We start from the raw sequence: 66,505 nt of genomic DNA on the forward strand, positions 1-66,505 counted from the left end.
CCGATGAAATCTAATTAAGAATTATCTCAAAATTTTTTAAATATTTAATTAAAAAAGTTTAATTTTGAAATAATTTTTTAAACGAAATTTTTATTTTATATAAGTTTTGATTATATAAAAATATAAAACTATTTTAAAACAGATTTTTAAAGTTACTTCTGTGATTTCAGACTGTGAATTCATTTTATAGATGACTGTAAATATATTTTGTTCAAAGTTTACAGTAATAAATTTAATCTCTCTTTCTTATAAAACTAAATTCGAGAGAAGTCATTCTAATCACTTATCAATCTCGTTCGATTTGTGTTTATTGCAATGGATGACAAGAATACATCAATTTATAAGAGTCTTGGAATAACATTAACCATAAGACTAATAAATTGTGTCTTGTTTTAATGTTTGTTATACCTATATTTACTTGTTTACTCCAATGTATTATCTATTACAGCACATCTTGGCATTATAAATTGAAAAGTGAATTTCTTAAGATTAAATTACTTGCATAATCAGAACAAGTCGGATAATTATATATTTGAAATTTTTTATCGTGTAAATAAAAGAAGAAACTCTTTGTCATAACATGTTATAAATTATATTACAGTAAGAAATTTAAATACCTGAGTTTTTGCATTTCGATGGGTTTTCATATGAGCTTTTAGATTTGTGTTGCATTTAAATGCCTTCCTACAAATTTCACATTTAAAAGATCGTTTTGTTTTGTTTGATAACATATGTCTTTTTAATGTTGATGGAAATTGAAAGATTTTCTGGCATTTATGACATTTATGGCATTTTTCATGTCTTGATGATCGCTAATTATGGAATTATTTAAACATTTATTAAATATTCAATTAAAACTTTTAATTTTAAAATAATAACGTTTTAAACGAAATTTTCATTTTATATAAATTTTGATTATATTCTTTATTTGCAAAAATAGACTTTTAAAAGTCTTTGCGGCATATGCCACATTGATGATCATTGATTTTTTCAGTCAGGTCTTCCGATGAAATCTAATTAAGAATTATCTCAAAATTTTTTAAATATTTAATTAAAAAAGTTTAATTTTGAAATAATTTTTTAAACGAAATTTTTATTTTATATAAGTTTTGATTATATAAAAATATAAAACTATTTTAAAACAGATTTTTAAAGTTACTTCTGTGATTTCAGACTGTGAATTCATTTTATAGATGACTGTAAATATATTTTGTTCAAAGTTTACAGTAATAAATTTAATCTCTCTTTCTTATAAAACTAAATTCGAGAGAAGTCATTCTAATCACTTATCAATCTCGTTCGATTTGTGTTTATTGCAATGGATGACAAGAATACATCAATTTATAAGAGTCTTGGAATAACATTAACCATAAGACTAATAAATTGTGTCTTGTTTTAATGTTTGTTATACCTATATTTACTTGTTTACTCCAATGTATTATCTATTACAGCACATCTTGGCATTATAAATTGAAAAGTGAATTTCTTAAGATTAAATTACTTGCATAATCAGAACAAGTCGGATAATTATATATTTGAAATTTTTTATCGTGTAAATAAAAGAAGAAACTCTTTGTCATAACATGTTATAAATTATATTACAGTAAGAAATTTAAATACCTGAGTTTTTGCATTTCGATGGGTTTTCATATGAGCTTTTAGATTTGTGTTGCATTTAAATGCCTTCCTACAAATTTCACATTTAAAAGATCGTTTTGTTTTGTTTGATAACATATGTCTTTTTAATGTTGATGGAAATTGAAAGATTTTCTGGCATTTATGACATTTATGGCATTTTTCATGTCTTGATGATCGCTAATTATGGAATTATTTAAACATTTATTAAATATTCAATTAAAACTTTTAATTTTAAAATAATAACGTTTTAAACGAAATTTTCATTTTATATAAATTTTGATTATATTCTTTATTTGCAAAAATAGACTTTTAAAGTCTTTGCGGCATATGCCACATTGATGATCATTGATTTTTTCAGCTGAACGCCCACCCACGTGTTTGTTGTGCGTGGTGTCCCGTATGCCGGAAAGGGGGATCCTGGTAGTTGAGGGGCAACATAACGTCCCCAACACACTGCTTTGGCCCCTGCTTCGGATAAACGGGAGGCTCAAATCAGGCTCCGTTTGAGTCAATCGGCTGGTCGTTGAGTCATTGTTGACCTCGGCCTGGAGTCAACCGATCGATGCAGACCGGGCAGACGCGTCAGACAAGGTGTGCTCTACTTGACTGCATTGTGAGGGTATAGCTCCTGGGAAACCCTGGTGTGACGGTCTATGGGATCTTCTCATGTGACGGCATCCCCTTGTTGGGCCCCATGGTGGGTGGGGTCACTAGGAGCTGAATATATATTCTTAAATATGGATCATAAAACCACAAAACAAGTGACCAAAGACCAGACCTCCAGCCACACTGCTTACTTAATAGTGCATGCGACTGGAGAAAAACCTCTATCTAAAGCATCTCCATTCTTGATTCAAAAATTGTTTGAATCAACTATTGGACAATTGAAAAAAATACAAAAATTAAGATCGGGAGATTTACTGGTGGAAACAGCTTCCCCACAACAATCGGCAAAACTTCTGCAAACAAAGACTCTGGGAGAAATGGAAGTCACTGTCACACCACACGGAAGCCTAAACTCATCACGTGGTGTGATATCTGAAATTGATCTGATGTCTGAAGATGAATCAGACATTCAGATCGGTCTTTCAGATCAAGGTGTCGTTGCTGTTCGGCGCATTTCCATTCGTCGAGATGGCAAGTTGATACCAACCAAACACCTGATACTTACTTTCAACAAGCCAACATTGCCATCCTCAATTACAGCAGGATACCTACGTTGCTCAGTTCGTCCATATATCCCAAACCCGCTGCGTTGTTTCAAATGCCAGCGGTTTGGACACTCACAAACATCCTGTCGCGGGAAAAGCGTATGTGCACAGTGTGGGACTGAAGGTCACGAGAGTACCGAATGTAAAAGTACCCCATGCTGTGTGAACTGCAAAGATGCCCATCCTGCATACTCTCGGAAATGCCCTTCATGGCAGAGAGAAAAAGAAATACAGCGTGTAAAAACAGTAAACAACTTACCCTACCCAGAGGCACGTCGCATGGTCACTTCAAGTGCACCACTGAAGCAGAAGACCTATGCTGCTGTCTTGAAATCCACAAACACTTGTGCAGTTCAAACAGATATCTCTGTCTCTCCAAGTGAATCCTTTACTCGCCATGCGAAATGTTTAATACTGCCATCTACCCAAACACCAGAAAAGGAGAGCAAGAAGACCAAGACACCCCTACCTAAAACAGGGGTAATAACAAGAAATGTGGGTTCAAAAAAGGCTAATAAAAACCCACTTAACAAGCAAAAAGTAAAAGTTGCCCTCTCTAAATCAGCTAAAAAGTCGGAGACTCAGTCTATGAGTGAGTTCTCTGACTTTTCTGATGAAGAGACTAATTCGGAGGTTACAAAACCAAAGTCACCTCCAAAAGAGAGACCCCCTGTTAAATTAAAGAGGGATACCCTCGCAAAGAATGCTACCTCAAACACATAATGGATTATAAAATAATCCAATGGAACTGTCGTGGTTTCCGCAACAACTTCTCTGACGTTAAACACCTGACATACTCTACCTCATCTCTCTGCGTGGCACTCCAGGAAACACATCTAAAACCTGGAGAAAGAATCTCTTTAAAAGGATTCAATCTTTACCGTAAAGATGACGACAGCCACACTCGCGCCAGTGGAGGTGTGGCTGTACTGGTTTCAAACCGCATCCCGTCTTTTCCGGTACAAATAACAACAGAGCTGCAAGCTGTGGCAGTCAGAATATCTATGGGCGTCACTGTCACAGTTTGTTCCATATACTTGCCACCAGATGTCAGAGTCAATGACGATGAATTGGATGCATTGGTTGAACAGCTGCCAACTCCTTTCCTTTTACTTGGTGATTTCAATGGTCACAATCCAATGTGGGGCAGTCACGATATCAACCGTCGAGGCAGAGCCATTGAAAGATTCATAGGTAATCACCAACTATATTTATTTAATACTGGAGAAGTGACATACTTCCACGCCCCAACAAGAACATTCACTGCCATTGATCTATCATTAGCAACCCCAAATCTGTTTTCAGCGTTTATATGGGAGGTTGGATCTAATCCACTTTCCAGTGACCACTTCCCAATATTTCTAAAATACCAAGGCAGAGAAAGCTGTGAAACAGCCCGTCCACCACGCTGGAAACTTGAAACGGCAGATTGGCCTGCATTTTCCTCTTTGGCTAACATCACTGAGGAAATGGTCAATACTGCCGATATCAATGATGCAGTAGAAGTTGTCACTTCCAGTATTATTCAGGCAGCCGAAAAAACAATGGGGAAAACGTCAACCAGATATCCAAAACATCCGAAACCATGGTGGGATCAGAATTGCGAGGCAGCATTTAAAAAACAAAAGAAAGCATGGGGGATTTTCAGAAGATACCCCACTGCTGAGAATTTGATAGCTTTTAAAAAAGCAAAGGCAAATGCCAGAAAAATAAGGAGGCAAAGCCAAAGGGATTCCTGGAGGAAGTATGTTTCTAGCATAACATCTTCCACCAGCTCAAAAGCAGTCTGGGATAAAATCCATAAAATTAATGGGAAATATGCTTCTCACTCTCTGTCCATGCTGGAAAATAATGGCACAATAATCAGTGACATAAAAGGTATTGCTGATTTGTTGGGTGAAACATTTTCGTCTTCATCCAGCAATATTATGTATACAAAGGATTTTCAGGCTTATAAAGTCCAAACTGAAAAACAATATCTAAACTTTCACTCTCCATCTAATGAGGAATATAATGTGCCATTCAGCAGAATAGAACTATGTACAGCAATCTCTCGCTCGGGGAATACTGCTGTAGGGCCGGATAAAATCCATTACAGCATGATTAAAAATCTGTCAGACAATTCCCTTAGTAACCTTCTGAATCTGTTCAACAGAATATGGACAGAACATACTTTTCCTGACTCTTGGAGGCTATCTATCATAATTCCCATTCCCAAGCCAGGTAAAGACTGCAAGAATCCCTCTAATTATAGACCAATTTCTCTGACTAGTTGTCTCTGCAAACTTTTCGAGAGAATGGTAAACAGACGCCTGATGTTCCTCCTAGAGGAAAAGAACTACTTTTCACCACATCAGAGTGGATTTCGTAGGAACAGAAGTACCACAGACAATCTAGTAAACCTTGAAACATCTATACGCGAAGCGTTTGTAAGACGACAGCACTTAGTGTCTGTGTTTTTTGATATAGAGAAGGCCTATGATCGCTGCTGGCGATACGGGATACTCCGTGATCTGCACAAATTTGGATTGCGGGGTAATTTGCCAATTTTTATAAAAAACTTCTTACAGAATCGAAGATTCCAAGTCAGGATGGGCAACACTTTGTCTAGGCCTTTCACACAAGAAGAGGGTGTCCCTCAAGGTTCTATTTTGAGTGTAACTCTGTTCCTAATAAAAATTAACAGTATAACTAACTGTCTCCCTCCCAGTGTGAAACACTCTCTGTATGTGGATGACTTTCAGATTTCCTGTCAGTCTAGTAACATGGGTTTTATTGAGAGACAACTGCAAACCTCCTTAAATCGAATAGACAATTGGTCCAAGACCAATGGTTTCAGTTTTAACGTAGAGAAGACCTCGTGCATCCACTTTTGCCGAAGGCGTGGTTTGCACCTGGACCCTGAAATTCACCTAAATGGGGTTAAAATCCCAATGGTCAACGAAGCAAAATTTTTGGGTGTCGTGTTTGACCATAAATTGACGTTCTTACCACACTTGCGCAATTTGAAGAGTAGATGTTTAAAAGCTTTAAACCTGTTAAAGGTATTGTGCTGCTCATCCTGGGGAGCAGACAAATGTTCTATGCTCAGGATTTATAGGGCCCTTGTTCGCTCTAAGCTGGACTATGGATGCGTTGTGTATGGCTCTACACGAGAATCTACTCTTCGGATGCTGGATCCAATCCACCATCAAGCATTGCGTTTGTGCACTGGTGCATTTCGAACTTCTCCTGTACAAAGTTTGTATGTGGATGCTCATGAGCCTCCACTATCTCTTAGGAGAGAACAGTTGTCTCTTTTTTATTACATTAAACAGAGATCTCAAAATAAACTTTTAGCTGATTGTTCAGATAGTCAGCTGAGGAGATTATTTGCAGCTCGCCCAAGTAGTGTCCCTACATTTGACATAAGAATGGAGAATGTAAGCAGCACGATTGACCTGGACACAAGCAACATTTCGCAGGTCGAGGTCGATAATATATCACCTTGGTCAATTCCTGTGATAAACGTTGATTTAAGCTTAAAGCAGTTTCTAAAAGAAACCACCCCAGACTACGTTTATAGACAGCACTTCGCAGAAATTCAACATCGTGACAGGAATTTAATTCCTATATACACCGATGGATCTAAATCGGATGACTATGTTGGCTTAGCCTTTGTTTGCCAGGATGAAATCGTGGCAGAACAAATAGCACCGAATTCTTCCATTTTTACTGCGGAGTTGCAGGCTATTTATTTAGCCCTAAAGTATATAAATAGGAAAGGTCATCGTTGCTGCGTGATTTACACTGACTCAGTTAGTGCACTTCAGGCTTTGATCTCGTATGAACCTAGTTTTCACTCCATAGTGATTAAAATTCGTAAGCTGATTTGCCATCTTTTTGCGAGGAATTTCTCTATAAAATTTTGTTGGGTCCCAGGCCATGTAGGTATAAGAGGGAATGAAGAAGCTGACGCAGCTGCAAAGTCAGCAAGTCCTTCTCAGCATACAATGCATATTGAAGGAGGTGACTTGAAGCTAGTTGTTAAAAAACGACTAGAGGAGAGATGGCAAAATGTGTGGAACGCACAAGTCCACAATAAACTACACGAGATCAAACCTGTGATAGAAAATTGGACACAGAAGAAACCTTATGACAGGAGATCTGAGGTCATTCTTACTCGTTTGAGAATTGGACATACTTGACTGACTCATCAATACCTTTTGAAGGGTGATGACCAGCCTGTATGTCAGTATTGCAACTGTAATGTAAGTGTTAAGCACATACTGAGCAATTGCACTGCCTCTGAAAGGATTCGTAGGCAGCATTTTGGAAATGCAAGTTTTAAAGAGATTTTGGGCCAGAGGCCAAATGTTGATAAATTACTGAACTTTCTAAAAGTTACAAATATTTATAAACAGATTTAGTTGTTTGTTTATTTTATATTTACACCTTGTTACTATATACATTTTAATTGTTATTTATTTTTGTTATCGGTTCTATGTTTATTGTTTTTATCTGTTGTTTTATTTTGTTCTATTTTATTATATTTAATTTTGTTATTTATTTATGTATTTATTTACACCATGTGTTGTGGCGCAGCTTGGCCTGTGTTGCCTTTGTGCCAAAAAACTATTACCAACCAACCGTTTTGTTCATTTTTATTGTTATTTATGTACATATATATACCATAAGTTGTGGCGCAGCTTGGCTATGTGGCCCTTGTGCCAATAAACTTTAACCAACCAACCAACCAACCAACCCGATGAAATCTAATTAAGAATTATCTCAAAATTTTTTAAATATTTAATTAAAAAAGTTTAATTTTGAAATAATTTTTTAAACGAAATTTTTATTTTATATAAGTTTTGATTATATAAAAATATAAAACTATTTTAAAACAGATTTTTAAAGTTACTTCTGTGATTTCAGACTGTGAATTCATTTTATAGATGACTGTAAATATATTTTGTTCAAAGTTTACAGTAATAAATTTAATCTCTCTTTCTTATAAAACTAAATTCGAGAGAAGTCATTCTAATCACTTATCAATCTCGTTCGATTTGTGTTTATTGCAATGGATGACAAGAATACATCAATTTATAAGAGTCTTGGAATAACATTAACCATAAGACTAATAAATTGTGTCTTGTTTTAATGTTTGTTATACCTATATTTACTTGTTTACTCCAATGTATTATCTATTACAGCACATCTTGGCATTATAAATTGAAAAGTGAATTTCTTAAGATTAAATTACTTGCATAATCAGAACAAGTCGGATAATTATATATTTGAAATTTTTTATCGTGTAAATAAAAGAAGAAACTCTTTGTCATAACATGTTATAAATTATATTACAGTAAGAAATTTAAATACCTGAGTTTTTGCATTTCGATGGGTTTTCATATGAGCTTTTAGATTTGTGTTACGTTTAAATGCCTTCCTACAAATTTCACATTTAAAAGATCGTTTTGTTTTGTTTGATAACATATGTCTTTTTAATGTTGATGGAAATTGAAAGATTTTCTGGCATTTATGACATTTATGGCATTTTTCATGTCTTGATGATCGCTAATTATGGAATTATTTAAACATTTATTAAATATTCAATTAAAACTTTTAATTTTAAAATAATAACGTTTTAAACGAAATTTTCATTTTATATAAATTTTGATTATATTCTTTATTTGCAAAAATAGACTTTTAAAAGTCTTTGCGGCATATGCCACATTGATGATCATTGATTTTTTCAGTCAGGTCTTCCGATGAAATCTAATTAAGAATTATCTCAAAATTTTTTAAATATTTAATTAAAAAAGTTTAATTTTGAAATAATTTTTTAAACGAAATTTTTATTTTATATAAGTTTTGATTATATAAAAATATAAAACTATTTTAAAACAGATTTTTAAAGTTACTTCTGTGATTTCAGACTGTGAATTCATTTTATAGATGACTGTAAATATATTTTGTTCAAAGTTTACAGTAATAAATTTAATCTCTCTTTCTTATAAAACTAAATTCGAGAGAAGTCATTCTAATCACTTATCAATCTCGTTCGATTTGTGTTTATTGCAATGGATGACAAGAATACATCAATTTATAAGAGTCTTGGAATAACATTAACCATAAGACTAATAAATTGTGTCTTGTTTTAATGTTTGTTATACCTATATTTACTTGTTTACTCCAATGTATTATCTATTACAGCACATCTTGGCATTATAAATTGAAAAGTGAATTTCTTAAGATTAAATTACTTGCATAATCAGAACAAGTCGGATAATTATATATTTGAAATTTTTTATCGTGTAAATAAAAGAAGAAACTCTTTGTCATAACATGTTATAAATTATATTACAGTAAGAAATTTAAATACCTGAGTTTTTGCATTTCGATGGGTTTTCATATGAGCTTTTAGATTTGTGTTACGTTTAAATGCCTTCCTACAAATTTCACATTTAAAAGATCGTTTTGTTTTGTTTGATAACATATGTCTTTTTAATGTTGATGGAAATTGAAAGATTTTCTGGCATTTATGACATTTATGGCATTTTTCATGTCTTGATGATCGCTAATTATGGAATTATTTAAACATTTATTAAATATTCAATTAAAACTTTTAATTTTAAAATAATAACGTTTTAAACGAAATTTTCATTTTATATAAATTTTGATTATATTCTTTATTTGCAAAAATAGACTTTTAAAAGTCTTTGCAGCATATGCCACATTGATGATCATTGATTTTTTCAGTCAGGTCTCCCGATGAAATCTAATTAAGAATTATCTCAAAATTTTTTAAATATTTAATTAAAAAAGTTTAATTTCGAAATAATTTTTTAAACGAAATTTTTATTTTATATAAGTTTTGATTATATAAAAATATAAAACTATTTTAAAACAGATTTTTAAAGTTACTTCTGTGATTTCATTTTATAGATGACTGTAAATATATTTTGTTCAAAGTTTACAGTAATAAATTTAATCTCTCTTTCTTATAAAACTAAATTCGAGAGAAGTCATTCTAATCACTTATCAATCTCGTTCGATTTGTGTTTATTGCAATGGATGACAAGAATACACCAATTTATAAGAGTCTTGGAATAACATTTACCATAAGACTAATAAATTGTGTCTTGTTTTAATGTTTGTTATATATATATTTACTTGTTTACTCCAATGTATTATCTATTACAGCACATCTTGGCATTATAAATTGAAAAGTGAATTTCTTAAGATTAAATTACTTGCATAATCAGAACAAGTCGGATAATTATATATTTGAAATTTTGTATCGTGTAAATAAAAGAAGAAACTCTTTTGTTTTATGAGCATTTCTTCAGTTTTACTTTGATTTCGATTGGATTTCAATTTTTGTATAAATATTTTATATAATAACTTTATTTTGTAACTGATAATAAATCAGAGTTTATGTTTGAATTTTTTTAAAAAAATTACATTTAGTTAATTAATCATTAATTACTGCACTGATTAGCATCATATGTTCTATTGATTACATCAGATAATATTTTATAAAATTTTTAAAACGTAATACTTCAAAGAAAAAACATCTTTTAGTTAATATCGAAAACAACACGACTCATTTTCATAATTTCAAATTGTCATAACATACTGTAATATAATCTATAACAAGACATTTAAATACCTGATTTTTGTGGACTTTCATATGTCTGCGTAGCCCAGCTTTGCTTTTGATACGTTTTTTTGCACATATGACATTTTACACTTTTTTTCTTTTTTGAGTCAACATGTGTCTCCTCAATGTCGAAGCATATAAAAATTGTTTGTTGCATTTATTACATTTGTATATGATTTTTTTGTTGATGGCTGCTATTATGGAATTATTTAAACATTTATTAAATATTCAATTAAAACTTTTAATTTTAAAATAATAACATTTTAACAAAATAAAAGTTTTACTATCCTAAATACATTTATAATATATAATTTTTATACATAAAATTAAATGAAAATTTAGAATAGAACTTGTATATATGTAATGCATTTTGAAAAAACTGAATTATGATCATTTTTTTATACAAGTTATTAAATAAATAATTATACAGTATTTTAACAAACTAATTCTTTTGTAAAAATATGTAAATGTTAATACTTTAAAACCTAATTTTGAATGAACAGGATGGTTATAATTAAAGTTTCTCTATTTAGAGCTCTCTGTAGCTGTAACTAATAAGAAGAATGGCAGTAATATTTGTACAGGTACTATTCAAGGAATGGAAAGATTTTGCAAAAAAATTTTAGTCCTATAATTTTCCAACGGGACAAAATATGGCATTGCACAAGAAAAAACACATGAAGTAAGATAAAAAAAATAATAATAATAAATAACTGAGATAAGGTGAAAATGAAAAATTTTAATGTTTTTGTTTTTTGCAAAAATTGAAAAAAAAAAAAAAAAATTGGCTGTAGAGTCACCTCAAAACCAATGTCTATAATGAAAATGTCCATAACTTGACAGTTTTAAATGACATCATAATGTAACATATATAGAACCACATGCAGAACTGTGCAGAGTGCAACATATGCAGAAGCTGTTGCATTCTACAATTCAGTACATTGCATCAAATGCAATCTCTGGCCTAAAATAATGACAATCACATCAAAGCTCAACTTCAATGTCAGTAATATCATTAAACATTGTGAATAAATAATAAACAGAGTTCCTACTCAAATTTTTGTTTTAAATTCCTTGACTTTACCTAACCAACTTTTATTTGACTTTACCTAGCCAATAATACTAAAATTGCGATTATTACTGATTCACTCTCATCTCTCTCTGCGATTAGGAGAAAGTCTGATCATCCTTTAGTATTCAATATACAACAACTATTAGTGGATACAGATAACGAATATTACTTTCAATGGACTCATTCTCACTGTAACAACTGGGGCAATGATCGGGCAGATGAAGTTGCCAAGATGGCTGCTGAGGATCAGAATATAATTATCAGTTATAATAAGGTCTCCACAAAAGTGCTGAAAGCCGTCTTATGGAATCAAATGATCGAGGATTGGCAAACAGATTGGAATTTAAATACATCAATAACTAGACAATTCTTTCCTGACATCAAAAAATGTTTGCACAACACCTGGATCGCTGTTACTCACCACTCTGTACAATTTTATACCGGACATGGTCGTTTCAATTCTTATCTTACTCGTTTCACATCACACACTAATAGCCTCTGTCCCGTTTGTAACGTTATTGACGGTAGTTTACATTATATTTTTGAGTGTCCTATGACTGATTGTGAAAGACACTATTTACGTGCTCTTCTCATCTACAAAAACCGTTCTTGGCCCTGTGAAATACAAGACCTAACTATGGATAAGGACACTCATGATTTACTCTACCAACTATTTGAAAAATATTTTATAGTCACACCTATCTCCTGAGTCTTCCTAATTGTCTATTTCTTTGTTGTATTATTTAATTCATCATTCGTTGAATTGGCCACAGTCCCAACTATTCACAGGACTTGTGGTGTCGGACATGATTCTTTTGGTCAAACCGTGGACTTTGTGTTTGGCTGAAAATACTTGTCTGTTCTGGACACATGTACTTCTGAGAATATTAAACCTGAACCACTTTCATTGATTGTGATATCATATGTGTATAATATACTTAGAGTGGAATTTGTGCAATGTAATCGCCTCAACATGACGGTTGGACTTCGGTGTGGCTGCGATTCCTCGTGGCACTAGACGTGACTTCCTCAACTACACTTGACCTACCGTCATCATATGTGACATCTTCTGTGTGTATAGACTTCGTTACTTTACTTCGGAGGTATTTTGCGTGCAATGTTTTCGCCTTATTTCAACTGCTGGATTTTAGCAGCTTACGAAGAGATTCTCTTTTCTATCCTCAGAACTTTACTGTGGTTAGAGTGACATCACTACTGACACGGTTTGCTCATTCTGTAAACACTTCGTTTTCTTAATCATCTAATTTAGGTACCTCTTTGATTTATCGTCTTCGTGTTTGCAAGACTTCAGTGGTATAGAGAAAATGTCTTCTTTTCCTGGTAATATTGCCCCCTCGATGTGGGTTCCTGTCCGTGGTGAGGGGACCTCCCAGAGATGGTTTAGTATCTCTTCTTTACCATCCCTGGGATCTGAACGCCCACCCACGTGTTTGCCGTGCGTGGTGACCCGTATGCCGGAAAAGGGGATCCTGGTAGTTGAGGGGCAACATAACGTCCCCAACACACTGCTTTGGCCCCTGCTTCGGATAAACGGGAGGCTCAAATCAGGCTCCGTTTGAGTCAATCGGCTGGTCGTTGAGTCATTGTTGACCTCGGCTTGGAGTCAACCGATCGATGCAGACCGGGCGGACACGTCAGACAAGATTTGCTCTTCCTGACTGCATTGTGAGGGTATAGCTCCTGGGAAACCCTGGTGTGACGGTCTATGGGAGTCTCCCATGTGACGGCATCCCCTTGTTGGACCCCATGGTGGGTGGGGTCACTAGGAGCTGAATAGTTATTTTTCAAACATGGATTCATTAAAACCCAAAAGTACAAGTACAAGAACTACAAGCACTGACACATCAACACCAAAGGAGGTCAGTTCCTCCAACCAACCAATTTATCTCATAGTACATAGTACTACTGAAAAACCCATGTCTAAATGTTCCCCTTTTTTAATTCAAAAGTTGTTTCAATCAACTATTGGACATTTAAAGAAAATACAAAAATTGAGGTCAGGGGACCTACTGATAGAAGCAGCCTCCTCTCAACAGTCAGCAAAGCTGTTGAAAATGACATCTCTAGGAGACATAACAGTCACCATCACACCACACACAAGTTTGAACTCATCACGTGGTGTGATATCTGAGGTCGATCTGATGTCTGAAGATGAAGCAGACATCCAGATCGGTCTTGCAGATCAAGGTGTCACTGCCGTTCGACGCATCTCCATTCGTCGTGATGGCAAGCTGATACCGACTAAACATCTGATTCTCACTTTCGGAAAGCCAACATTGCCATCATTTGTTACTGCGGGATATCTTCGATGCCCAGTTCGACCATACGTTCCAAATCCGCTGCGTTGTTTCAAATGCCAGCGATTTGGACATTCCCAGACCTCCTGCCGAGGCAAAAGCTTATGTGCACAGTGTGGAACTGAAGGCCACAACAGTACTGAATGTAAAAGTACTCCACACTGTGTGAACTGCCAGGATGCCCATCCAGCCTATTCTCGGAAATGCCCTGCATGGCAAAGAGAAAAAGAAATTCAACGCCTAAAAACAGTTAACAACATACCTTACCCAGAGGCTCGGCGCATGGTCACTCAAAGTGCATCATTACAACAAAAGACATTTGCTTCTGTTTTGAAGTCCACAAAGACATGTGCGGTTCAGACAGAAATTTCCGTTTCACCAAATGAATCTTTCACTCGCCATGCTAGATGCTTGTTAACTCAATCTACAGATACAGAAGTAAAGGAGAATATAAAGAAAAAAACACCCCTACCTAAAGCAGGGATAGTAACCAGAAATGTGGGTTCTAAAAAAGCTAATAAGAACCCACTGAACAAACAAAAATTAAAATCAGCCCTCTCTAAATCTAAAAGATCAGAGACTCAGTCTATGAGTGAGTTCTCTGACTTCTCAGATGAGGAGACTAATAAGGTGGTTACACCACCAAACTCGCCTCCAAAAGGCAAATCGGCTGTAAAACTAAAGAGGGATACTTTTACAAAGAATGCTGCCTCAACCACATAATGGATTATAAAATAATCCAATGGAACTGTCGTGGTTTCCGCAACAACTTTTCTGACGTTAAACATTTGACATCATCTACCACATCTCTCTGCGTGGCACTCCAGGAAACACATTTAAAACCTGGAGAAAAAATTTCTTTAAAAGGATTTGATCTTTACCGTAAGGATGATGATAGCCACACTTGCGCCAGTGGAGGTGTGGCTGTACTGGTTTCAAACTGCATTCCTTCCTTACCGGTACAAATAAGAACAGAGCTGCAAGCTGTGGCAGTCAGAATTTCAATTGGAGTAACTGTCACAGTTTGTTCCATATACTTGCCACCAGATGTCAGAGTCAATGAGGATGAATTGGATGACTTGGTTGAACAACTGCCAACTCCGTTTATTCTACTTGGTGATTTCAATGGCCACAATCCAATGTGGGGCAGTCACGACATCAATTGTCGAGGCAGAGCCATTGAAAGATTCATAGGTAATCACCAACTGTATTTATTTAATACTGGAGAAGTGACATACTTCCACGCCCCAACAAGAACATTTACTGCCATTGATTTGACATTAGCTAGTCCAAATCTGTTTTCAGCGTTTACATGGGAGGTTGGATCTAATCCACTTTCCAGTGACCACTTTCCAATATTTTTAAAATATAGAGGCAGAGGAAGCTGTGAAACAGCCCGTCCACCACGCTGGAAATTTGAAACGGCAGATTGGCCTGCATTTTCCTCTTTGGCTAACATCACTGAGGAAATGGTCAATACTGCCGATATCAATGATGCAGTAGAAGTTGTCACTTTCAGTATTATTCAGGCAGCCGAAAAAACAATGGGGAAAACGTCAACCAGATATCCAAAACATCCGAAACCATGGTGGGATCAGAATTGTGAGGCAGCATTTAAAAAACAAAAGAAAGCATGGGGGATTTTCAGAAGATACCCCACTGCTGAGAATTTGATAGCTTTTAAAAAAGCAAAGGCAAATGCCAGAAAAATAAGGAGGCAAAGCCAAAGGGATTCCTGGAGGAAGTATGTTTCTAGCATAACATCTTCCACCAGCTCAAAAGCAGTCTGGGATAAAATCCATAAAATTAATGGGAAATATGCTTCTCACTCTCTGTCCATGCTGGAAAATAATGGCACAATAATCAGTGACATAAAAGGTATTGCTGATTTGTTGGGTGAAACATTTTCGTCTTCATCCAGCAATATTATGTATACAACAAATTTCCAGGCTTATAAAGTCCAAAGTGAAAAACAATATCTAAACTTCCACTCTCCATCTAATGAGGAATATAATGTGCCATTCAGCAGAATAGAACTATGTACAGCAATCTCTCGCTCGGGGAATACTGCTGTAGGTCCGGATAAAATCCATTACAGCATGATTAAAAATCTGTCAGACAATTCCCTTAGTAACCTTCTGAATCTGTTCAACAGAATATGGACAGAACATACTTTTCCAGACTCTTGGAGGCTATCTATCATAATTCCCATTCCGAAGCCAGGTAAAGACTGCAAGAATCCCTCTAATTATAGACCAATTTCTCTGACTAGTTGTCTCTGCAAACTTTTCGAGAGAATGGTAAACAGACGCCTGATGTTCTTCCTAGAGGAAAAGAACTACTTTTCACCACATCAGAGTGGATTTCGTAGGAACAGAAGTACCACAGACAATTTAGTAAACCTTGAAACATCTATACGCGAAGCGTTTATTAGACGACAGCACTTAGTGTCTGTGTTTTTCGATATAGAGAAGGCCTACGATCGCTGTTGGCGATACGGGATACTCCGTGATCTGCACAAATTCGGATTGCGGGGTAATTTGCCAATTTTTATAAAAAACTTCCTACAGAATCGAAGATTCCAAGTCAGGATGGGCAACACTTTGTCTAGGCCTTTCACACAAGAAGAGGGTGTCCCTCAAGGTTCTATTTTGAGTGTAACTCTGTTCCTAATAAAAATTAACAGTATAACTAACTGTCTTCCTCCCAGTGTGAAACACTCTCTGTATGTGGATGACTTTCAGATCTCCTGTCAGTCTACTAACATGAGTTTTATTGAAAGACAACTGCAAACCTCCCTAAATCGCATAGACAGTTGGTCCAAGATCAATGGTTTTACTTTTAATGCAGAGAAGACCTTGTGCATTTACTTTTGACGAAGGCGTGGTTTGCACCTGGACCCTGAAATTCACCTAAATGGGGTTAAAATCCCAATGGTCAACGAAGCAAAATTTTTGGGTGTCGTGTTTGACCATAAATTGACGTTCTTACCACACTTGCGCAATTTGAAGAGTAGATGTTTAAAAGCTTTAAACCTGTTAAAGGTATTGTGCTGCTCATCCTGGGGAGCAGACAAATGTTCTATGCTCAGGATTTATAGGGCCCTTGTTTGCTCCAAGCTGGACTATGGGTGCGTTGTGTATGGCTCTACACGTGAATCTACTCTTCGGATGCTGGATCCAATCCACCATCAAGCATTGCGTTTGTGCACTGGTGCATTTCGAACTTCTCCTGTACAAAGTTTGTATGTGGATGCTCATGAGCCTCCACTATCTCTTAGGAGAGAACAGTTGTCTCTTTTTTATTACATTAAACAGAGATCTCAAAATAAACTATTAGCTGATTGTTCAGATAGTCAGCTGAGGAGATTATTTGCAGCTCGCCCAAGTAGTGTCCCTACATTTGACATAAGAATGGAGAATGTAAGCAGCACGATTGACCTGGACACAAGCAACATTTCGCAGGTCGAGGTCGATAATATATCACCTTGGTCAATTCCTGTGATAAACGTTGATTTAAGCTTAAAGCAGTTTCTAAAAGAAACCACCCCAGACTACGTTTATAGACAGCACTTCGCAGAAATTCAACATCGTGACAGGAATTTAATTCCTATATACACAGATGGATCTAAATCGGATGACTATGTTGGCTTAGCCTTTGTTTGCCAGGATGAAATTGTGGCAGAGCAAATAGCACCGAAGTCTTCCATTTTTACTGCGGAGTTGCAGGCTATTCATTTAGCCCTAAAGTATATAAATAGGAAAGGTCATCGTTGCTGCGTGATTTACACTGACTCAGTTAGTGCACTTCAGGCTTTGATCTCGTATGAACCTAGTTTTCACTCCATAGTGATTAAAATTCGTAAGCTGATTTGCCATCTTTTTGCGAGGAATTTCTCTATAAAATTTTGTTGGGTCCCAGGCCATGTAGGTATTAGAGGGAATGAAGAAGCTGACGCAGCTGCAAAGTCAGCAAGTCCTTCTGAGCATACAATGCATATTGAAGGAGGCGACTTGAAGCTAGTTGTTAAAAAACGACTAGAGGAGAGATGGCAAAATGTGTGGAACGCACAAGTCCACAATAAACTACACGAGATCAAACCTGTGATAGAAAATTGGACACAGAAGAAACCTTATGACAGGAAATCTGAGGTCATTCTTACTCGTTTGAGAATTGGACATACTTGACTGACTCATCAATACCTTTTGAAGGGTAATGACCAGCCTGTATGTCAGTATTGCAACTGTAATGTAAGTGTTAAGCACATACTGAGCAATTGCATCGCCTCTGAACGGATTCGTAGGCAGCATTTTGGAAATGCAAGTTTTAAAGAGATTTTGGGCCAGAGGCCAAATGTTGATAAATTATTGAACTTTCTAAAAGTTACAAATATTTATAAAGAAATTTAATTGTTTATTTGTTTATGTCCATGTACATGTTGTTGTTGTACACAGTTTAACTGTTGTATATTTTTGTTATTGGTTTTTTGTTTTTTGTTTTGTTCATTTTTATTGTTATTTATGTACATATATATACCGTATGTTGTGGCGCAGCTTGGCCTGTGTGGCCCTTGTGCCAATGGGCTTTAACCAACCAACCGATCATAGGCACTGTACTTTTGCCGTGCTGGCGAGAACTTCCTACTAAAAAATGCTAACGGCTGCCAGTGGTTTGACACCTGTTGTTGTAGTGCAGCTTCCATTGCTGTGTCAGATGCGTCGCCGACAATTGCCAGTGGTGCTTTGAGCGACGGATGAGCCAGTGTGGCAGCTTCTGCTAAGTCAGCCTTGCACTTCTCAAACGCCTCTGTCTCTGCTTGTGACAGCTTAATGCTTCGTTTATCTTCCTTAGTCGTCCCTTTTAGGTAGGCGTGTAACCTTGCCTGTGTGTGAGCTGCATGGGGAATAAACCTTTTATAAAAGTTGACCATTGCTAAAAAACGACGGAGCTCTCTGATTGTAGGTTTAGGGTAGTCCTTTATTGCCGCTACTTTGCTTGGTAATGGTGTGATGCCTGCTGGGGATATTAAATGGCCCAAGAAAGGAATAGATGGTTTGCCTAAAATGCATTTTGAGGCATTTAGCTTCACACCGTATCGAGTGAAACGCTCGAATACCATACAGAGTTGTTGTAAGTGTTCTGCTACATCAGCTGAAGCTATGAGTACGTCATCAAAGTATGGGACGCAAAACTCTAATCCCTGCAGCACCTGATTCATGAAGCGCTGGAAAGTAGCAGCTGGGTTGGAGAGACCAAAAGGCATAAAAAGGTATTTAAACAATCCAAATGGTGTAGTAACTGCAGTCTTCGGAACGTCTTCTGCTTTTACAGGAATCTGGTGATACACCTTTGCTAGGTCTAAGGTGGAGTATATCTGCTTTTCTTTTAACATTTGTACACAGTCCTGAATATGCGGCACGGGATATTGGTCTGGAATGGTAGCTGCGTTTAGCCTACGAAAGTCACCACATGGGTGCCAGTTTCCATTGCTCTTCAGCACCATGTGCAATGGACTAGCCCAACTACTTTTTGAAGGGCGGCATATGCCTCGTGCGACTAGAAACTCGAACTCTTGCTTCGCTGCTTTCAACTTGTCAGGCGGTAAACGTCGAGGCCTGGAAAAAACTGGTGGTCCCTTGGTTTTGATATGGTGTTGGACAGGATGGGGTGTCATGGAAACTTTTGTCAGATTGGGAAACTCTGCCAAGATCTGATGAAATTGCGTATTTTCTCCGACTGATCTAATGGCGGTTGGGGGCCAATTGTAATCTCTTCTCTTGAATTCATCTATGTCAGTGGATCGACAAGGCAGCTGCGGCAGATGTCTACCAATAATCCAAAGTGGCGCAAAAAATCAGCTCCAATAATAGATTGAGAGACTGCTGCGAGGATGAAAGGCCAGTGAAAAACTCTCTGGAGACCTAGATCTAATTTAAACAGCTTTTGGCCATACGTATTTATTGTGGTCCCATTAGCTGCGAAAAGTTGCAGTTTCTCGGGTGATCGGTTTGCCTGGTTATGTGGCACAGGGACTACATTCATTCATTTATTCATTTTTATTAACATACGTAGTACATGTCCGGCCCCGCTTGGCGCATTACCGGAGAGTAACAAATTAATGGTATAATTATGATATTACCACCGAAATAATATATTACAATAAAAATATTTAGAGAGGTATATATGTAAGTAAGAAATAAATTGAACAAAAAACAATAAATAACAATAATAACATTATTAAATTAAGCAAATAAGGGGGATTATAATATAAGTGAAAACAAAAGAAATTAAAAGTAGAATAAATTGCATGCACTACATCCATAATATAGAAGTGCTCCACATATCAGTCATGGTGCTCTTGAGTGGTGATAAAGTTAGAGTGTACGTTGAGATGTGTAAACTGCAAAGTTGATCGTTGCACGTTAAAACTCGTTAGGCAATACGCAGTGGACCATACGCACTGGTCAGAACCCATTGTACTATGTGTCTTGAACGACATATATTAGCCTAAGAGATCACATCAGAACGTTGATGAACACTGATGCTCACCAATGACGACGATGCACATTGGGGCACCGATGCATACTGATGCACATTGAGGAAACACTACATTAGACGATGCACGTTGAGGCATTGATGCACAAAGGCATATCAATGCACATTGGTGAATAGCACCACTGAAGAAACACTGATGCACACTGATGATCACTAGAGAAAAACAGCACAACTGAAGAAACACAGCACAGGGTGATGCACAGTAGGATATAAATGCACAGATGGAGAACACTGATGCACACTGATAGAAATACAGCACGGGGCCTGCACGTTGGGATATGAATGCACACTGAGACATTTTGACACGCACTGATGCACAATGATGCAAATTGATGGATGGCACAACTGATAAGACACACTGAAGCACATTAATGCACATTGGTGAGCAGCACAATGAGACACACTGATGCGCGCTAAAGCACACTGATGCACATCAATGCACAGCACGTTGAAGCGCAGTGATGCACAAAACACTTTGAAGACACATACATTGATGCACAACACACTATAGAAATGCGGCACAGAGCAATGCACGGTAAAACACAGATGATACAGAAGAGCTGGATGATGCATGAACTAGACACTGTAGAGCAGGATGAGGCACAAGACGCAGCACTGGATGATACCCATTAGAACATTGATGCACAACACAGAGATACACATTGATGCATAGCACATTGATACAAATTTATGCCCAACACTCTAACGAGACGTATCGCAAGGTATCACTTCCACTTATAAGAGTCTCTGGGTAGCACGGTATAGAACAGATGTAGACCAGTGTTCACTAGTATATTAGATCACTGGAAATCATATGCGAGCATGCAATTAAGAGTACAGGCCCAGTGAAACAATGTGGTGCTGTAAGGCAGCTCACGAGGTCAACGTGAAGTTCAAACAGGTTTGCAATGTGAAAAGTTCATTGCCTTGAGGTTGACCACCATTTTAAGTAGTCTTGTTAGAAATGTTTTGGTGGACGCGGTAGAACGTAATTGGACGAGTCATAAATTACGTTAATGTGAGCAGTCTTGTAGATTATTTTGGTTAAACATGTTTATACTATTCAGTAAGAAGGTCCATTAAACAAAGATGCTTATACATTAGTATTAGTATTTCTTTGTCATTGGGTTGACTGCCAAATTAAGTAGTGTTAAACTACAAAATTAAGTGTCATACAAAATTAGGTAGTCTTGCAAAGATATTTTATAGACGCTATTGTATATACTAGTACAGTGGGATCATAGCAAGCCTGTTCAAGGCGAATACAAATAAGTTTTACTAATAAGTTTTAAAAGTAGATAAGTAGCTACAAAAGTTAAAGAGACATTGCAATAGTAATTTGTTTTCTGATATTAAAATAAGAAGAATGATGATTAATGTCAGTCATTGAAATACCTCACTGGGTAGTAGAGTACAGATTATGTGTATAGAACCTGCTCGAATAAAGAAGAATAAAACAATAAAGAAAAGAGAACTAGTTAAACATTGTTTTTTGCATAATGTGATTGATACGTTTGGCTAATTTCTGAAATGCGTCATATATCACCTTATTGGTCCAGATGTCAGAGAGCCGACATGGCCAGTTGAGTCCAGACTCTTCTGGTAATAGTTTTATTTCTAGTCTTTCTTGTTCGAAAATTATACAATCATAAAAGTAGTGTTTTGGACCATCCTCAACAACTACAGACACATCTGCTTCTGTGTCTACTAGAAAGCGTTTGCACGTTGACTGGTCGTAAAGATATAGGTGGTGAACTTCCAGAGTGCTGCCACCCGCACCGTTGAGTGACGGCCCTTCTAGTTTCCCTGTTGGAAACTGCAGGGTTTTACGCACTTTACCGCTTTCTCTTTGAATTGCTAGTGGTACCAGCATTGTCCTTCAATCTGCGCCCCATTTCGGCTCTTTGAACGTCTCCAGCAGTTCGTGAACCAATCTCTGGCTCGGGATCTATCCCAGGGCTTCTTAAACTTTTTTATATAGCGACCCCCTTCAAGCTTAGGAAATTTTAAACGACCCCCTCCTCCATATAATGAAATATATATTAACCGTAGATGTAGATGTAATATCGCACTATTTTACAATGTAAATAAAATAAGGATTAAAGAATACGTACCCATTCATTTCACATATATATAATTGGAAACGTTGACGGGATATCGGTCGTAATAAAACACAATAAATAGAATGACATAAAACTATATATATATTTATTCAATAGAAAAAATAAACTTTTGTAACAATTTTTTTAATAAAAACATATTATTAACATCAAACAATATTACTGTGACAGATGTGATTGTTTATTTTTACACAAATAATTAAATCTAGGCTCAATTTGAGTTAGTGCAGATCGTAATAAATTTTCAACGTTTATTAAAGTTGAACGGTATTTTGATTTTATGTAAGTTAATGTGGAAAAGGCTGATTCACATAAATATGTTGTACAAAATGGCAGTAATTTGTTCATTGCCATTTCTGATAGTAGGGGATATTCTGATTTGATTTCTATCCAAAATTCATGCACAGGCACTTGAGAAAATCTGAGTCGCAAGGTAGTATCACTTGTTAATTCGGCAAATTCTTCTTGTGCTTTTAAGTTTAAAAAATTAATTTCTTCCATTTCAATTGAAAATGGATTGCAAATCCATTGTTGTGTATCGATATCATTGGGAAAATACCTATGCATGTAAACTTCCATATCCTTCAAATGATTAACTATAATTTTTGTTATAGGAGTATCTTTTTTTGAAATATTGTTACTAATTATATACTCGTCAGTAAATGGAAACATTTCGAGCGATCCACTTTCCACTCTGTTCTTCCATATAAGAATTTTTTTAACAAAGGCCTCAAGTTTATTTTTTAACATAAACATATTAACGCAGACTCCCTGCATTGATAAATTCATATCATTGATTTTATCAAAAATATCTGCCAAATAGCATAGCTTGAGAAGCCATAAATTATCGTGAAAATAATCGGCCAAATTAGAATTTTGCTCTGTTAGAAATATAAGAACTTCATCTTTTAAAGTTAATAATCGTTTCAAACTTCGACCTCTTGATAGCCACCTAACTTCAGCATGTAGCAATAAACTTGTATAATCCGAATCCATATCAATGCACAAATTTTTAAACAATCGACTATTAAGTGCTCGACTTTTAATAAAGTTAATGATTTTGACTGCATCAAAAAACACAGTGTTTAATTCTGGTGCAATTTTTTTTAACAACAAGTGCCTCTCGGTGAATCATACAATGTGTAAATGTAATATGATCATTTCCAGCTTTAACAAATGCTGTAAAACCAAGATCTTGTCCGGTCATTGCTGCAGCACCGTCCGTGCACACACCAACACAATTTTTCCAATTTAATCCTTCTTTTTCAAAAAACTCATTTACTTTTTTATATATATCTTTTCCACGAGTATGACCTTCCAGAGGACGACAAAACAGTATATCTTCATGAATGCTTCCCTCATAAATATATCTTACAAAAAGTAACAACTGTGCCATATTTGAAATGTCTGTCGACTCGTCCAGTTGTATTGCAAACTTTGAGCTGTCTTTAAGCCTCATAAGAAGCTGTTGAAATTGATCATTGCTAATGTCTGAAATTCTTTTGGACACAGTGTCATTTGATAATGGAATTTTACTAATTTCAGCAGCATACTGTTTTCCATGAACAATTTCAGACATTCTTATAGCTGCAGGTAGTAAAAGTTGCTCTCCAATAGTAAAAGGCTTTTTCGTTTTTGCTATCAAATACGAAACTTCATACGATGCCAATAGATATTTATCATTCAAAGTAACATAATTCTCCAAAGTGTTCTTTTCTTTATTTGATGTTTGCAAAAGACGCTCAAAATATTCTATTGGCTTTTTTGATAACGTTGCATGTTTAGTATTCAAATGTCGTTGCAGTTTTGACGGTTTCATGCTTTCTGCAGCCAAAACTTCTTTGCAAATTAAGCACACTGGTTGTTCTTCATTGTTGTGAGAAGAGCATGTGAAGCCATACTGCAAATATGATTCGTCATATTTTCTTCTTTTTGTTTTGCTAGAAGTCGGATTTGAAGCACTGCAACTTGGTTGTGACGGCGTGGCAGACTTATTAGTTGGAATTTTAATTAGCCATTTATCCATGATGGTTAAATAATAATAAATAATTAAACAAAATGTAGTTGAACTTTAACGTAATAATTAAAAACACCAACTGAAAATTACACAGTAAATACACACATGTCACTACGAAGACAAAGCTGAGTCCAAACTGAAGTACAGGAGGGTCTAATGATGTGTTCACTTGTTTATAATCGATCAGCGCAAATCGCAACCGTCAATCTCGTAACGGTCAAATCGTAACGGTCAACTCTTTGATAACAGGTGCGTGTCTGGGAATTGTAACGGATAAGTTACGGCGGCGCTGATCGATTATAAACAAGTGAACACATCATTAGACCATCCTGTACAAACAGAAAAATAACTACACTCGAATCTTTACCAGTGCAATGACAACAAATTACGATCAGATCAACCCCGACGCATGGCGTGTTCAAAGTGTGCAGCGCACAAAGGCACCGTATCACAAAGACGCCGAAAAAGAAGCTTTCATTTAATTTTTTTTATTATTCTTTTATAAAAATAATATGCCGATTCGCCTAGCCTAGCTTGATTATGCTTCCGTATTGTATGTGTAAGCTGTAAGGCGACGCGGCGTCTGGGTACTTATAATCACTAAGTTATCTTGCAAACACTGACGCCGGCGGCCAGACATCAATGTCGAACGTTCAGTTGAAAATCGAGGAGCGCGTTGTATTTATTATTTTAAATGCTACTTCCATATTTTCTATTTATAGGCCCTACATAACAGTTTTGCATTGCCACTTTTTTCAAAAAATAGTTATAATAAAACTACAATAGTATTTTGTATGATTTTTATTTGTATTTATATTTGTACGTAGTGTGTATACTAATTTTAAAATTTTATTTATAATGATTGAAAAGTATCAGATCTTTGCGACCCCCTTTCAGGGGTCGCGACCCACAGTTTAAGAAGCCCTGATCTATCCCTACCTTCCAGGCGTTCAAGGCGGGAGGAGATGTCTAATAGCAGTGTTTGTATCCTCTGGTCTCCGTGGGTGACTGCTTGCACTGAAACGGCATTGTCGGCTGCAGCTACTATCCCGTCCGCCATCTCTGCCAGCTTGTCGAGGCAGTCATTTGAGATAGCTTAGATCTGTTGAACGTTGGACGGTAAACGTTGTAGAAACAGCGACTTTAGTAGGTCGTCGCCTATATGCGCTGCTGCCTTGCTGCGCATTTCTAATAGTAGCCTGGACGGCTTCTTGTCTCTTAACTGCATCCTTGATATTAGGTCCTTTAGTCTCTGCATCTCACTGTCGGCGTATTGCCGGCACAGACGGGCTTTAAGAGCCTCGTACGGCTTATCTACCGGGGGGTTTAGAATGATGTCTGCCACGACCGCTAGCTCTTCAGGTTGGAGTGCAGAAACCACGTAGTGGAACTTTGTTATTTCCACTGTGACTCCCGCTAACGGGAATTGTGACTCCATCTGCCTGAACCAAATTTCTGGCTTCGCTCTCCAAAAAGGGGGTGGCTTCACCGAAACCTTGGCAACTGTCTCCGTTTGCGATGACTGCATCTCTACTTTGGGGGACAGTTGAGAAAACAAAATGTTCTTACTTACTATTTAATATAATGTCCAATCGAGAATATGGCTGTCTCTTCTGAGAAATCGGCGTGAGATATTTGCCGATGCTGGTGGATTGAGGTTGCTTGGTCAATGCTCCTTGTCCTTGCACGTGTTTGAGTCTTTGTTCGGGTCACCAATGTTGGGTCGTTCCCAACAGCTTGGTATGACTAGTAATTGCCACGTCTGGATCACATAAAACCGTAGTCTTTATTCACCGGTAAAGTAACAGTTGATACATCCGACTACAATTACGAATACTGTATGACTTTCGTGCGGTAATACGAGAAAAACTTGGGAGTGTAGCTAACTACCTGTGGACGCGAGGATGGCTAGCTCAGGAGTGCCGTTTCCTTTGTCTTACTGTTTTCCTACACTCCTTTCGGCCTTTTTACCGCTTTACAGTAATTAGTCCACGACTGTTTTTACAAGAATAAGTTTGTGACCGCAACAGTGGTTATTTAAAAATAAGTATTCTACTTAAATTATTTAAACTTGTTTCACAAGGGAGATTCTCTTATGAAAGATGTCTTTCAACGGTTAGTTCTCAAATAATATTCGATCATCACGGATTCTTTAATGCTTAAATCGAGGATACACATAAGAAAAACTTGAAACTAAACTGAAAAAATTGCATTTAGTTAATGCAAGGTTATAATTCTTACACACGAACAAGCCGATAACTAAAAATGCTTTCTTAGTTATCTCACAAACACAGACCATTCTCCGTATTGTGAGTACTTTGATGACATTTTAACTCTGATTTAGACATAAATCGACTGCAGAACGGATTTTTGCCAGGATAAATTATTTGATGATGGATTAAACAAACTTGACACGAAAATTTCTTTCTGCAAGTATCGCACAGTGGAATAAGAGTTTCGAAATGAGCTTTGGTCATACTTTTAGTTTTAAATGACTTATTACAACTTCCACACACAAACGTATTTTCGTGTCGAACGAAGCAATGTTTGACTAAAGTTTTTCTACATTTAAAACTAGTTTTACATTCATTACAAAAATACTTACTTCTATCTTAATGATTCTAATATAGAAACTTGTAAAAAAACAAGATAAAATTATTTTATTAGTATAGTATCGAAAGATAAAGGGATATTAGGCCTACTTACTTGCGTTCTTTCAGATTCTGTTTTAGGCAACTGAATATCATCTGCTGAGATTTGAGCAATTAAAAAACTCTCTCTATTAATCATTCTACAAGCAGATGATTGACTTAAATCATTTAAATCGCCCAAGACCAACTGAAACGTTCCTGCGACATAAAACTGTAGAGCCAACAACAGTTGTTCCATCGGCGACATCGCATAATTTTTCGATGATGTAGAAACTACACTCAAACCTGTTTTTGTGCGGTCTTTTTTTTGCGATTTTTTACACGTGCAATGTGTTTTGTGCAGTATACCAATTTGATTGAAATTCATATACCGCACACAAAAAATCACACAAAACAAATCGCACAAAAATAGACCGCACAAAAACAGGTTTGAGTGTAAATTGTGACAAATTCGTTCTAGTATGTTTCTTACACTCTTTTGGCAAACAATATTGACATAGAAAGTCATAATCACCCAATTGTTTGAGATCATTTCTTCTTGGAAAAATAATTTGCTGACTTCTTCATTCTGTACGATCTATATAATCTAGATATTTCAGATTTTCTAGCATCTCAGCTTCGTTATCATCGAATGTTGCCATATTTCCATATGGAACCTGGACAAAAATATGTAAAACAGACGATAGACAAGACGATGCCGTCAAGTGCTGACATCTGTTGTTGATAAATTTTACAAAAATTGATATTTACCAAAGTAATGATGAATCGGTACCCTCGAAGTTTTGCTTAACGAGCCAGGGTACCGATCGATCGGTACCTTTGGGGGCAAAGGGTTAAAAGCGAGTCTTTGCTGAGCGACGCGCGATTTTGGGGGGCTATATCTTGTGATGTATTGCACGTAGGTGTATGGTTCATTAGACATTATTTGATCGCACAAGGGATCTACAATTGGGGTGTTTCCTCCCCCTTCAGGCAACCCTAGAATTGTACTCTTCAGGTTGTTTCCTATTTCTTTTCCATATTTGGCACTTGTGCAGTTTAGGGGGTACAGCTATTTGAGAGGTTTTCTTCCATAAAATTAATCATTTCTAGACTAATTTGACTCAATCGTGTCCAAAACACGTATAATTTGCTGGAAATTAGCAATATAAAATATGCTACAAACAAAATATTGTCGGAATACTTACCGAGTGTACCCGTTCAAGGATGCCGTTGCTTAAGCTTGTTTTCATTGTGGAGTGGCACATTGGAAGATGGATGTGTACGAGAGTGTCACATGACATGTGTCGGTGCCATTCGATCACGTGTCTACTCATCTCTGACGTTTCCTGATAACTTATTCTTTTTGTGAAGAATTCGCTGAACTGTGGAGACATCATGTGATAGATCATAATATACTATAGTATAGCGACAGTCTTTCATTTCCAGTTTATTTCACTCAAAGCAGTAGGAAAAAATTTTCAAGTTTAACAATTTGTTTTTATGATTGCGTTTCTGCAAAATGAATAACCAAACCTTTTTAGATATCAAACTTTTAGTAAGCAAATGTTTTCGTTACATTTAAGCATTAAGAATCCAGCCAAATATCTGGAAAGGTTATGTTATCTGTTCTTTAAATACACCCCTGTTGGCAATTTTCTGTTGACTACATTACTTTTGATTTCTTTCAATATGGAATCATTTTTGTATACTATTTGGTTTTAAAAGCTACAGATATTTCGTTTTTCGTTTAAATTCTTCAAGTGGACTATGTGTACTGGTAAATGCTGCAACCATTTATTTATCAAAATCATTTCCATTTTCAAGCAACAGTGTTTGTGACTGTAGCCCCTCGATGTGGGTTCCAGTCCGTGGTGAGGGGACCTCCCAGAGATGGTTTAGAAACTCTTCTTTACCATCCCTGGGATCTGAGCGCCCACCCACGTGTTTGCCGTGCGTGGTGTCCCGTATGCCGGAAAGGGGGATTTTGGTAGTTGAGGGGCAAAATAACGTCCCCAACACACTACTTTGGCCCCTGGTTCGGATAAACGGGAGGCGCAAATCAGGCTCCGTTTGAGTCAATCGGCTGGTCGTTGAGTCATTGTTGACCTCGGCTTGGAGTCAACCGATCGATGCAGACCGGGCAGACACGTCAGACAAGGTGTGCTTTTCTTGACTGTATTGTGAGGGTATAGCTCCTGGGAAACCCTGGTGCGACGGTCTATGGGAGTCTCCCATGTGACGGCATCCTCTTGTTGGGCCCCATGGTGGGTGGGGTCACTAGGAGCTGCCCCTCGATGTGGGTTTCTGTCCGTGGTGAGGGGACCTCCCAGAGATGGTTTAGAAACTCTTCTTTACCATCCCTGGGATCTGAACGCCCACCCACGTGTTTGCCGTGCGTGGTGTCCCGTATGCCGGAAAGGGGGATCCTGGTAGTTGAGGGGCAACATACCGTCCCCAACACACTGCTTTGGCCCTTGCTTCGGATAAACGGGAGGCTCAAATCAGGCTCCGTTCGAGTCAATCGGCTGGTCGTTGAGTCATTGTTGACCTCGGCTTGGAGTCAACCGATCGATGCAGACCGGGCGGACACGTCAGACAAGATTTGCTCTTCCTGACTGCATTGTGAGGGTATAGCTCCTGGGAAACCCTGGTGTGACGGTCTATGGGAGTCTCCCATGTGACGGCATCCCCTTGTTGGACCCCATGGTGGGTGGGGTCACTAGGAGCTGAATAGTTATTTTTCAGACATGGATTCATTAAAACCCAAAAGTACAAGTACAAGAACTACAAGCACTGACACATCAACACCAAAGGAGGTCAGTTCCTCCAACCAACCAATTTATCTCATAGTACATAGTACTACTGAAAAACCCATGTCTAAATGTTCCCCTTTCCTAATTCAAAAGTTGTTTCAATCAACTATTGGACATTTAAAGAAAATACAAAAATTGAGGTCAGGGGACCTACTGATAGAAGCAGCCTCCTCTCAACAGTCAGCAAAGCTGTTGAAAATGACATCTCTAGGAGACATAACAGTCACCATCACACCACACACAAGTTTGAACTCATCACGTGGTGTGATGTCTGAAGATGAAGCAGACATTTAGATCGGTCTTGCAGATCAAGGTGTCACTGCCGTTCGACGCATTTCCATCCGTCGTGATGGCAAGCTGATACCGACTAAACATCTGATTCTCACTTTCGGAAAGCCAACATTGCCATCATTTGTTACTGCGGGATATCTTCGATGCCCAGTTCGACCATACGTTCCAAATCCGCTGCGTTGTTTCAAATGCCAGCGATTTGGACATTCCCAGATTTCCTGCCGAGGCAAAAGCTTATGTGCACAGTGTGGAACTGAAGGTCACGACAGTACTGAATGTAAAAGTACTCCACACTGTGTGAACTGCAAAGATGCCCATCCTTCCTACTCCCGGAAATGCCCTGCATGGCAAAGAGAAAAAGAAATTCAACGGATAAAAACTGAGAAAAACATATCATATCCAGAGGCTCGTCGCATGGTCACTCCAAGTGCACCTATGCAACAAAAGACATTTGCTGCCATGTTGAAATCTACTACGACACGTGGGGTTCAAACAGATATTTCTGTATCCCCAAGCGAATCTCTTACATGCCATGCAAGATGCTTATTGATCCCATCTACACAATCAGAAGAAAAGGAGATCACAAAGACTAAAACCTCTGTAAGTAAATCAGGGGTAACAACCAGAAATGTGGGTTCTAAAAAAGCCAGTAAGAACCCACTTAACAAACAAAGAGTGAAAGCAGCCCTCTCTAAAGTTTCAAAAAAATCAGAAGCTCAATCTGTGAGTGAGTTTTCTGACATATCTGACGAAGAGCTTAATACGGAGGTTACGAAACCAAAGTCACCTCCAAAAGAGAGACCCCCTGTTAAATTAAAGAGGGATACCCTCGCAAAGAATGCTACCTCAAACACATAATGGATTATAAAATAATCCAATGGAACTGTCGTGGTTTCCGCAACAACTTCTCTGACGTTAAACACCTGACATACTCTACCTCATCTCTCTGCGTGGCACTCCAGGAAACACATCTAAAACCTGGAGAAAGAATTTCTTTAAAAGGATTCGATCTTTACTGTAAAGATGACGACAGCCACACCCGCGCCAGTGGAGGTGTGGCTGTACTGGTTTCAAACCGCATCCCGTCTTTTCCGGTACAAATAACAACAGAGCTGCAAGCTGTGGCAGTCAGAATATCTATGGGCGTCACTGTCACAGTTTGTTCCATATACTTGCCACCAGATGTCAGAGTCAATGAGGATGAATTGGATGCATTGGTTGAACAGCTGCCAACTCCTTTTCTTTTTACTTGGTGATTTCAATGGTCACAATCCAATGTGGGGCAGTCACGATATCAACCGTCGAAACAGAGCCATTGAAAGATTCATAGGTAATCACCAACTGTATATATTTAATACCGGAGAAGTGACATACTTCCATGCCCAACAAGAACATTTACTGCCATTGATTTATCATTAGCTAGCCCAAACTTGTTTTCAGCATTTACATGGGGAGTTGGATCTAATCCACTCTCTAGTGACCACTTCCCAATATTTTTAAAATACCGAGGCAGAGAAAGCTGTGAAACAGCCCGTCCACCACGCTGGAAACTTGAAACAGCAGATTGGCCTGCATTTTCTTCTTTGGCTAAAATCACTGAGGAAATGGTCAATACTGCTGATATCAATGATGCAGTTGAAGCCGTCACATCGACTATTATTCAGGCAGCTGAAAAAACAATGGGGATAACATCAACCAGATATCCAAAGCATCCGAAACCATGGTGGAGTCAAAATTGCGAGGCAGCATTTAAAAAACAAAAGAAAGCATGGGGGATTTTCAGAAGATACCCCACTGCTAACAATTTGATTGCTTTTAAGAAAGCAAAGGCAAATGCCAGGAAAATAAGGAGGCAAAGCCAAAGGGATTCTTGGAGGAAGTATGTATCTAGCATAACATCTTCCACCAGCTCAAAAGCAGTCTGGGATAAAATCCATAAAATTAATGGGAAATATGCTTCTCATTCTCTGTCCATGCTGGAAAATAATGGCACAATAATCAGTGATATACGGGGTATTGCTGATCTGTTGGGTGAGACGTTTTCGGCTTCATCCAGCAATATTGTGTATACAAGGGATTTTCAGGTTTATAAAGCTCAAAGTGAAAAACAGTACTTAAACTTTTACTCCTCATCTAATGAGGAATATAATGTGCCATTCACCAGAATAGAATTACATAGAGCGATGTCTCGCTCGGGGAATACTGCTGTAGGCCCGGATAAAATCCACTACAGCATGATTAAAAATTTGTCAGACAATTCCCTTTGTAATCTTTTGAATCTGTTCAACAGAATATGGACAGAACATACCTTTCCTGACTCTTGGAGGCTATCTATCATCTTTCCCATACCCAAGCCAGGTAAAGACTGCAAGAATCCCTCTAATTACAGACCAATCTCTCTTACGAGTTGTCTCTGTAAACTTTTTGAGAGAATGGTAAATGGACGTTTGATGTTCCTCTTAGAGGAAAAGGATTACTTTTCACCACATCAGAGTGGATTTCGTAGGAACAGAAGTACCACGGACAATTTAGTAAACCTTGAAGCATCCATACGCGAAGCGTTCGTTAGACGACAGCACTTAGTGTCTGTGTTTTTCGATATAGAGAAGGCCTATGATCGCTGCTGGCGATACGGAATACTTCGTGATCTGCACCAATTCGGATTGCGGGGTAATTTGCCAACTTTTATAAAAAACTTTTTACGGAATCGAAGATTCCAAGTCAGGATGGGCACAACTTTATCTAGGCCTTACACACAAGAAGAAGGTGTTCTCTCAAGGTTCTATTTTGAGTGTGACTCTGTTTCTAATTAAAATTAACAGCATAGCTAAATGTCTTCCTCCCAGTGTGAAACACTCTCTGTATGTGGATGACTTTCAGATCTCCTGCCAGTCTAGTAATATGAGTTTTATTGAGAGACAACTGCAAACCTCCCTAAATCGCATAGACAATTGGTCCAAGACCAATGGTTTCAGCTTTAACGTAGAGAAGACGTCGTGTTCATTCACTTTTGCCGAAGGCGTGGTTTGCACCTGGAGCCTGAAATTTACCTAAATGGGGTTAAAATCCCAATGGTCAACGAAGCAAAATTTTTGGGTGTCTGTGTTTGACCATAAATTGACGTTCTTACCACACTTGCGCAATTTGAAGAGTAGATGTTTAAAATCTCTGAACCTTTTAAAGGTATTATGCTGCTCATTCTGGGGAGCAGACAAATGTTCGATGCTCAGAATATATAGAGCTCTTGTTCGCTCTAAGCTTGATTATGGATGTATTGTGTATGGCTCTGCGCGAGAATCTACTCTTCGGATGCTGGATCCAATCCACCATCAAGCATTGCGTTTGTGCACTGGTGCGTTTCGAACTTCTCCTGTCCAAAGTTTATACGTAGATGCTTATGAGCCCCCACTATCTCTCAGGCGAGAGCAGTTGTCTCTGTTCTATTACATTAAACAGAAATCTTTGGCTAAACCTTCAGTTTATTGTAGAGTATCAGATACTCAGCTGAAAAGATTATTTACAGCTCGCCCAAGTTGTGTCCCTACATTTGACATTAGAATGGAGAATGTAAGCAGCACGATTGACCTGGACACAAGCAACATTTCACAGGCCGAGGTCGATAATATATCACCTTGGTCAACTCCTGTGATTAATGTTGACATTAGCTTAAAGCAGTTTCCTAAGGAATCCACCCCGGACTACATCTATAGGCAGCACTTTGCAGAAATTCAACACCACGACAGGAATTTAATTCCTATTTATACAGATGGATCGAAATCGGTTGATTACGTTGGCTCAGCCTTTGTCTGCCAGGATGAGATCGTGGCAGAACAAATTGCATCAAATTCTTCCATCTTTACTGCAGAGTTGCAGGCTATTTACCTAGCCTTAAAATATGTAATTAGGAAAGGTCATCGTCGCTGTGTTATTTACACTGACTCAGTTAGTGCACTTCAGGCTTTGATCTCACATGAACCTAGTTCTCACTCTATAGTGATTAAAATTCGCAAACTGTTTTGCCATCTTATTGCAAGTAATATTTTTGTAAAATTTTGTTGGGTCCCAGGCCATGTAGGTATAAAAGGGAATGAAGCAGCTGATGCAGCTGCAAAGTCAGCAAGTCCTTCTCAGCATACAATGCTTATTGAAGGAGGTGACTTGAAGCTGGTTGTTAAAAAACGACTAGCAGAGAGATGGCTAAATGTGTGGAACGAACAAGTCCACAATAAACTTTACGAGATCAAACCTATAATAGAAAATTGGACACACAAGAAACAGTATGATAGGAGATCTGAAGTCGTTCTTACTCGCCTGAGAATTGGACATACTCGGCTTACTCATCAATACCTTTTGAAGGGTGATGACCAGCCAGTATGCCAGTATTGCATTTGTACTTTAAGTGTTAAACATATACTTTGCAACTGTGTTGCTTTTGACCAGAGTCGCAGACAGCATTTCGGAAATGCAACTTTGAGAGAGATTTTGGGCCAGAGGCCAAATCTTGATAAGATACTGAACTTTTTGAAAGTTATAAATATTAATAGAGAGATTTAAGTTAACTAATTTATTTATTTATTTATTATATATTTATGTTTGTGTTGTTTTGTTTCGTTTGTGTTTATGTGTTGTATTGATGCCTTGTGATGTATATATTTAGCTTTGTTTAATTTTACCATTTGTCATGGCGCAGCATAGCCTGTATGGCTCTTGTGCCAAAAAACTAGAACTATCTAACTAACTGGACCCCATGGTGGGTGGGGTCACTAGGAGCTGAATAGTTATTATTAAACATGGACTCAATAAAACTAAAAACTACAAGCACTGATGCATCACGACCAAAGGAGATCAGTTCTTCCAACCAACCAACTTATCTCATAGTACATAGTACAACTGAAAAACTCATGTCTAAGTGTTCCTCTTTCCTAATTCAAAAGTTGTTTCAATCAACTATTTGACATTTAAAGAAAATACAAAAATTGAGGTCAGAGGACCTACTGATAGAAGCAGCCTCCTCAACAGTCAGCAAAGCTGTTGAAAATGACATCTCTAGGAGACATAACTGTCACCATCACACCACACACAAGTTTGAACTCATCACGTGGTGTGATGTCTGAAGATGAAGCAGACATTTAGATCGGTCTTGCAGATCAAGGTGTCACTGCCGTTCGACGCATTTCCATCCGTCGTGATGGCAAGCTGATACCGACTAAACATCTGATTCTCACTTTCGGAAAGCCAACATTGCCATCATTTGTTACTGCGGGATATCTTCGATGCCCAGTTCGACCATACGTTCCAAATCCGCTGCGTTGTTTCAAATGCCAGCGATTTGGACATTCCCAGATTTCCTGCCGAGGCAAAAGTTTATGTGCACAGTGTGGAACTGAAGGCCACAACAGTACTGAATGTAAAAGTACTCCACACTGTGTGAACTTCCAGGATGCCCATCCTGTCTATTCTCGGAAATGCCCTGCATGGCAAAGAGAAAAAGAAATTCAACGCCTAAAAACAGTTAACAACATACCTTATTCAGAGGCTCGGCGCATGGTCACTCCAAGTGCATCATTACAACAAAAGACATTTGCTTCTGTTTTGAAGTCCACAAAGACATGTGCGGTTCAGACAGAAATTTCCGTTTCACCAAATGAATCTCTTCACTCGCCATGCTAGATGCTTGTTAACTCAATCTACAGATACAGAAGTAAAAGAGAATATAAAGTAAAAAACACCCCTACCTAAAGCAGGGATAGTAACCAGAAATGTGGGTTTTAAAAAAGCTAATAAGAACCCACTGAACAAACAAAAATTAAAATCAGCCTTCTCTAAATCTAAAAGATCAGAGACTCAGTCTATGAGTGAGTTCTCTGACTTCTCAGATGAGGAGACTAATAAGGTGGTTACACCATTAAACTCGCCTTCAAAAGGCAAATCGGCTGTAAAACTAAAGAGGGATACCTTTAAAAAGAATGCTATTTCAAACACATAATGGATTGTAAAATAATCCAATGGAACTGTCGTGGTTTCCGCAACAACTTCTCTGACATTAAACACCTGACATACTCTACCCCATCTCTCTGCGTGGCACTTCAGGAAACACATTTGAAATTTGGAGAAAGAATTTTTTTAAAAGAATTCGATCTCTACCGTAAGGATGATTACAGCCACAATCGCGCCAGTGGAGGTGTGGCTGTACTGGTTTCAAACTGCATCCCGTCCTTACCGGTACAAATAACAACAGAGCTGCAAGCTGTGGCAGTCAGAATTTCAATTGGCGTTACTGTCACAGTTTGTTCCATATACTTGCCATCAGATGTCACAGTCAATGACGATGAATTGGATGCCTTGGTTGGACAGCTGCCAACTCCTTTCGTTTTGCTCAGTGATTTCAATGGCCACAATCCAATGTGGGGCAGTCGCGACATCAATCGTCGTGGCAGGGCCATTGAGAGATTTATAGGCAATCACCAACTGTATATATTTAATACTGGAGAAGTGACATACTTCCATGCTTCAACAAGAACATTCACTGCCATTGATCTATCATTAGCAACCCCAAATCTGTTTTCAGCGTTTATATGGGAGGTTGGATCTAATCCACTTTCCAGTGACCACTTCCCAATATTTCTAAAATACCAAGGCAGAGAAAGCTGTGAAACAGCCTGTCCACCACGCTGGAAACTTGAAACGGCAGATTGGCCTGCTTTTTCTTCTTTGGCTAACATCACTGAGGAAATGGTCAATACTGCTGATATCAATGATGCAGTCGAAGTTGTCACTTCCAGTATTATTCAGGCAGCCGAAAAAACAATGGGGAAAACGTCAACCAGATATCCAAAACATCCGAAACCATGGTGGGATCAGAATTGCGAGGCAGCATTTAAAAAGCAAAAGAAAGCCTGGGGGATTTTCAGAAGATACCCCACTGCTAACAATTTGGTTGCTTTTAAAAAAGCAAAGGCTAATGCCAGAAAAATAAGAAGGCAAAGCCAAAGGGATTCTTGGAGGAAGTATGTTTCTAGCATAACATCTTCCACCAGCTCAAAAGCAGTCTGGGATAAAATCCATAAAATTAATGGGAAATATGCTTCTCACTCTCTGTCCATGCTGGAAAATAATGACACAATAATCAGTGACATAAAAGGTATTGCTGATTTGTTGGGTGAAACATTTTCGTCTTCATCCAGCAATATTATGTATACAACAAATTTTCAGGCTTATAAAGTCCAAAGTGAAAAACAATATCTAAACTTCCACTCTCCATCTAATGAGGAATATAATGTGCCATTCAGCAGAATAGAACTATGTACAGCAGGTGTGGCCAAACATTTAGCTTTTAGGGGCTACTTTTTCCATAAAATATAGTCTGCGGTTGACTATGGATATGGGCAAATAATTTTAAAATTTTAGAAGATAATTAAAGAAGTCATTATATCGCTGATTTAAATTGCAAACCTCCACTTTTGGTCAAAAATTACATTTTCACACTATTAGAAAGAGAAAAACACCTTACATTGGCTATGAAACATCGCTATTATGCACCTATTTCATTGAAATCACGTGACAAGCAAAAAATTTATGCGTTTTAAGAAAGTTGTGCAAAATATGCTGAATATGAGTTAGCAGGTTTGCAATTTAAGCCTACGATATATTTTTTATTTCATGAATTCCAACAATATTTATTAAAATTTAAAAACTACAATGTTAAGAAATAAATACGAACAAAACATATTTTTTATTTTATGAATTCCAACAATATTTATTAAAATTTAAAAAAATACAATGTTAAGAAATAAATACGAACAAAACAAATTTTAAGCATACAATTTTTATTTGGATGAAACCTGGCATTGCATAAGAGCAGCAAGTTTCTCAAAATTTGGCTCATATGAACTTAAAGCAATTCTTAAGCATGACTCTAAATGTAGATCCGTTATTTGCGATCGCTGTTTTGTTTTGATCGCATTCATATAAGAAAATGCGGATTCACATAAATATGTGGAGCCAAAGAAGGCATTGAAACGAGCAACAATTGTCCAAATATTTGGATATTTATCTTTGCTTATTAGTTTCCAAAAATTGCTATCTGAAACCATTGATTTTAGATTTATATCGCATTTAATATTTAGTATTTCTTCTTCTAATTCTGCTATATTTGTAGTATTAAGAAAATTGTGAAGTTTCTGAGCAAGACTTTCAACGTCGATGTCATTAAATGGGTAAGATAAAAAACAGGCAATATCTTCAAGTTCACTTAGTTTGAGAAATCTTCTATCAAATTCATTTAGAAGCATTCCAATAACATCAGCATATTTGTCGTAAGCAACAGTCTTGTTATTTTTAGATTCATCTGCCAGATTTTGATAGTGTTTTAAATCACGACGCTTCAGTTGCATTGCATGCATATTTAATTTTTCATTAAATGACTTCAAAATGCTAATCATATGTATTATTGTTTTACCTTTACCCTGTAGTTGCTGATTTAATTGGTTTAATTTTTCAGTAACATCACAGAAAAAAGCAAGATCGAGAAGCCATTCTTGATCATTTAATTGCGGATATGAATCACCTTTAGATTGTAAATATGAGGTTATTTGTGGCAGAAGTTCTCTAAATCTTGCTAAAAATGTAGCACGACTTAACCATCTTACATCAGTATGAAGTAACAGTTCATTGTGTTCTTCACCGCATTCATTCAGCAAAGCGCGAAACTGACGACGTGACAAACTTTTAGATCTTATGGAATTTACAATTTTAAATGCAACATCCATAACATGATTGAATTTTAACACTTTTGAACATAATATTTGAGTATGTATGATACAATGATAGTCAATAAAATTTGGAATGTCATCATCACCTTTACACAAAGCAACGAAGCCACTTTTGTTGCCAATCATTGCTGGAGCCCCGTCAGTGGTTATTGATACCAACTTGCAGATTGGAAAATTTGTTCGTGCAATATAATTTTTAAATAAATCAAAGATATCTTGACCTCTTGTGCGATCATGCATTGGAATAATAGTTAATAATTCTTCTGTAACCAACATATCATCGAAAACCATTCGAATAAAAACACATAATTGTGCAGTACCGATATAGTCCGTAGATTCGTCAAACTGCAGTGATAATACAATGCATTTATTAATGTTTTCATGTAAAATGTCTTCAAGATTTCGGCTCATTCCTTCTGTTCTACGCATAACTGTATTTCGCGATAACGACATATTTTTGATTGATGTCATTATTTCAGATTTATTTTTAAAATTCTGAAACAATTCTTCTCCAGCTTTAATGAATGCCTCTTTCCACATTTCCCCATCTTGAAACGGTTTGTTGTGTTTAATCAAAGTTTCAGCAACTTTGAATGAAGCAATCGTAGCTGTCTTCGAATTTGTATTGTATTTTAAAAAACTATTTTGTTGTGCAGTTATTTGTGCCTTCAGTTGTTGCACTTTTGTTTTTCTTAACGCAGTGCCACGTGGATAATCTTCTTCGTAATTTTTATGATTTGTTAGATAATGTCTTTTAACGTTTTCTTTCTTAGACAAAGCTACTGTTGCATTGCAAATAAAACAGATACATTTATCTTTCATCATAGTAAAGAAATAATCTTCTTCCCATCTACTGTGATAATGATACGTTTTTTTCCGGCTTGTACTTGGATTATTCATTCTAAAATAATAGGGTTAAATATTATTTTAGAATTTACCTACTAAAGATATTATTACGGAATATTTAAAACAATAACTAACATACTTACTTCTGTTCGCTATCACTGACTGTCACTTCACTGGCTGTCACTTTACTATCTAACTCTCTAACACACACTGATACTGATATGCGCCCTGTCTATGTTCGCTACAGAGAAAAAGCAAGTTGAGACACGCGGCCACACAGCTACCAACTAGCGCCGACAGAGCGCGTTCAGTATTACTACATTGTTTATCTTATCAGGATAAATATAAACAGTATGTGTATGTTTCACAAATAATTTATTATTGTAAGATTAAATTATAGAATTAAGAATTTCAAACATTTATTTAAGTTAGAACAAATTGTTCAACTTTGGCTTCGCGGGCTACTTTTAAAGCCTTTGCGGTCGACTTGTTGGCCACCCCTGCTATAAAACAACTGGGTATGCATTTGTCTCTCTGAATAGGGGTGTAAAGACGCCATCTAGCGACAAAATTTAGCAACACTAAACGACCCTCTTTTCGAAGTGAAAAGTTTGGAATGCGATAGCCTTTCTTATCTCGTAAAGCAACGTTGCAATTCGAACAGTCGTAAAAGACAAGATGGCGGCTATATTCGCCTCGACGGACCAAAAGATGTTGTGAACTTACTTACGAAGTGGACCATAAATTAACGCAGCAAGCATCTCCAGCAAACAGATGGTGAATTTATTTGTGGATTCACAGAAGGTACAACAAAATGATACATAGATTCAGGGTTTAGCCTTGAATTAACACAGAACCAACAACACCAAGCACACTCACCTGACGAATGCTATAACCATTTTGTAAAAGGCGCGAAGAGACAGAAAGCGCCCCCTCTCGGTAGTTTTTAGTTTAAAAAATAATAATAATAAAACAATATCTTTTGCCGGTCCGAACACGATGAACAACGCTTAACAACGTTTATTAAATTTGTATATACCTAAAAATACTTCTACTTACCATTTCATAATATATTTCATTTAACGCAATTTTTATCATGAAAATTTCGATATTCAAAGAACTTTTCAGAAATATTTTGTTCTATTTTTTTCTATATTAATTCTTCTTTTGTCTTTTGTACTTCTGTGATCAGCAGACATTCAATGGACACAATCAAAGATCAAAGTCACAAATCGTATAGACACAATCGAGGAAAATTTCACAATTCTTGGAGACAATTGACAACGACAAAATTCTGGAGTCATGATCAAAAAAAAGTTGCAAATTTGCCAGTCACAATTTGAATGTCTAAATCAACATACATGTAAAATCCTTTTTATCTTTATTACTTTTAAAGTTTCTTTAAATTTTAATTATATATATATATATATTTTGTTTTAAACTTTTAACATTTTTGGGGGTTTTTTTTGTAACTCTTTCAGCCCTGTGGGCACTAAGAAGGTCCCTTATAGCAAGCCCATTATGGGTTTGGCCAGGCCCACAATGGGGCGGCCGGGTGGTGAGGGACGCGGACCGACATATCCGGATTCGATCCTGGATCCCCCAGGGCGGCAAGCTGCTAACCTTAACCGCTCAGCCATCCGGCCGCTATTTTTTGGGGGGTATATTTTTATATGTAGAACAAGCAAAATTCAAAGAAATATTAAACAGAAGCCATAAAAATATAAATAAACTAGTAGATGAGCCCGGCATTGCTCAGGCAAAAAGTAACGATAGCAAACATTAAGATTATTACATTGTAGTCGATCTTACCCATTTTCAACAAGTGCAAGAATTAGGCCCCCTCTTCCGAGACTAATTAGAGAATTTTTAGATAGCTACTTACCCGGAATAACGATAATTAAGACTCGTTGCAACCACTAACCGAGGCGTAGTACCACTAACAAGTAAGTGATGAATAACGAACATTTCCGTAACTCTTTCTGAATTCTTCTTCGGGTTTACTTAATTTCAAAAATAAGCTGGATCTTCCAGAATCATTTATAAATATGAATTCGAACATAAAAATCGAACATTAAGACGAAGAGTTCGAATAAAGCGAACATATGCGCTCCCTGTGTCAACTTTGAATGCGATGGAGCACTAAATATCGTTGAGAATTTTTAGAAGTGTCTAAAAGTATATTCGATTTCCTGCAAAAATGCAAAAAACAAAAAAAGGCATCTGAAATAGTACAGTTGAAGCCGAGTTCTTCGGGGGTAATCTTTAACAAGAATAGTAATTAATTGTAATACATAAGATTTATTACTTAAATTATATATTCTTTCATCTAAACTGTCTACGTTAAGAGAAATTACACTAAGAAATTCAGTAATATGTAAACAGTTATATGGCTTCTAATTAGTGATTACAATTTAATTATTTTAAAGCTTCGAAACCAATGTTCAACGCCTGATGAATTATTAAATTATCAAATTTCATTTTAAATGTCGTGATTTGTCAATTTGTGTTATTCAAATAAATGCCTTTCTTATTACTATAAAACCTGTCAAAAACAGAAACCGTTAAGCAAGTAAATATGTTTGGTAGCGTTCACGCAGCTTTTAAATTCAGAAATTCGAAACAGAAAACAGTTCAAACATCCAAATAAGTTTAAATAAACCATTTAATAGTTTAAATAATTTTGAAACGGGTCGTGTGGAAAAAACGGACTTTATAAATTATAAACTCACTCTCTGTAATAAATCCTAAACAATCTTTTTTGACAATATTAAAACAACGTCTGTCCAAAAAGGAACCACCATTTATTTCTTGCGTTCGTAGACAATTCACACATTCGGCAACTGACCTTTCTTTTTAGGCTGCTTTGTTGCCGGAAGTTAAAAATGTCTGTTTTTAAAACACAAAAAACGTTCAATTAAAATTACAAAAATTTCTAAAAAAGAACCGGTGACATACAGACTGTTGTAAACATCCATCCATGCTTGGGGTTGTTGCTGCTTTTATCTACTGAGAAAAAGCGCTGGAAAATGTAGATTTTCGGAAAGCGGCCCCCTGGTGACGATACATGTAGAATTTCTTCTCTGAACTTTTCGTCGGATTGGAGAATTATTTTTACAATATTAAAACAACGTCTGTCCAAAAAGGAACCACCATTTATTTCTTGCGTTCGTAGACAATTCACACATTCGGCAACTGACCTTACTTTTTAGGCTGCTTTGTTGCCGGAAGTTAAAAATGTCTGTTTTTAAAACACAAAAATGTTCAATTAAAATTAAAAAATTTCTAAAAAAGAACCGGTGACATTTCTAAAAAAGAACCGGGATCTTTTTTGAATTAATCGATAATTCTATAGGATACAGTACCTGAACTCTTCCAGAAACTTCGAGAAATTATCGTGTTTGTCGTAGTGGGCTCGTGTCTCGTTAGGATTGGTTAAATCTGGACCAATGGGAAACGTTGTATGATCCGTTGGATTAGAATGAGCGGCGGTTTGACATAGAGCTATAGACGATAGGAGACGCTGATTGGTTGCCGCTTGACCGTCGTCGCGCATACGGGACATTCCAATTTTCAACGACGACTAAGCGCTGATCTCAACATTTGTCAAAAGTTGTTTCTTTTTTCAACGTTAAAGTGGCGCTGTTGTCAACGTTGTCTCAACACACTCAACAGATATGTTGACTGCTACTTTCCAATGAATTGTGGGTAATTGGTGAGACATTTGAACGAAATCCATCTTGCTGAGAATGGAATTATGGAAAGTAAGCACTTCGTACTCAAGTTGGAACGTCGTTGATGACGTCAAATTGTTGGTTTCAGCACTCAACACTCGTGTTGAATATTGGAATGGCCCGTTATATAAGGTCGTTTGGGCGGAAAGATTGAAGTGGTTTCGTTTCGCTAAGAAGAGATATCGTCTGGCTAATAAGAAGTTATCGTCTCGCCAACGACGGTTTGTGATTGCCGTAAGAGCTGTTGAAAACAAGCTTTTGAAATGGGTAGAAAAAGAAAATGTTGAAGGAATTCCATTGAACGGTTTCCCGATATGTTAAAAAACTATGAAGATTGTAGAGCTTCAATTGTGACAAAACTTGATTATTTTACACCAATAAAGATATTTATGTATCAGTAAAACTAGGAGATGGATACCAATTGTGAATTAAAATTTAATGTTAAATATAAATTGGAAAATATGAAAACACTTGAATTATAACCGATGAAGGGTATATGGCCCGAAATGTACATATTGGTTTAATAAAATCTTAGTGAGCTTTCCAATTGAAAACTGGTGTGATAAGTATTAAAATATAAACTGTAGCAAATTTAATTAAAATTACATAAATTCATATTTATTTTGTTCGTTTTCCTCGGCGATGATTGTGGTTTGAATACAATGCTGTATAACTAATCCTCTACATCCTCTATAATGGATAGTCTTTTAAAATTTTTTCTGCCCTATGCACACCAAGGCCATTTTTCTGTACCTTTCGTGGGTTCGGCTTGACTCACAATGAGAGAACTGGACCTAATATATTCAGACGAACCACCATGAAAAATTCCTGAGATTTTTCGAGCGTCCGAGTAATATTGAAAATTTTAAGAGATGAAATCTTAAAATACTTTATAATTTCAGGAAATTGCAAAAGTAAGGCACAATTCCAATGAAAAACATAAGGTAAAATTCATTAAAACTTTTTAATCCTGTTAATTAAATATTAAACATTTAAATAATACAGCTGGAAAGCACTCGTGGAATCTGTGCTGCTCTCATTTTTCCATAAATAACAACTCCACAGTTGTGTTCGTGAGTATAAGGCATTGCCATAGTGCTCTATCAATTATCAGAATGCATGATGTTGACTTTTTACTTTTCCGGCTGAAATTGCATGAAATATCATTCAAGGAAAAATATATCATTTAATAGGTTCTTTACTTTCTGCACAAGATGAAGATGCCAAATATCTTCAAATTTTTTTTGTTACAGACATTTTATTCTTACTTTATAAAAATATTCATTTATGAATTTTTGAAATTAGAAGAAATGTGTAGCGCTTCGCCGCTATTAATTATATGTATATATTTATGTATTTTTTTTTTGTTTGATTGTTCTATTTATATGTTTGTTTTTTCGTTTATGTCGCGTCGCGTATATGTTGTTGTATCGGGTTTTAGATGTAACGCACGGCCATTTTGTTGTGTACCGTACCGTCTGTTGTCGTCATTGCTGTGCCGTGGTTTTTGATTGGCTATTTGGAGGGTCACGTGGGAGGAAAAGAAAAAGCTCCCGGATGGTGGGAGATATAAAGGGATGACTTCCACGTGTCGAGGCATTTTTCATTCTTCTGTTTCGTGGATCGGGGATCTGGAGCGGTGAAGAGACGAGAGAAAGGATTCGAAGCAGAGCAGCCGATCAGGAAGAAAAAAAAAAGGACAAGAACCAGCGAGAAGAATCTCATTTCGTAACTACGTGTCCCACGAAATACGGCGACGGTATCTACCATCTTGTAAATGTTTGTATAGTTTTTTAAGGTTTAATCGCGTATTAGTTTTAGTCTCGCGATTAATTACTGTTGTAATCTTAGTGTTATTGTCATCCTTAATTTTGTTAAGAACGCTGTTTGCCTGTTTAAATCAGGCGATCAATTCCCCCTTTTTGTGTGTGTAATTAATAAACCTTTGTTTGTTTATCTATACGCTTCTACCGACTATTCATTTCCACTTCCTTTCATACCCGCAAACCACGTGCTTGCGGAGTCCACATTGGCGTCCGCGACAGGATAGTGAATAGTCGGTTTAGCGTACATCCCCTCATTTCATTTTCGTTCAGTCCGTCGCACATTCCAGGCCCTACTATTTGTGTAACGTATTCGTCGCTGCGCTGCACATCTTCGGGTTTGAAAATTTTTTTTTCTTTTCCTTATGGAAAGCCATACTGTAGTATCATCCGGATTGGCAATGGAGGGGATCAGTAATGTCCCTATTGTTACCGGGTTCATGGGGATGATCCCATGCTTTACGAATTCGCCAGGCGATGTTTTGGATATATGTCGCTTCTTTCAAACGGTGGAAAACGTGGCGTCTCTCGCAGGTTGGGAGGAGCAAGTCAAAGTAACCGTGGTTCAGGCCAGGCTTAAGGGTGAACCACTGTCGGTGTTTTTTGACCTAAGGGACCAAGGCATCACGAGTTACGACGAAATAAAGAGGGGTCTCATTAAATGCTTCGATCGGAGGGACAAAGAACAAGATCCTTTCAGTCAAGTCCTAAAAATAGCCCAAAAGAGAGGAGAGAAAGTCTGTGAGTACGGAATCCGCATAAGGTCTTTGTTCTCGCGCGCCGTGGCTCATAACAGCAACTTGGCCACGCTCCGGGATAACGCTGTGAAAGAGTGTTTTTTGAGAGGTTTGGCCACTGACATCCGGAGGCAGGTAATGCAAAAACATCCGGACACCTTGGACCAAGCGATATGTAGGGCAGAGGAAGAGGAGGAGATTGAGGCGGCTTGCGGAAAAGGGAAAATAATGAGCGAGGTGTGCACGAATTCAGAACATAAGGTTTCGTCCTCTGAGAAAGAGGATGGCGTGAACAGCCGTATTGCAGAGCTCGAGGGTCAAATACGGGCATTGACGGAGTCGGTCGCATCGTTAACAGAATGTATGAAGGGAAATGGGAATCCCGATAGAAAGTGGAGCAATGAGAGAAGATGCTATGCTTGCGGGGAGAAGGGGCACCTGGCTAGACAGTGCAATAAGCGTAGGCATTTAAACTAATGGAGGGCCATTTGGGAGGTCAGACAGATGGCCAGAGCGTGAGATTGGAACTGACCACGAGGATCCAATTATCCAGACGCGGGTTACCGACAATCGAAGGTCTAATATTAGGTACCATGGTTACTTGCCTAGTCGACACGGGCGCGGAAAGGACCGTTATTAGAGACGAGCTAGCTGAAAATATAAGAAAACAGAATAGAAACTGGGTTGTGTTTAATGATTCCTGTATAAGCGGAATGTCAGGTGCTCTCCTGAGAAGTGATGAGGCTGTAATTATCGATTGTAGATTCGAGAACGGGTGTAGGGTATGTGTTAAGGCTCCTAGTTTGAGTTTTCCAAAGGGGACGGACTATGACTTAATTTTCGGCATGGATGTTATTTGCCAACACCCAGAGCTGCTGACTGGCATCAGAGTAGTTGTGAATAGTACGAACCTGAGGGGAAGTGGGGATTTCTCCATTAATATAAACACTGAGCTAGGTGATAAGACGGAGTTATGGAAGTTGGATCACCTTGAGGAGAAGGTTAAGGAAAGGGTGATCGATGTGTTAAAAAGGTATCCAAACGCTGTGGCTAACGAAGTTTCAGAGTTATCGGGGACCAAAGATCACGTGCACTCCCTTGAATTGACGTCTGAGTGTCCGATAAAAGTTAAGCAATACCGTATCCCATACAGCTACTTGCCTGCCCTCAAAAGACAAATTAATGATCTCCTGAAGGCGGGAATTTGCGAGGAGAGCACGTCAGAGTGGAACTCCCCGATACACGTCGTTCCGAAGGACTCTGGCGAGCTCCGCGTCACTCTGGATCTGAGGAAGGTAAACGAAATAACGAAAACGCAGGTTTTTCCGATGGCTAGGATCGATGACATATTGTCTCAGCTTAATGGGAATAAATATTTTTCGGTTCTAGACCTTAAGGCGGGTTATTTTCAGATCCCCTTGGATCCCAGGGTGAGGCATGTTTTCGCGTTCTCCACACCTTGGGGCAAATACCAACTTTGCCGGATGCCTCAAGGGGGTAAGAACAGTGGGAGATTTTTTCAATATGTCATGACGAAAATCCTGGCTAAGTTCGTAGGGAACTCTTGCTTCGTCTTTCAAGACGACATCGTTTTGTTTTCCCAAACATTAGAGGACCACCTTGATTTGTTCGATCGCGTCATCAGCACCCTGAATAGCGAAGGCCTTAAACTTAACCCAAAAAAATGCCAGATATTAGCTGAAGAAGTAAGTTATCTAGGGCACATAATTAGTAGGGAGGGAGTACGTCCGGACCCAAGTAACATCGAATCCATAAGAATGGTGAGGGCGCCCCAGAGCGTGAAAGGTGTCCGCAGTTTCCTTGGCGCGGTAGGGTTTTTTCGAAATTTTATACCATCCTTTGCTGACCTGGCCGCACCGCTTACCGAGTTAACAAAGAAGGGAAAAAAATTTGTGTGGGGTCTGGAGTGCCAGCAAGGGTTCGAAAAGTTGAAGGAAGCCATCGCCACACCGCCATTATTAGCACACCCTAATTTTAATGAACCCTTTTTCTTACACACCGATGCTTCTAAGATAGCGGCTGCTGCAGTGCTAGAGCAACGCAGAGAAGGGGGCTTAGTACCGATCGGCTACTTCAGTAAGAGGTTTCAGGGGGCTGAACTTAATTACTCGACCATAGAAAAGGAGTGTTTGGCCATAATCATGGCCCTGAGGCATTTTAAGTTTTTAATCTTGGGGCAAAGGACAATAATTCTCTCCGATCACAAGCCTTTGGTCTTTCTTAGTAACATCAAAAACGGAAGCAATCGCTTAATCAGATGGGTGATGGAGCTCATGGATTATGACATCGAGGTGCAGCACGTTAAGGGCGTGAATAATAATGTGGCGGACTTTTTGTCAAGGAACGTTAATGGGGTATATCACGTTGAGGTAGGGGCCACGAAATTTGTTATCCCTGATAGGTACGAAATACGTTTGTCGCAAGACAGAGACGAATTTTTTGGACCTATTAAACGGGATTTAATGAGAACTCCTGATGGTAACGGCATAAGGAGTAAGATGCCACAGTATATAGTAGTGGACGAATGCCTATATAGGCAAAGTTATTTCAGGGCGCGCGATCAGTATCACAACCAGGTCTGCGTGGGGGAAGACATTTCCAAGGAGTTAATCAAGGCTATTCATAATAATAATCTGTCGGGGCATTGGGGAGTACGGAAGACGATGATGAGCATCGAAAAGCATTATTATGTCAGAAACCTAAAGGATAAAGTAGAGGAAGTGGTTAGGACCTGTGAAAAGTGTCAGAGGCACAATATTCATAAGGGAAAGGCCCCATTTCAGGAGAATGAGGTGGCTAATGCCCCTTTTCAGAAGATCGCCGTCGACATCATAGGTCCCCTTAATACGACGAGTCAAGGGAATAGCTTTATCCTTGTGATGATCGATATTTTCACGAGATTTGTAGAGATTCACCCCTTAAGAGATCAAACTGCGTGGTCGGTTAGCAATGCTATCTTTAACTCAATAATCTGTCGTTATGGTGCACCCGAAACTATTATCTCGGATAGGGGGACGAATTTTCTTTCGTCCCTGTTCTCCGATTGTTGTAAGTGGCTTGGGATCAAGAGAAACATTACTACAGCCTACAGACCGTGTTCAAACGGGTTATGTGAAAGAGTTAACAAGTCGCTAATAGAGATGATATCAAAGTCCTCGGAGAGAGGAGGGGCGGAATGGGATGAGATGATTTATCCGGCCTGCTTCGCTTATAATAATTCGCACCACTTGGCAATTGGCGAGTCGCCTGCATTCCTGTTATATGGAATAGATCCCCGCATTCCAAATTTCGAACAACACGTCGATGAAAGCACGACTGACGAGCGTAGGACGTTTCTCATCACAAAACTTCGTGCTCTAAGGGAGTCGGCAGGGAAACGCGCTACCAAATTTAACGAGAAAAGAAGAGAATACGGGAGTAAGGGGCGAAAATTGGAGAAGTTTTTAGTAGGACAAAAGGTCTGGGTGAGAAAGAAGGGGGGAAAGAAAAATAAATTCGCGGATAAATACAAAGGACCCTTCCGCATCATTAGAGTCGTGAACCCGACTACGTATTGCGTAGAAGGGTGTAACTTCAAAGACAGGGAGACTGTCCATGTTGACCGTATAAAGATGTGCTACGGTGAACCGGTAGAAAAAACTAGGCGTGGGGAGAGAAAAAGGGGAGGAAAAAGGCAACCTAGCGATCATGAAATAGAGGATGAAGAGGAGGGTCAAGATGGGAGATGGAACAGGAGATTGAGGAGCAGTGATGTTAGGGTAAAGGGTGTTGGTAACGACGTTCCGCAGGGGAATAGCGCTGACGAAGGCATAAGCAAGCGACCGTACAACCTAAGGCATCGTGAGATTGACTTCCGTAGGCTACACTACGGTAGTTAATCGTCTCCGAGGGGAGATATGTAGCGCTTCGCCGCTATTAATTATATGTATATATTTATGTATTTTTTTTTTGTTCGATTGTTCTATTTATATGTTTGTTTTTTCGTTTATGTCGCGTCGCGTATATGTTGTTGTATCGGGTTTTAGATGTAACGCACGGCCATTTTGTTGTGTACCGTACCGTCTGTTGTCGTCATTGCTGTGCCGTGGTTTTTGATTGGCTATTTGGAGGGTCACGTGGGAGGAAAAGAAAAAGCTCCCGGATGGTGGGAGATATAAAGGGATGACTTCCACGTGTCGAGGCATTTTTCATTCTTCTCGTTTCGTGGATCGGGGATCTGGAGCGGTGAAGAGACGAGAGAAAGGATTCGAAGCAGAGCAGCCGATCAGGAAGAAAAAGAAAAGGACAAGAACCAGCGAGAAGAATCTCATTTCGTAACTACGTGTCCCACGAAATACGGCGACGGTATCTACCATCTTGTAAATGTTTGTATAGTTTTTTTAAGGTTTAATCGCGTATTAGTTTTAGTCTCGCGATTAATTACTGTTGTAATCTTAGTGTTATTGTCATCCTTAATTTTGTTAAGAACGCTGTTTGCCTGTTTAAATCAGGCGATCAATTCCCCCTTTTTGTGTGTGTAATTAATAAACCTTTGTTTGTTTATCTATACGCTTCTACCGACTATTCATTTCCACTTCCTTTCATACCCGCAAACCACGTGCTTGCGGAGTCCACAAATGTTTCCAAATTTGGTATTTATTGTGTTACGAAATTTTCTGTTTTCATATTCAGGGCGAGATTGGACAGATGTGAAGAGATGCGCGAGATATACAATCCTAACAACCTGGATCACTTCAGATTTCGGAGGAATAAAAAAGGCCTCCTGGAGCGGGATGAACCCGCGTAAAATACTTTTGAAAATTATATCAATTTTGCGTATAAAAGGTTCTGAATAGAATCGGTCTTTGTATTAGACTTCGTGCGAAAACGACAGGAATTTAATTCCTATATACACAGATGGATCGAAATCAGTTGATTACGTTGGCTCAGCCTTTGTCTGCCAGGATGAGATTGTGGCAGAACAAATTGCATCGAATTCTTCCATCTTTACTGCAGAGTTGCAGGCTATTTACCTAGCCTTAAAATATATAATTAGTAAAGGTCATCGTCGCTGTGTTATTTACACTGACTCAGTTAGTGCACTTCAGGCTTCGATCTCACATGAACCTAGTTCTCACTCTATAGTGATTAAAATTCGCAAACTGTTTTGCCATCTTATTGCGAGTAATATTCTTGTAAAATTTTGTTGGGTCCCAGGCCATGTAGGTATAAAAGGGAATGAAGAAGCTGACTGCAGCTGCAAAGTCAGCAAGTCCTTCTCAGCATACAATGTTTATTGAAGGAGGTGACTTGAAGCTGGTTGTTAAAAAACGACTAGCAGAGAGATGGCAAAATGTGTGGAACGAACAAGTCCACAATAAACTTTACGAGATCAAACCTATAATAGAAAATTGGACACACAACAAACAGTATGACAGGAGATCCGAGGTCATTCTTACTCGTTTGAGAATTGGACACACTCGAGCTGACTCATCAATACCTTCTGACGGGTGATGACCAGCCTGTGTGTCAGTATTGCAATTGTACTGTAAGCGTTAAGCACATACTGAGCAATTGCACTGCCTCTGAAAGGATTCGTAGGCAGCATTTTGGAAATGCAAGTTTTAAAGAGATTTTGGGCCAGAGGCCAAATGTTGATAAATTACTGAACTTTCTAAAAGTTACAAATATTTATAAACAGATTTAGTTGTTTGTTTATTTTATATTTACACCTTGTTACTATATACATTTTAATTGTTATTTATTTTTGTTATCGGTTCTATGTTTTTTGTTTTTTTTTCTGTTGTTTTATTTTGTTCTATTTTATTCTATTTATTATTGTTATTTATTTATGTATTTATTTATACCATGTGTTGTGGCGCAGCTTGGCCTGTGTTGCCTTTGTGCCAAAAAACTATTATTAACCAACCGTACAAATAAACGAATTCATGCCCCTCTTCCTTCCCAGGCGTTTTGATAATTTATTTCCAGAAATGATCTTGTTGCATAAAAGCCATTTTATGATTTTCTTCTGAAGATTGTTTGTCTTTTTTTCATTTTTCGCCTTTTTGCATTTTTCTGTGTGTTTACGTAATTGTGCCAAAAGAATTAGTTTTTCACAGCTGTTACAAATTACATAGTGATTTCGCATGCTGGACTTAATTTTATCTATTTTATCTTCTTCCTGTACAATGCGAAATATCAAGACTCTGCAAACTGGACACCGGCGACTCGATAGCTCCATGCCTCTATTGATGCAAGACTTGCAAAATACGTGTTGCTTATTTTCATGGATTTTCATATGTCGTTTCAATCCGGCATTGCTTTTGAATGATTTTTTACAAATTTCACATTTGAATGGTCTTTTTGTTTTATGGGATCAAAACTTATATTAAACTATTTTATAACAGATTTTTAAAGTTACTTCTGTGATTTCAGACTGTGAATTCATTTTATAGATGACTGTAAATATATTTTGTTTCAAAGTTTACAGTAATAAATTTAATCTCTCTTTCTTATAAAACTAAATTCGAGAGAATCATTCTAATCACTTATCAATCTCGTTCGATTTGTGTTTATTGCAATGGATGACAAGAATACACCAATTTATAAGAGTCTTGGAATAACATTAACCATAAGACTAATAAATTGTGTCTTGTTTTAATGTTTGTTATACCTATATTTACTTGTTTAAAAGCCTTATTGCATATTTTGCACTTGAATTGTCGTTTTTTTTTTTGTGTTATCATGTGTCTTTTCCAGGTTGATGGAAATTGAAAGATTTTCTGGCATTTATGACATTTATGGCATTTTTCATGTCTTGATGATCGCTAATTATGGAATTATTTAAACATTTATTAAATATTCAATTAAAACTTTTAATTTTAAAATAATAACGTTTTAAACGAAATTTTCATTTTATATAAATTTTGATTATATTCTTTATTTGCAAAAATAGACTTTTAAAGTTAATTTAAAATTATTGTATTTGATTTCTGGTGGCGAATTAATTTTACAGTTGCGAGTAAATGTATTTTGTAATGTACAAAAAGCATAAAATTATATTTCACAAAATTATTAAAGCATAAAATTATTAAATTATATAAATTAATTATTTATATAATTATATAATAAAATTATATTGCGATATACGTAAGGCATAAACAAAGCATAAAATTATAAAATTATATTTCATTTATATAGATAGGTAGAAAATGATCTGCTTTAGTCCATTCTCACAGAAAAGCATAATGCCTCACAGAAAAGCAAACTTAGGTTGTCGGAGTTAGCACCATCTGTTGGACATAAAAGCTTTAATCCACATATAAAGATATTTTTGGAAGGGAGAAATGGTGGTTTTCACACATGCCACAAATTTTCGCGGTAGTGTGTTAAACAACTTTCCAAAGTTTCAAGACAATCGGATAAATGGTGTAGTAATGCATGATTGACAACAGACAAACATACATTCGTTTATATATATATATAGATTGGAGAAAAAAATCTGTTATCAATTTTTCTACAACCCCTCAAAAATTTTTTATGATCTCCACTTTGAGAATCACTGGTTTATGGCATTAATAGCAGAGTTCTTAGAGGAAACCATGCCTATAGTTGGTGTGCAGGTGTCCAGGGATTTGTAGAAACTTTCCCAGTCTGCTCTTCTGGCATTGTAGCACTTGATGTTGTTGACAATGGGTCTGCCTGCACCAGAGTGAAGGGAGAACTCGATCCCATTGTGGTCTGAGAAACTCTCTATCACAAACATGCCAGTCTTTGACCCAAGTGGAGCTTCTAGTTATTGCAAGTGTGATATCTATCCAAGAAATTCTGATTGGCCCCTAAAAAGTGGGGGGAGTTGGGGTCATTAGACACAGCAGGCTGTTGGAGATCAGGAGATTTTCCCCTTGATGTGGGTTCCTGTCCGTGCTGAGGGGAACCTCCCAGAGATGGTGTAGTAACTCTACCATCCCTGGGATGTGAACGCCCACCCACGTGTTTGCCATGCGTGGTGTCTCGTATGTTGGAAAGGGGGATCCTGGTAGTTGAGGGGCAACATAACATCCCCAACACACTGCTTTGGCCCCTGCTTCGGATAAACGGGAGGCTCAAATCAGGCTTCGTTTGAGTCAATCGGCTGGTCGTTGAGTCATTCTTGACCTCGGCTTGGAGTCAACCGATCGATGCAGACCGGGCAGACATGTCAGACAAGATGTGCTCTTCTTGACTGCATTGTGAGGGTATAGCTCCTGGAAAACCCTGATGTGACAGTCTATGGGAGTCTCCCATGTGACGGCATCTCCTTGTTGGGTTCCATGGTGGGTGGGGTCACTAGGAGCTGAATATAAATACTTAAATATGGATCATAAAAACACAAAAGAAGCGACCAAAGATTAGACTTCAAGCCAACCTACTTATTTAATAGTGCATGCGACTGGAGAGAAATCCCTGTCTAAAGCTTCTCCTTTTCTTATACAAAAATTGTTCCAATCGACTATTGGAGATTTGAAAAAAATTCAGAAATTAAGATCAGGTGATTTACTAGTCGAAACATCTTCCCCACAACAATCAGCAAAATTTCTGCAAACAAAGACTCTGGGAGAAATAGAAGTCACGGTCACACCACACGGAAGCCTAAACTCATCACGTGGTGTGATATCTGAAATTGATCTGATGTTTGAAGATGAATCAGACATTCAGATCGGTCTTTTAGATCAAGGTGTCGCTGCTGTCCGGCGAGATGGCAAGTTGATACCAACCAAACACCTGATTCTTACTTTCAACAAGCCAACATTGCCATCCTTTATTACAGCAGGATACCTACGTTGCTCAGTTCGTCCATATATCCCAAACCCGCTGCGTTGTTTCAAATGCCAGCGGTTTGGACACTCACAAACGTCCTGCCGAGGAAAAAGTGCATGTGCACAGTGTGGGATCGAAGGTCACAACAGTACGAAATGTAAAAGTATCCCATGCTGTGTGAACTGCAAAGATCCCCATCCTGCTTACTCCCAAAAATTGTCGATAGATGCAAATAATCTTTATGGGTTTGTAATGAGTGCATACTTACCTGTAAATAATTTTAGATGGCTGCACAAAGATGAAATAGATGCTTTAGACATAGCTAATATATCTGATGAAAATAGCATAGGATATATCTTAGAAGTTGATTTAAAATATCCCGAATATATTCATGACCGACACGATAATTTGCCGCTAGCTGTTGAACACACTGCCATTCCGTATGATTTATTATCTAATTATCAAAAAACAGTACTAGATAAATTAAATTTAAAATATACTAATAGTAAAAATTAATTCCTACTCTTTTTGATAAAACAAACTATGTGGTTCATTATAGAAATTTAAAATTTTATCTAGAAGAGGGCCTGATAGTAACTAAAATTCATAGAGTATTGGCATTTTGTCAAAGTGCATGGCTTAAAAAATATATATATTTTAATAATAAAAAAAGACAAGAATCAACTAATGATTTTGACAAATCATTTTTTAAATTAATGAATAATAGTTTTTTTGGCAAAACATGTCAAAATGTAAGAAAGCGTATTAACTTAAAAGCAGCTACAACATTAAATCAATATCGTCGCTATCTATCTAAACCATGTATAGAACAATTTCAAATTATAAATGATAATCTCACAATTTTTAAAATGAAGAAACCTAATTTAGCTTAGACAAACTTATTTATATAGGTTTTTGTGTATTAGAATTAAGCAAATTACATATGTATGAAACATTTTATAAAGTATTTAAAAACAGCAGTGGCGTGCCGTCATTGGAAGCGGTGGAAGCGCCGCTTCCACTTCCAATGATCTTCCCTTGTATTTTCTAAAATATAAATTTTCATATTTTAACGTACTTTGAATTAATTAAATAATTAAATAAATAAATAATTAATTAATTAATTAATATTTTATTATAACCGCATTATGTATCTTATTAAAAAATTCTATACTATATGTGAAAAAACGATAAGATTGCTATTGTATATTCGAATGTCAGTGGCGGAATGGAAGCGCTTACGAGACAGCTTTCACGGCGAGAATAACTGAATGATGTAAAGCAGCCAGAGGGCATTGGCGCATGCGCTTTACAGAGCACCAACCTCGGCCGGTTTAGCTAGTGGAAACTACACACATGTAACGCTTCCAACGATTCTATTCCTTAGCCACTGAGTAGGGAGTTATCTGACTAAGTGAATTGTTTAAGATTTAAAAAGTAAAGAGTATTCAATGTTATTTTTATGTACGTTTTTTTGCAAAGTTATATTTAATTACAGTATAATTAAAAGAAAATTATAATTATATTGACAGATTTTTAGACATAAAATCTTTAGAATTTTTATCACTTTTAGATGTTTTTCATAATATTAAAATTATTAACAATTTTTCCAAGTGTTTTTTTAATTCTTTAAATTAAGTAAATTTTATGGGAAATTTTTTGATTTATCTAAATTACGTAGCGAATCGCAATATTTATATTCGTGTCAGGACTATATTGACAAGTAACTCTTAGACGTAGACAGTAGTATTATAATTAATGTCGATCCGAACGAAGACGTAATAAAAGAATTATATGATTTAATATCGTTAATTTTTACGGTACCATCTATCAGTGGGTCCGTTGCTTTCGATAGAAAAAGTGCTTTTAAATACGTTGATGGAGTCGACGACCAGCGACTTTCATGATAAAGTAATTAACGACTTTGCGGAAAAAATCGCCGAATAGAATTAGTTTATAAAAAATTTAAAAAAACAAGTTTTTCTATCCATTGTTTGTATCATATCAATTTGTATTATGTATGTATTATTTGTATTTTAGAATTAAAATACATAAATTGTTTATTTTTGTCATTTCCAGTATTTGTTTAAAACTTTTATGGAAATGTCACGTACCGGACAGGTCTGACCCGTCACGAAAGACGCGAAAAAATGGTTAATTTAGAGAAAAATTTATTAGTTTAAAAAAACATAGGTAAAAGTCGCTTTTAATCGGACACCCATTGTTCATATCAAATTGCCAGGCAGAAACCATAAATCGCGGAAGGAAGTCGTCCTATGATCGGTGGAAGATCGAATTCGTCTTCGATTTTGACTTTTCTCGCGCTCCAGGTAAGAGTCTCGTTACGTTTAGTAACGAGCGACCAACCATTCGGGAAGCGTGATTGAGGGAGAACGACCAATCAAAATGGATGAAAGAAAGAACGGAGATTGATATAATCTCCGACAATCGAGGATACCTGGCGCATCTGTTAACGTTCCGAATAACCAAAACGTCGTGTGTCAAGGCGCAGAAAAAAGAAAAAAAAAAACAATTTCTCGTCTATTGTGCCAACCTGTAACCCGTGCCACTTCGGACTTAGATCGTGTCCCCTACTCCAACGGACGAAGTCTCCCCGTACCTTACAGACTCGTCGACGCCACTGTCCCGGGGCCACCTTCGATCGACCATCGAAGAACCACATCGACGCTCAGGACGTCCGAACGGCTGATTGTCTTAAAGCAAACTATTTTGTACATAGTATATGTTTATTTTATGTTAAAATAAACGGTTTTTTGTCAGATACTTGTCGTCTTTGTCTCTACAGCCACCACCCATGTACGAATGGAACGAATGGACCCTAGACCATTACTGACGCGCAATTAACTGATTGCCCCTGGAAGTCGGCTTCTTACAGAAACACAGCTTCCCTATCATCAAATGTCACGGCACGCCACTGAAAAACAGATATGGTGAAAACGTACATTTATTATATACCGACACAGATTCATTAACACTTCAAATTTATACAAATGATATTTATGAGGATTTTAAATCATTCCCTGATATTTTTGATTTTAGTAACTATCCTAAAACTCACAAATTATATAATGAAATGAACAAAAATAAATTAGGATATTTTAAAGATGAAACACTTTCGAAACCAATAATTGAATTTTGTTCTTTAAAACCAAAGATGTATTCTTATATTTTTGATAAACAAAATAAAAAAACCGCTAAAGGTATTAAAAAATCTGTTATAAAAACATTTAATCACGATAAATATAAAGAAGTTTTATTCAACACAGAGCTATTAAGACATCAGCAATATGGAATTAAAAGCAAAAATCATGTAGTAACAACGTACCTGCAGAACAAAATTTCGCTTTCTCCATTTTATGATAAAAAATTCATTCTAGATAATGGAATAGATGTGGTATCATTTGGTCATTACAGCTTCTACTCTTAATTCTTACAGATTTTTTGATATCATCATCATCTTCGCAATACAGATTTTTAATAGTAAGCAAACGAAAACATACTTATGTAATACGTAGTGTTTGTAATAAAAGTTATCTGTGTTTAAAGCAGCATCATTAAAACTGTCTAGGAATAAAACACATGAATGTAAATTTTTTGTAATAAAATGATAAAATAACATTACCAATATATGACAAATATTTTACAAGATGTGACTGTATGAAATGTAATAAATAATTTTGTATCTGTTAATATATGTACTCAATTTAAATAATGTTATCCATTTACATATGTATTCAATTTGAATAATAATGTATTCTATTGTGATATCCATATAATAAAATGTTATTAATATGAATACTGTATCGTATTATGTAATTAATTAAATAAATATTTCCTAACAAAAAACAATTTTGTTTCTTTATAGACAATACTCAACTGCTAATTGATTGGGGGGATTCTTCATTTTCGCCATTAGAAGAAAATAATATTCGTCATTTAAGAAATTATATTGACTGGGATATCATCAGTCAACGAAACGATTTATCTCTCACATTCATTTCTGAATTCGCTGATAAGTTAAATTGGGAAATCCTATGGAAAAACTATATATTCTCTACTTCATTTATTGAAAAACATATTAAATATGCAAAATGGGATTTAATTTGCGAATATCAGGTGTTAGACGAATCATTCTTAACCAGCTTTTCACAATATCTTGATTGGAATAAAGTTGCTGAATTTCAAATTCTTTCAGATAATTTTATTAGGCGATACATACATAAGTTTGATATAAAAAAAATTTTAAAATACCAACGATTAAAAACTATGACTTTACGCGTATTAAAAGATTATCTAAACTGGAATTATGTTTCTCGTTACCAAATACTTGACCAGCAATTTATAGACGACTTCCAAAATGAACTTTCTTGGTGTTACATCTTAAAATATCAGAAAATAGACCGGGAATATATTGTCAACAATCACCAAAATTTATTACTCCACTTACTTGCAGAAATGTGTCATGTTTTAGATAAAGTAAATGAAAAAACTGGAAAAGCTTAAATAAAATAAAAAAATTTCAAAAATAATTTTGTTTGGTGTTATATTATTTCATACAATTGTCATGTTTTAATTTTCTCAGATATTAAAACATTTAATAATTAATACAAAAACTTTGCATTAATGTTAAAATAAAATTAATTCAAATTTGTAAAAACATTTAATAATTAATACAGAAACTTTGTTTTAAAGTTAAAATAAAATTAATTTCATTCAAATTTGTAATTAGAAAATTAATTTTGTGATCAGTATGGCCCAAACCACTACTACTTATACTGTTCGAAATGTAACAAATTTCTCACAGATGACAGACCCCACTTCTGTCACTCCTACGAAGTGGGTCCTGGCGTGGTCGTGCGCTGGAGGAGGTAGTTGCAGATTGCCAACAGGGGTGCCAGGCCAGCGATAGAGTAAGCTCTTCCTTCCGGTTGACGCATAAAATGGCTACCCGGCCTGCGTTGTGACTACAGTGGCTAAAATATATAGTGTGTCGTTCGCTATTATATCCCTATAATACGTTAGGTTCTCGTTTTTACGCCTCACCAGAGGGCACTCGCATCGGTTGTGATGTTTCATAGATCAGTTTAAACAAAACATTTCGAGTGGTTTTTTGTTTGTTTTTGACTTTGTGTAAAACGATTTTCGTCCCATTTTTGAAAAAAAAGTCTGAGGTTTATAAAAGTAAGAAGAACATACAATATTGTTGTGTTTGCAAGCTTCATTTTGATGAGCAGTTTATTGAACGGAAGTTTCAACATATAATTAATGGTGAAGAAGTTACAATTCCTAGAGATCGTCCTAAACTTGTGTCAGATGCTATTCCAACTATCTTCCCAAATTTGCCAAAATATTTATCCTACATACCAAAAAAACGACCACCTCCAAAAGAACGTAAATTAAGTCATGAAGAGACTATCAGATCAGCAGATGATGTTGAGTCTCACATAGTAGAAAAGCCATTTTTTGAACACTTGCATGAAGTGAATTTACCATCTATGTATTGGTCTAAAGTATTGTTCCAAAATTCTCCTAAGATTCTTATTTTTGCAACTTGGAATTTAAAAAACTGAAAACGATATTTTAACTTCAAAGTTTGGATGTATGGACTTAAAAGCTTGCTTGATGGATCCAGGTAAATTTGTCATCATCAAAGAAAATGCTGAGGGTTTAATTTCTTGTACTGTAATTGGTTGAAAGTACTATTTTAAAACATTACAGTGTTTTAGAATCAATTACTACTTTAGAGAACATATTACAGGAAACAGATAAAATGTATGAATGCCAAGGAATAGGTGAAATAACTGAATTTAATGAACCTGTAGATATGGTTCCAAAAACCATTTTGACTAAAAATTCTTTCATTTATTGTAACATTTTTAGGAGTCAAAAATGTTGTGTTGAAAATCAATCCTTAAAAAAATGTTTATCATGTAAATATGTAAAAAAAAAACTCTACTGGATAAAATATCAAAATCCAAGAAGAAAAAAAACAAACCAGTCAAGTCAACAGAAAATAAATTCAAAGCCTCTAGAAGAAGAATATGAATTTTAATGAGAAAAAACCAAAATTTGAATGAAGAAATTACAGAACAAAATAAACAAATATCATCATTTACTTGTTCACTTAGCAGCAAGCCTGAATATCTATCTTTATAGCAACAGTTAGCTATTAACAGAAAAATTCATCACAAAACGATTATTGATTGCTAATGTGTGAAATTCCATTTAATCGTTGCAAGATGTGTGATTACCAGAGCCCCTTCGGCCGCCAATTTAAAGTCTTTTAATCTTTAAAATTGGCGTTTCCACTTCCCGGGACGAGGACCCAGGGGTTGGATTTGTGGGAAGCGAGTGTTCGGGTTGTTTCATTGTGTCGAATTACACAGAACGAGGCGCTTGACATGTAAGTGCGTGAGTGCGAGAATTCGAGTAAAGGTTAAACGGTGTATATCTTCGTGTAAAGTGATGTTGTGCCGTGGTGTGTGTGTGTGTTGTGTGTGTGTGTCGATCGAAGAACATCTTCGGCATGTCTATAAACAGAAAACAGTAAATTACGATACGAGAATAAGATGTGTTAAAAAATAAATCGAAAGAGTTCTTACCATCGGAGATTTCGGAAAATATTCACTTGACTACTTGGTCCTCTACGTGGTAAAGTTGGCAAATGTTCCTATAAAACACAAAGACAATGAGAAAAGGAGAAGTTGATTCATTTATTACCTAAGGTTAAAATTATTACCTTTGTCAGATAGTCTTTCTTTCCGAACAGTGTTACGAGAAGAGCCTGACCTGACCTAACCTAACCTACTCTACCCTAACCGGAGGCTCCATCCTCATAACAACTGTTTGGGAAGAAAGATCGGCCGAATGTCGCGTCCGGTGAGTAACGTGTCACGTCCGGGTGGTCACAATCGGGAATCAAATCCGTTTTTGTCGACTGAGTGTCAAGTTCGGGAGACAAGTCCGTGTGGGTCACGACCGGGTAAGAGAGGTCACGTCCGGGAAAAAGTGTCGAGTCCGGGTAAAGTGTCGAATCCGGTAAGAAAGTCGCGTCCGGGTGAAGAAGAGGAAATCGAAGAGGATCACCGCCTAGGCCAAGGGAACCGCAGCCGTCCGCAGCAACTAAACCACGGACAGCCCGGTCCCTCAACTTCGGCGGCTCTCTCCTTCGACTCCTCCCCGTTCCGACTTCGGCAAGGCGGTGGCGTCACCGTTGCGGACGAACGGGCAGAACGCGACCAACCAGAAAATGTCAGCTCAGACGAGTTGTCACTTTCAGCATCCTCCACAGCAAGGTCTGTGGCAGGATGACTCCCGAAGACCTTGGCCAAGTGCACTGGACCCAGGGTGTAGCGTCGCATCATCCCGACTCCGGGAGGATGCCACGCCACGCGCACTTGGGGAAGGTCTTCTTCACCCGCTGCCTCTCGCTCGTCGAGCTTTCGCTCCTCCAACGGCACGGAACTACAGACTCGTTCCGCGTCGTCCGAGGAACCCCCTCCCTCTGGCGCCACCGTCTGCCTCCGCCGGAACCGCCTCCAAAGCCGCACCAACGTCTTCATTCTGTAAAAAAGAAAATTTGCAATTAGTCCAGTGAAAACAAAAGCTTAAATTAATATAGACGTAGAAATATTACACCTTAATTTGTTGCTGAGAGAATATATAATTGAAAACACAAACGTTTTCAGCCCGATTAACAGGCCATCATCAGGTCAAAAACAAAATGGAACAGATACGTTCCATGTATAGAATACAAATATTTAAATCAAAATTTAGAACAAAAAAATTTTTAAAAATATCCAAGAGAAACGGAAGAACGTATAAAATTAACACAAAATAAAATTGAAAATATCATAAATCTTCCAATAAACTAATTCTAGCTTAAATTAATGCTCACCGCAGCTGCCTTTTTAAATCTAAAAGATTCGAATCCGAAGTGCAAACGGACGACCATAGAACGATGTGCCGAGATGTCTTCTGGGACCGATTCTCCAAGTAATATTAAATAAATTCTTACGTCTAGGGTCAATATGCATTAAGACTTACCTGAAAAATCTTCAATCTTCTCCGCAAAAGTCCGCAAACCGCAAAAAAACCAACGCAATCCAAGAGCACGAGAAAAGCACGTCCGACCACAACCAGAAACACAATCGAACTGCGAATCGTCATGCGTGACGTTTTTCGAACAAACATTAAAAGACGCGTCAACAATGTTCGAATTTAAAAAATCAATTTTATTTTTTTTAATTAATTTATATATATATTTTTTTCTTTTTAAATTTTGCTTCAGTCATTTTCTTGTGTTCGGAATTTGATAAATAAATTATCTTCTGCATTCACATGATGCAGAATGTCCAACGTGGAGATCTTTTTCAATTCTACGTCTCGAGGCTTGATCATCTCCGAAATTCGTGTGAATAAACATCTTTTTCGTCCATTTTCGGCCATAGCATGAAATAAACAAAATTCTCAGGATTTCGCCCAATATTATTTCGCTTTTCGGAAAGATTCCTCGGTCGCCGTCGGGGTTGCGGGTTTCGCGTATTAACGCAACATCAAACTGTATAAAGTTAATATTAAAAATACCGAAAAACCTTTATAATACGGCCGAACGAAAATGAAGTCCGACACAGAGGATAAACAGATTGAGCCAGGAAGCAACCATTCTTTCTCCTCGAATTTCTAATACAGGACTGTGTCCTAAATGTTTTGTTTGTGGAGTATTTAAAAATAAGTTCTATTCATTGTAAAAGCCTTACTATCCTTAACTCCATCAAATTAAAACATTTAGGAAAGAGATCCTTTAAAAAGCCAGAAATTCGAAGAGAAAGAATGGTTGCTCCCTGGCTCAATCTGTTTATCCTCTGTGTCGGACTTCATTTTCGTTCGGCCGTATTATAAAGGTTTTTCGGTATTTTTAATATTAACTTTATACAGTTTGATGTTGCGTTAATACGCGAAACCCGCAACCCCGACGGCGACCGAGGAATCTTTCCGAAAAGCGAAATAATATTGGGCGAAATCCTGAGAATTTTGTTTATTTCATGCTATGGCCGAAAATGGACGAAAAAGATGTTTATTCACACGAATTTCGGAGATGATCAAGCCTCGAGACGTAGAATTGAAAAAGATCTCCACGTTGGACATTCTGCATCATGTGAATGCAGAAGATAATTTATTTATCAAATTCCGAACACAAGAAAATGACTGAAGCAAAATTTAAAAAGAAAAAAATATATATATAAATTAATTAAAAAAAATAAAATTGATTTTTTAAATTCGAACATTGTTGACGCGTCTTTTAATGTTTGTTCGAAAAACGTCACGCATGACGATTCGCAGTTCGATTGTGTTTCTGGTTGTGGTCGGACGTGCTTTTCTCGTGCTCTTGGATTGCGTTGGTTTTTTTGCGGTTTGCGGACTTTTGCGGAGAAGATTGAAGATTTTTCAGGTAAGTCTTAATGCATATTGACCCTAGACGTAAGAATTTATTTAATATTACTTGGAGAATCGGTCCCAGAAGACATCTCGGCACATCGTTCTATGGTCGTCCGTTTGCACTTCGGATTCGAATCTTTTAGATTTAAAAAGGCAGCTGCGGTGAGCATTAATTTAAGCTAGAATTAGTTTATTGGAAGATTTATGATATTTTCAATTTTATTTTGTGTTAATTTTATACGTTCTTCCGTTTCTCTTGGATATTTTTAAAAATTTTTTTGTTCTAAATTTTGATTTAAATATTTGTATTCTATACATGGAACGTATCTGTTCCATTTTGTTTTTGACCTGATGATGGCCTGTTAATCGGGCTGAAAACGTTTGTGTTTTCAATTATATATTCTCTCAGCAACAAATTAAGGTGTAATATTTCTACGTCTATATTAATTTAAGCTTTTGTTTTCACTGGACTAATTGCAAATTTTCTTTTTTACAGAATGAAGACGTTGGTGCGGCTTTGGAGGCGGTTCCGGCGGAGGCAGACGGTGGCGCCAGAGGGAGGGGGTTCCTCGGACGACGCGGAACGAGTCTGTAGTTCCGTGCCGTTGGAGGAGCGAAAGCTCGACGAGCGAGAGGCAGCGGGTGAAGAAGACCTTCCCCAAGTGCGCGTGGCGTGGCATCCTCCCGGAGTCGGGATGATGCGACGCTACACCCTGGGTCCAGTGCACTTGGCCAAGGTCTTCGGGAGTCATCCTGCCACAGACCTTGCTGTGGAGGATGCTGAAAGTGACAACTCGTCTGAGCTGACATTTTCTGGTTGGTCGCGTTCTGCCCGTTCGTCCGCAACGGTGACGCCACCGCCTTGCCGAAGTCGGAACGGGAGGAGTCGAAGGAGAGAGCTGCCGAAGTTGAGGGACCGGGCTGTCCGTGGTTTAGTTGCTGCGGACGGCTGCGGTTCCCTTGGCCTAGGCGGTGATCCTCTTCGATTTCCTCTTCTTCACCCGGACGCGACTTTCTTACCGGATTCGACACTTTACCCGGACTCGACACTTTTTTCCCGGACGTGACCTCTCTTACCCGGTCGTGACCCACACGGACTTGTCTCCCGAACTTGACACTCAGTCGACAAAAACGGATTTGATTCCCGATTGTGACCACCCGGACGTGACACGTTTACTCACCGGACGCGACACTTTACTCACCGGACGCGACATCGCCGATCTTTCTTCCCAAACAGTTGTTATGAGGATGGAGCCTCCGGTTAGGGTAGAGTAGGTTAGGTTAGGTCAGGTCAGGCTCTTCTCGTAACACTGTTCGGAAAGAAAGACTATCTGACAAAGGTAATAATTTTAACCTTAGGTAATAAATGAATCAACTTCTCCTTTTCTCATTGTCTTTGTGTTTTATAGGAACATTTGCCAACTTTACCACGTAGAGGACCAAGTAGTCAAGTGAATATTTTCCGAAATCTCCGATGGTAAGAACTCTTTCGATTTATTTTTTAACACATCTTATTCTCGTATCGTAATTTACTGTTTTCTGTTTATAGACATGCCGAAGATGTTCTTCGATCGACACCACACACACAACACACACACACGACACGGCACAACATCACTTTACACGAAGATACACACCGTTTAACCTTTACTCGAATTCTCGCACTCACGCACTTACATGTCAAGCGCCTCGTTCTGTGTAATTCGACACAATGAAACAACCCGAACACTCGCTTCCCACAAATCCAACCCCTGGGTCCTCGTCCCGGGAAGTGGAAACGCCAATTTTAAAGATTAAAAGACTTTAAATTGGCGGCCGAAGGGGCTCTGGTAATCACACATCTTGCAACGATTAAATGGAATTTCACACATTAGCAATCAATAATCGTTTTGTGATGAATTTTTCTGTTAAATTTAGTGTGGTAAGAAATTATCAGTGCACAAATCTCGCTCGTATTTCAGTATTGCTAACTCGTTAAGTATCTTCGTGCTTATCGTATATTTCATCATACTTGCAAGCA

At 37.4% G+C, this 66,505-nt stretch overlaps 5 protein-coding genes and 1 pseudogene across 5 annotated transcripts; 2 read left to right on the forward strand and 4 right to left on the reverse strand.

Annotated features, from left to right (window-relative positions):
* Positions 1 to 2,375: 2,375 nt before the first annotated feature.
* On the forward strand, positions 2,376 to 3,724 carry LOC136971243 (uncharacterized). Its single transcript, XM_067265711.1, has one exon. It carries the CDS (start codon positions 2,376 to 2,378, stop codon positions 3,570 to 3,572), a length of 1,197 nt encoding a protein of 398 aa, XP_067121812.1. The 3' UTR covers positions 3,573 to 3,724.
* A 9,653-nt stretch (positions 3,725 to 13,377) lies between these two features.
* LOC136971237 (uncharacterized) lies at positions 13,378 to 14,607 on the forward strand. The gene has a single exon (XM_067265706.1). It carries the CDS (start codon positions 13,378 to 13,380, stop codon positions 14,605 to 14,607), a length of 1,230 nt encoding a protein of 409 aa, XP_067121807.1.
* Positions 14,608 to 22,718: 8,111 nt separating this feature from the next.
* Positions 22,719 to 23,555, reverse strand: LOC136971238 (zinc finger MYM-type protein 6-like). Its single transcript, XM_067265707.1, has one exon. It carries the CDS (start codon positions 23,553 to 23,555, stop codon positions 22,719 to 22,721), a length of 837 nt encoding a protein of 278 aa, XP_067121808.1.
* A 73-nt stretch (positions 23,556 to 23,628) lies between these two features.
* LOC136971239 (zinc finger BED domain-containing protein 5-like) lies at positions 23,629 to 24,378 on the reverse strand. Its single transcript, XM_067265708.1, has one exon. It carries the CDS (start codon positions 24,376 to 24,378, stop codon positions 23,629 to 23,631), a length of 750 nt encoding a protein of 249 aa, XP_067121809.1.
* A 1,051-nt stretch (positions 24,379 to 25,429) lies between these two features.
* On the reverse strand, positions 25,430 to 26,143 carry LOC136971241 (uncharacterized; annotated as a pseudogene).
* Positions 26,144 to 38,139: 11,996 nt separating this feature from the next.
* On the reverse strand, positions 38,140 to 43,486 carry LOC136971242 (general transcription factor II-I repeat domain-containing protein 2-like). Its single transcript, XM_067265709.1, has 2 exons — positions 43,296 to 43,486; positions 38,140 to 39,985 (listed from the first exon to the last, which is right to left on the reverse strand). Exons 1-2 carry the CDS (start codon positions 43,484 to 43,486, stop codon positions 38,140 to 38,142), a joined length of 2,037 nt encoding a protein of 678 aa, XP_067121810.1.
* Positions 43,487 to 66,505: the final 23,019 nt, after the last annotated feature.

This window comes from Centruroides vittatus, unplaced genomic scaffold (genome assembly GCF_030686945.1).
Source record: "Centruroides vittatus isolate TY-2023 unplaced genomic scaffold, ASM3068694v2 contig_240, whole genome shotgun sequence".
In the NCBI taxonomy this organism is placed as follows: Eukaryota; Metazoa; Arthropoda; class Arachnida; order Scorpiones; family Buthidae; genus Centruroides; species Centruroides vittatus.

What these genes read in the sequence shown, in the direction of transcription:
- LOC136971243 (XM_067265711.1), top strand. Translation starts at nt 2,376, where the DNA reads ATGGATCATAAAACCACAAAACAAGTGACCAAAGACCAGACCTCCAGC.
- LOC136971237 (XM_067265706.1), top strand. Translation starts at nt 13,378, where the DNA reads ATGGATTCATTAAAACCCAAAAGTACAAGTACAAGAACTACAAGCACT.
- LOC136971238 (XM_067265707.1), bottom strand. Translation starts at nt 23,555, where the DNA reads ATGGATTCGGATTATACAAGTTTATTGCTACATGCTGAAGTTAGGTGG.
- LOC136971239 (XM_067265708.1), bottom strand. Translation starts at nt 24,378, where the DNA reads ATGAAACCGTCAAAACTGCAACGACATTTGAATACTAAACATGCAACG.
- LOC136971242 (XM_067265709.1), bottom strand. Translation starts at nt 43,486, where the DNA reads ATGCGCGACGACGGTCAAGCGGCAACCAATCAGCGTCTCCTATCGTCT. An exon ending in AAGTTTCTGGAAGAGTTCAG is followed by an intron (nt 39,986 to 43,295) that starts GTACTGTATCCT and finishes CTATTATTTTAG; the next exon opens with AATGAATAATCCAAGTACAA.